Source organism: Octopus bimaculoides, chromosome 2 (genome assembly GCF_046866305.1).
Source record: "Octopus bimaculoides isolate indiv1 chromosome 2, ASM4686630v1, whole genome shotgun sequence".
NCBI lineage: Eukaryota > Metazoa > Mollusca > Cephalopoda > Octopoda > Octopodidae > Octopus > Octopus bimaculoides.
The window spans coordinates 42,266,201-42,338,289 of NC_142929.1; the positions used below are offsets into that span (position 1 = coordinate 42,266,201).

Genomic DNA, 72,089 nt, shown 5'->3' on the forward strand with positions numbered 1-72,089 from the left:
ATAAATAAGCTTTACATTTGGCAGAGTAATCTGAATGCTAAAGAGTTAAAGGGCCTTTTCAACTAAAAGCAGAACAGAATTCTACTTGGTGCTTTTAAAGCATTATGTTGGCTGTAGTGAAGCAGACCAATGATCAAAAGGCATTCCAGCCATGACCATTGTATCTAATTTTGCATCTCAGATACAGTATATCTAAGCTCATATTTTCTCTTTCCTTCAGGGTGTGGTTTGTGAGAGAATTGACTACTATTTTTAGCAGGCCAACTGACCACATAGAATGTTCTTTGTTAGCTTAGAATTCCACTTGTAGCAGGAACTGGTTGTTATAGTACTTCTGGTGCCAACATCTAATTATAGCAGTGACACCAAAACACTACACTTGACCAATAACTGACCACTGCATTCAGACAAGCAAACACACAACTGCTGCAATAATGTTTAAACAACAGTAAACTCAGAGTAATAAAAGAGTGTAGTCTCAACTTTAAATAAATTAATAAACTCTGTTATATGTATTTAGGGCATAGCTACAGATGTGTGCCTCTCTACTAGTTAACTTGCTTTATAATTTCCTGAAATGGATATTTTTTAATAGAATTTTCCAGAGATACAATTTAGACAGTGTAAATAAGGGTTGTATTGAAATTTGTTATGGAAATTGTTTTTGAGAGATGGAGAGAAGTTTCAGATAATTCACACATCTCAACTTATTTCCTCATAACATTTTGAAAAATAGATATTTTTAAATAAAATTTCCTACAAACATGTTTTAGATGGTGAAGATTATGATTATATCAGTATTTGTTATGTACGAAAATTTTGGAGTGGGGTTAGATATTTATGTTTCTCCATATATTTTGGTGAGGTGTGCGAATTATCTATCCCCCATCCTCCATCAGCCAGTTTTTTTTTTTTTTGTTGCTCACATCAAATTCCAATATAATTGTAATGTACACCATCTGAAATGTATTTGTTGAAAATTTCATCAAAAAAATATCCATTTTTCAGAAAGTTATGAGGAAACAAGTTTCGGCTGTAGGGTGGGATGAACATACATCTATAGTTGTGCTGTATTTTGTACAGTTTATCTCTGAATTTTTTTACTTTCAAATTCTCTTCTCAGCTGGAAAATAAGGCCTTGGCAATTCAGCATTATCCAGACTATAATTTTACCATTCTGTCTTTTATTCTATGCTACATGTATTTGTATTTCAGCTATCTCTTAACTGTTCTTTAGAAAGCACACTGCTCAGTGGTTAGAATGTCAGGCACACAATCATGAGGTAGTGAGTTTGATTCCTGGACCAGGCTGTTTATTGTGTTCTTCAGCAAGATACTTTATTTCACATTGCTTCACTTCACTCAGCTGTAGAAATGAGTTGTGATGTCACTGGTGCCAAGCTGTATCAGCCTTTGCCTTTCCCTTGGATAACATTAGTGGCATGGAGAGGAGAGGCTGGTATACATCAGTGACTGCTGGTCTTACCTAAATAACTTTGCCCGGACTTGTGCTTTGGAAGGGAACTTTTTAGGTGCAATCCCATGGTCATTCATGACTGAAGGGGTTCTTTACCTTACATAACTGTTCTATACCAGGTGTTCTTTGTCTGCCCAGGCATCCAATTTCCATACATGTACATAAATTGCTCAGAATGTTTATCATTCATATTTCAACTATTTCAAGATCCATTCTCCTGTACTGGCATAGGTTGGACAAAATACTTCGTCTGTGGTAAATGAGGTGACATCACATATGGTGTCTACGAAAGATAATGTTGTGTTTCCATTATTTCAAGTATTATATATTTTTTATCTTTTATCTTTTACATTTTTCAGTCATTAGACTGTGACCATGCTGGGGAACCGCCTTGAAGAATTTTTAATTGAATGAATTAACTCCAGTATTTATTTTTCGCTAAGCTTGGTACTTATTCTAGCAGTATCTTTTGTTGAACCACTAAGTTACAGGGACGTCAAGTGGTATGGGGGTGGGGTGAACACAGACAAAGGCACACACATACACATACACACACATGACGGGTTTCTTTCAGTTTCTGTCACAAAACTTTGGTCAGCCTGAGGCTATAGTAGAAGACACTTGACCAAGGTGCCACACATTGGAACTGAACACAGAACTATGTGGTTGGGAAGCAAACTTCTAACCACACAGCCACACCTGTACCTACATACAAAAACTAAAGAAAAGTTCCACATTTTCTCTTTTCTATGAAAATTGTGATAGTTTTATGGAATTACAAAATGGAAACTTACATGTAAAAGTCCAAAAATCAGAATAATGATAAAAGCAAAATAAATGGGAAAAAATAGCTTTAATATTTTACAGTATATTAAGGTGGCCAGCTGGCAGAAATGTTAGCATGCTGGGCAAAATGCTTAGCGGTATTTCATGTCTTTACATTCTGAGTTCAAATTCTGCTGAGATCAGCTTTTGCCTTTCATCCTTTCGGGGTCGATAAATTAAATACCAGTTGTGTACTGGAGTTGATCTAATCGACTGGTCCCCTCCCCCAATATTTCGAGCCTTGTGCCTAGATTAGAAAAGAATATTTTACATTATAGATACACAAGTTAGTTCATAAAATCAATTTTTTGTGAAAGTGCAAGTATGGCTATGTGGTTATGAAGTTTGCTTTGTAGCTGTATGGCATCAGGTTCAGTCCTACTGAAGGGCCATGTTGTGTCTGCCAAAGTTTTATAAGTTGATTTGGTGGCCAGAACAGAAATAAGTCAGTCTTGAATACAGGTGTGTCTTGAATACAGGTGTGTCTTGAATACAGGTGTATCTTTGCAGGTATGCATAAGTGTGTGTCTTTGTGTCTCCCTTTGACACATCTTAGTTGTAATCAGATGTTACCATCATATAAGCAGTGTCATTCATTTACAGTCTCCTATGGAATAATAAGTGGCCATTATGTTGTTGTTTTGTGTGTGAACAGGGCAAACGGAAATATCAACTTATTTTGAAACAGGTGAGGGTTGATTATATCAAGAAGAGCATCCAAGGCATAGAAAATCTGCCTCAATAAATTTTGTTCAGACGGAGACGAATTGGAGTGAGGTGGCAGACAGGGTGGCCAGCCTAACTTGGACCTGGTCCGGAAGGGCGCTATCCCTGAAAGGGAGGGTGGAGGTAGTACAGGTGTATATTGCATCTGTTATCACCTACTGTCTGACTGTTGTCCGTTGCTCTGATTCATGGTTAAACAAGTTGGAATGTCTTCTCTTATGCTTTTTGTGGAGGGGAGGGAAACCGCTTGTGAGGTGCTCCATCTGCTGCTAAAAACCACTAAAGGGTGTGTTAGGGATGCTGTGGCTGATGATGTGTAGACATGTGCTGAGACTGAGGCACCTCTGGCTCTACCTGGAAGGTGAACAGGTGTGGAATCCGCTGGCAGAAACGTTCTTTCCATGATGGGCCTCAGACAAGTTTAAACCCAGTTTCATAAAAAGACATAACCTGACTGAATGGCAAAAAGAGTGCCGACAAGTACTCATGCTAATCCACAATGTGGGCAAGGCCAGCAGCGGGCGGGAGTACCACCTCAATACTCTATAGTGGGCTAGTAGAGTTTAAGAGGGATGACATCCTAGGAGAGGCTCTAGGGCTCAATGAGGGCCAGTTAGCCAACCTGTTCAAAAGAACTTTTGGGCCAGGGTACCTGGATAACTACCTGAAGTCTCTGGCCTGGCAGTGCTATAGAAGTACTTTACCTGTTTGTGATAAACCATCTAGGCATGGAATGTCTGTGCCACCGGCATGCTCAAGGTGTGGGCAGGATGATGAGACTGTTCTGCATTCCTTTGTTCAGTGTCTGGAGCTTTCGGGCTTAATAATTTACGCAGAACACATCCTGTCGCATCTGGGAAGAGTACAGTTATCAGCTGAGTCCATGATTAAGATTACGCTGCCACCCAGACTGTCAAAGGAAGGTAAGGCGTGTTTCTTATGCACAATTGCAGTACTGAAAGAGTGTATATGGAAATCTAGAATGAAAGGAGTAGCGACGGGAACATTCATCTCTGGCCCTGGCTTGCTATACTACTTCAGATATCATCTGAAAAGTAAGATAGGGCTGGAAAAAAGACACATGTCACAAAGTGGGAAAAGACATCTGTTGCAAAGTGGAAAAAGATGGAAGGATGTGGAAAGAAAGTTGAAGGTGAATGACCCTGCTTAATCTCAACCATAGTAAAATAGTATGGTGTAGCCAGTGGACTTGATGGCCAAGGTTTAAAAATTTTTAATTAGATTTAAATATGTCATCATATTTTTAAAACTCATTTATGAACCCATGAACACTTTTTGTTTGTGATGTCCTGTATTTTCCTCTCTATGTCCAATAAATATTATCATAATAAAGAATATATCTTTAGCAGAGAAAGTGTTCAGTACTGAAGCGAGGCAGAAATAGCCTGAAACCAGGCTGGTCTGCTGGTCCTGTTGCTAGAAGATGGCAGGGGTTTACTCCCCTGCTTGCAATATCTCAGAAGCAGCTGTGTTTTGTTAACCAGCTAGAGGTTAAAAAATCACAGTAAGGTCTGTTCGAAAAGACAGCCATGTTGAAGTAACTACGAACATTACTTATATATATACAAATATATATATATATATATATATATATATATATATATATATATATATATATATATATATATATATATATATGTACAGTTCAGGCAAGGTTGTTTTGTGGAAAACCAGCAGTCACCCATGTGTACCAATCTCTCCTCTCTATGCCACCAATGTTGTCCAAGGGAAAAGCAAAGGCTGATACAGCTTGACACCAGTGACATTGCAATTCATTTTCTACAGCTGAGTGAACTGGTGCAATCTGAAATAAAGTGTCTTGTTTGAGAACACACAGTCCAGTCTAGGAATCAAACTTATAACCACTGAGCCATGCACTTAAATAAGAAATAAAACCTTGAAGTATACTTGTTATTTTAGCTTAATTTGTTTTGTCTGGTTTATATAATTTTTACATGACTAACAACATTGGAAACAATTTATTTCTAGATTAATAGTTAAATTGTATTTAATGAGTCTTTTATATAATCTTAATACTGGTGTACTTGTTAGCTTGACATATTTCAAACATAAATTCAAATTAGTTCTGCTTGAAACAAACTTCTTTATCTAATATAAAAGAAAATTAGATACAAATTTGTTTTATATATTTTTCTGAGATAAGTTTACACCACAATTACTATGTTTCTTCATCACCAGGCAGTGTTTTCTTAAAGCAAGGACACATTGGGCAGTCACCCAGGAGCTTCACAGGTCCAGGGATCCAATTCTGATCTATGTATGTTGTGACTTGCTGTCATTAAATAAATACTATATGGCCCTATGCATTGATTTGCCCAGGGCAATAATACTTCTGTAATATACCAGTGATTAAATCTAGAACCTTTATGTAACCAACTACATCTGCTGTTCTACTAAATGACTTTTTGCCCGAAGGGATATTTTGTCCATTTAAGATACTCAAGCATTTGTCTTCATAATTTTTATGAGGTTTATACCAAAGCATTGTATTTTTCTGAGATGAGTTAGCAACACAGCATATATATATGAATAGCTTTTACTTGGAGATTTAGAGTTCTTCTAAGAGAAACAAAACACCAGACTCAGATAACATAGCAATCATCTAGAAAAGTCTACTTTTCCCACAAACATCAGTTTGAGATTACAGAGATGTACTTGTATAGCAAGTCTTTTAATCTGAGATTGTGTACTGAAACTAAAGCGATTACAATGTGGAAGATGTAAGTTAGTCATTCAGAAAAACACAACACATTTATTATATAATATCGTCTCAAAATTTTTGTTACTTGAAACTGTGACCTGTTCACCGCCAGAAAAAAAAAAAAAAAAAATTAAAATGTTGACACCATTGCAAATAAATGTTTAATTGAAGCCTTTGTGTATTTCTGAATGGCTAACTTATGTCTTCCACACTGCAATTGTATTTGTTTGAGATTTATAAAGGAAACAAACTAACAGCCTTCTTAAAGCTTTCAATTATTCTGCTTCCAAAGAAAGATGCTCCTGCCTCTGAACTACACCCAGAACCACACTAATAGATTAGGAGTGAAAATTAGGATTTCTCAGTTTTCTGTGAATCGATTTTGGTTTGTACACTATGGCAATGCCATTGTTATGTTTTCATTATTCTTCGTAAAGTCCTTTCTTTTTTATTTCAGATTCTTTAGTTTTTGGGTGAACCACGCTAATAGCTTTTGAATGAAAATAACCCATCTAGACATTTTTTTCATAAAATGAAGGGTAATGATACATATTAAACATACATTGTGTATATATTTAACAGAAAACCATCATAATTTTGTAACATTTATTGACATAATGAATTATTTAGCCACATGAGTGCCATTTTGATGGATAACTTCAAAACCCCTATTAGTTATGGAGTCTGTCAATTTCTTAATAGTAGCACTGTTTCTCAGATGGCTAAGTTATCTTCTGATATAAGGTATTTAAGACAAAAATTGACTGCTAAAATTATATCAAACTAATTTGTTTTCCTTTTTGTTTTCGCTTTCACTATTTTCCATTGGCTTTATTCAAAAATGAATCCCAATTTGAACAGAATATTTAGGTATTAGAATGTGAAAGTTGATAAGTATATATTTTTAGATAAATTCTTTAATTTTAGATAAATAAAAAAGAGCTCACATTTATTCACATGCTAATAATTCATGTTGCTATAAACTGAAAAATATTTTCATTTGTCTTGATTATTTTAAATTTAAAACTCAGCTTAATTATAATTTATTTTATTGAATTTTGCAATAGAGATTTCAATAAAAATATATGTATTTCTTACATAGTTATAAAGAAGGACAACTCAGTTTCAATAACATTCTTGACTTTTTCAAGGGTATTTTATGAAATAAGCAATATCATATAAATATAAGCAAGAATTAAAATTGAGGATGCCTTGACTTATCAATGTTACATTTACATTGAAAATATTAACATATAAAATATATATTCACCTTATGTACATGTACAATAATTAGAATCAACTGCTTGACCTTTGATCAAGAGAAATTCCATCTATATGCGAGTGTTTCTATTGATCACAAGGAGTAGAAGTGGAGCATTTGTAAATTAAGTAAAATAGCTATGTTTATGAATCGAATTTAGGTTACAGTCTCAATTTATTGGGAGCTTACTATCTCTCCATTGCACTTAACATTAATTTTAAATAAAGCATTAAAAATATAATTAGAACTAAGATTAAATTTGATATGGATATTAAAATAATTGAGATATATTTCATTGATTTTAGAATAAATTCTAAACTTGATTTAGAGAAAAAAAAAAGAAAGAAAAAGAAAAAAGAAAAGCTGTTTTCCTTTATGAATATTTTGAAGTTAATAGAAGTTGAAATATTCAAGTCATCACAGATGCTGCAAAAGTTCGTAATGGTTACAGATAATCTTGCTTTAGTTCAAGAGAATAGGGTAACAGGAAAAAAATGTATATATTAAATCATATTTGGATATAATTTTAAGTGCTGTTGATAGCTCTGATCTTTTATCAAAGGTAAAATTTTAGACACTGTCAGCAGGAGTGGCTGTGTGGTAAGTAGCTTGCTTACCAACCACATGGTTCCGGGTTCATTCCCACTGCGTGGCACCTTGGGCAAGTGTCTTCTGCTATAGCCTCAGGCCGACCAAAGCCTTGTGAGTGGATTTGGTAGATGGAAACTGAAAGAAGCCCGTCGTATATATGTATATATATATATATATATATATATATATATATATATATACATATATACGACGGACTTCTTATATATGCATGTGTGTGTGTGTGTGTGTGTGTGTGTGTGTGTGTTTGTGTGTCTGTGTTTGTCCCCCCCCAACATCGCTTGACAACTGATGGTGGTATGTTTATGTCTCCGTAACTTAGCAGTTCGGCAAAAGAGACCAATAAAATAAGTACTAGGCTTCCAAAGAATAAGTCCTGGGGTCGATTTGCTCGACTAAAGGCGGTGCTCCAGCATGGCCGCAGTCAAGTAAAAGAAAAAAAAGAAAAAAGTTGTAGAACTGAAATAAATAACACTAAAGTCTGGCTATTATAAACCTAACTGTTTCTTGAAATAATTTCAATTAAAATCGATATTCTTACCATACATAATGAGATAATTTGAGAATGAAACAGAGTGACTGATGTGATTGCAGAGTACTTGAAGCATAAGTTCCACTGAACTGGACATGTCACAAGGTTCACAGACAATAGGTGGACCTGTGCAGTTGCCATGTGGTATCCAAGAGATCAGGAAAGGCCCCTATGATGATGGGAAGAAGATTTGGTTAAGCAATTTGAGTTAAGATGGAAAAGAATGGCTCAATCAAGATAAAATAGGAAGTGCATTGTGACTAGCAGTGTGTAACAGCATCTGATGGCTTGGTTGATACCGTGATAAAATGAATGAAATATATGAAAGAAATAAACAATAGAATTTAAGTAAGAAAAGAATATATTGTAACTAAAAAAGAAAAAAATGGTGAACAAATGTTTTTTCCTTCTATACACTTCTGTACACTTTCTGTCTGTAAAATTTCAATCACACTTAATAGGTCAACTCAAGGCTGTAGTAAAAACACTTGTCCCTGGTTCCAAGGAGTCAGATCAAACTCAAGACAAAGTGATTGCAAAGGAAACTTTGTAATTACTCAGCCTTTAGCCCCGGGTCGACTGAAACCCTGTGAGTGGATTAGATAGATGAAAACTGAAAGAATCCAGCATGGAAAAAATGGACTCTAAGCGTTAATGAAGATGACTTTCCATTAATTCTTCGTCAAAACATTTTCTGCTATGAACTCAAAGTGGATGGAACATGTGGGAGTGGGAGACCCAGGAAGACATGGGACGAAGTACTGAAGAATGACTTCAGGAAGATGAACCTTTTAGGCAAGATGACAAAGGACTGAGATACTTGGTGCCTGGCTGTACTCAAGAAGACCCATACCCTGCAGCAGATGTGTTAAGACTGATCCTTGTGGTGGTGTAAAGCACTTGTGGCGGTGCCACATAAAAGCATCCATGTGGTGTCATGTAAAAGTGCCCATGCAACACTACATAAAAGCACCCAGTACTCTGGTGTTAGGAAGGGCATCCAGCATTAGAAACCGTGCCAAATCAGACTGGAGTCTGGTGCAGCCCCACCAGGTTGCTAGCTCTGGTCAAACCATCCATCCCATGCCAGGACGGACAACGGATGTTAAATGATGATGATGAGATATACATGCATATACATATATATATATATATGTGAGAAATAAACAAACTTATAATTGCTACATGTGGTAATCTACAGAAAATAAGGGAATTCCTGAATGCAGGAAGGCTGTGAGGATTATTTGAGCTGTCTTCACAGCCTGCCTGCATTCACGAATTCCCCTTATATTTTGTGTGTACACACACACACACACACACACACACGCATATATATATATATATAATAAAAAATGGAAAATGCACACACTTTACATAGTTCTGATATATTTTTTAATATATTTTACTATATTATAGTTTGTCGACCAGTTTCGCTTTCGCTAATCATGACACTGAAATTATTGTAATTTCATATTTTCGTAAGAAGATTTTAGTCCATGTTGTGTGTGGAGAAGTTTCTGAATGAGTGATTCAACAAACAGAAAAATCTAAGGGGAGGTAATTGGTGATTGCTAGTATTGGGGACAGGGGAGGTAATTGATCATCTTTCGGAGTGGGGATAAATATAAACAAAAACTCAAAAGCTAAAGTAGTGAAACAAATATGTACAGTGATGGGTATGTGATCATGAATCAAAATATATACTGAGATCAAAGTTGGTTGTGCATTCATATTTAGACATGTTTTGTATTTTTTGATGAACAAATTTTCTTTATTTAAATGTTCTTGTATACATATTCTTTTTGCACTGGGAAAACTGAGAAGTTTGAGAGTATATTACCTGCACATGTCTCTATGTATACACTCAAAGGAATCTCTGTATTGCGGGAACCAGATCTGTTCCTTATGAAGTGTGGTTCTCTGTCTCAGTGTCATACTTGTCTGTCCTATATAGTTATGTCCACAACTTGAGCAAGTTATAACATAAATTAGATTCTCAGAAAGATAAGCGAAGTTGGTTTTAATTGTGAACCTCACTCCTTGTTTGAACAGGAATTCCGAGCCTTCCAGGAATGTTTAAATAAAGAAAATTTGTTCATCGAAAAATACATAATATGTCTAAATATGAATACATAACCAACTTTGATCTCAGTACGTATTTTAATTCATGATTACATACCCATCACTGTATATATTTCTTCTCACTACTTTAGCTTTTGAATTTTCGTGTATATTTATCCCCTCCCCGAAAGATGAACAATTACCTCCCATGTCCCCAGTAATAACAATCACCAATTACCTCCCCTTAGATTTCTCTACTTGTTGAATCATTCATTCATAAACTTCTCCACACACAACGTGGACTAAAATTACAATAATTTCAATGTCATGATTAGCGAAAGTACAACAAGTCAACAAACACAATACACGCACACACACACACACACACATATATATATATATATATATTTATATATTTATATATATCTATGTGTGATTGTCTCCAGTCAGTATTGATTTGTCTATGTTCCTGTGACTTAGTGGTTCAGTAAAAGTGACTGATAGAATAAATGCAAAGCTTAAAACAAATAAGTACTGGGGTCAATTGTTCAACTATAACTTTCAAGTAGTGCATCACCATGGCCGCAGTCTAATGACTGAAACAAGTAAAAAGATTAAAAGAGAAAAAAATGGCTTTTTAAGAAATTCATAGAAGTGGCAAAATTGGTTAACTTTCTGGGTAACTCTTTTGCTCTTTGCTCTTTTGCTTATTTCAGTCATTTGACTGCAGCCATGCTGGAGCACTGCCTTTAGTCGAGCAAATCGACCCCAGGACTTATTCTTTGTAAGCCTAGTACTTATTCTATTGGTCTCTTTTATCGAACCGCTAAGTTATGGGGATGTAAACACACCAGCATCGGTTGTCAAAGCGATGTTGAGGGGACAAACACAGACACACACATATACATATATACGATGGGCTTCTTTCAGTTTCCGTCTACCAAATCCACTCACAAGGCTTTGGTCGGCCCGAGGCTATAGTAGAAGACACTTGCCCAAGGTGCCACGCAGTGGGACTGAACCCAGAACCATGTGGTTGGTAAGCATGCTACTTACCACACAGCCACTCCTGCGCTTATAATAAATTTGAAAATGTTATAATAGACATGATGACAACAGTAATATGATTACAACTCTTATTAAATTTATAGTCATTGTTTTGCATCTCTGAGTCAACTTTTATCATACAAACCATTCTGTATTTTTAGGCTGTATATGGCCATATTTTTGCTTTTAAAATGGTAGAGGGTGATTTGATTGCTTTTAAAATGGTAGAGGGTGATTTGATTGCTTTTTATAGGAGATTGAGCAATAATGTAGAAGCTCAGTCATTGGTTCATAGTCATCATTTTTACACCTGTTTTTCACTTGTAGTATAAAGTAAAAATTTTACTAATTTATCAATTTTTAAAAAGTCATTTTCAAATTTCATTGTAGGTGACCTGCAAAACTAATTTATGAAACAACAAAGAAAAAATTTCAAGTTTACATATTTATTTATTTATTTATTACAAAATGATTTATTCAAAATATATGGCAAATTCAATATTTAAAAAAAAAAAACAGTCAGCCTGCTACTGGAATTTACAATCTAGCCAACCTACCATTAAATTAAAGGAAACATGGACTGCCATAATTTTTATAAATATTTCCGATCACATTGAAATAATTGCATTTTATGGTTGGCTGCAAAAACTGCAATTTTCCCATTTTTAATGCATATTTTTATTTCCCTTCCATTCTTCTGCCCTTTTCATTGCCTAATTTTATTCTACATAATTGATGTTTTATAAATAATTGCATTTACACTTTGAGATGACAGAAGATGAAAAGTTATGATTTCCTTTGTTTTTATTTAAGCATTCTGTTGCTATGTTTCTAATGAAATGCATTGCTGATGTTTCAAATAATTTTCTAAATAATCAAGAATTTGGAGGAATTCAGAAGAATAACCAACTATTTCATCATTAACACCCTTTGGTCATGATGTTTCAGTTGAAATACATTACTAGTCTTTGAATTAATTTTGAAAATAATGAAAAATTTATCAGTATAACATTGCAATTATTATGCTGGTGTTTGGAACATAAATTAACATAAAATTTTGAATAAGTATTTTATTTTTGATCTCTATAAAACAAAATTTTGGCAATAAGAAACATTTGCACTGGTTCTATTTTACTTCTTTTTATTAAATCAACTAGTTAACAAATTAAGCAATTAACAAATTGTTTGATTAATGATTTGATCCCTCAATCAATATGTTAGTTTGTCAGAGTTTGATTGCCGCTATTTGTTATCTTATCAATGACATTGGATACAAGACAGGTCGGGAGTAACAAGGGATCATCACTGAAGAGGTTGCAAGTGATGACAACTGGACTGACAAACTAACTAATTGATTGATTGAATGATTGATTGAATGATTAATCAAGTAGATGATTAGTTTATTAGTTAATGAGTTAATCAGTTGACTAATAACATTAAAAAATGTACAACAGAATGAAAGCAAGTATTTCTTATTGATAAAATGACTCTCTCAAGAAACAATAAAGTAAAGTACAAAAATTGTTTAACCCTTTTACTGCAGAAATCAGATATATCTACTCAAAAATTTCATTACTTTAACTGTGGAAAGCAGTTTTATATACCAATTGTCTTTTGTTGAGGAATATCATGTTTTGAAACAATTTTTATTGAATTTATTGAGGCAATGTGAATTGCAGAAAATACCAATCTGTTTCTGGGTTGATAACCAAAATCAATACAGGAATAACCATGAAATTTAATTTTGCAGTTGAAGGATTAAAAAAAAAAATCATAAAGACAGATTTTCATGACCACCTCAATAAATTAATAGTTTTAAAGGTAGAGAAAGCTAGCTAACCATAAATCCTTCCATAATTTACGATCATAAAAAAAGGAAGGACATATGATAATGCAGCTCTAGATATGGAATGAGATGACTAAGTATAGCTGTTTGAAGGCTGATGATTTGACATGGCTGACTGGACACTCAATCTGTATTGGGAACAATATTTTTTGGTGTTGGAGGCAAACATAAACACACACGTGCATATGGAGAAAGAGAGAGAGAGAGAGAGAGAGAGAGAGAGATTACAATTTATTTATGGGACATGATTGACATAAACACTTTCCCTCTCTTCATACACATCAAGAGAAATATACTCACACACATAAAGTGAGAGAAATAAAGACAGAGGGAAGGAGAGAGAAGAAGAGAGGAAGGGAAAGAGGAGGAGGAGACCAAGAGAACGATTAAAAGGTCTGATGTCAAATAAGTCAGTGTTGATTCAGCAAAATGTCTTTGCCAAAATGCCTCATACTTCATTAGATACTCAGTAACTGAAAAAAATAGATAGGATGGTCGCAACTGAAATAACTTTTATTCATAAGTCTGATTGATCATGAATGAGCAGGAGTTAAACAACAACATTGATCAATTACATTGTCTGCTCTTGAGGAGTTGTACTTGTTGAAAGTTTGAAACATGGTATTTTTTTTAAGATGTCAAAAAACCCCAAATATGTGACTGTCGTTGTTTTAAATACATAAGGATATTACCACATGGTGATATGGGATGAAAAATGTTAAGAAAGTCATTGGTTTCATCAAGGAAAATGTTAAAAGGTGTTGGAATTAGCAAACTAATGTTTAACATTTTCCATTAGACTTTTTGACCAAACACATTCAAAGAATGAGAAGGAGATACTTAGAAGTCATTGGCCTGGTCAAAATATAACTTAGGATTATTAGAATGTAAGCATTCAAGAGCATACACAAACACACACACACACACATGCACACACACACACACACACACACACACACACACACACACACACACACAGTGATGGCTCCGTACAAATTTTCTTGAAAACTTTATTTCCTAATGGCTTCAGGTTAGGGAACCATATCCAAATAAAGGATTTGTCCAAACTTTTGTTCCATCAGGTTCCATGTTGATCATTGATCCATAAAAGGCCAGTTGACTGCAATTTTTCTGAAAGAGAATGCATACATTAATAAAAACAGCAATAGTAATTATAACAATATCACATTAATAATATTGATTTTTAATTAGTAATAACAACATCTGAGATAACTGTTAATTCTTTTCAAAACTACTTAACAATTAAATTGATGATATTCATCATCATCATCATCATCATCAACATCGTTTAACGTCCGCTTTCCATGCTAGCATGGGTTGGACGACTTGACTGAGGACTGGTGAAACCGGATGGCAACACCAGGCTCCAATCTAAATTTGGCAGAGTTTCTACAGCTGGATGCCCTTCCTAACGCCAACCACTCAGAGAGTGTAGTAGGTGCTTTTACGTGTCACCTGCACGAAGGCCAGTCAGGCGATACTGGCAACGGCCATGCTCGAAATGGTGGCCACGCTCAATAATTGACAAGTTTCTGTCATTCTGTCGAGATGATTTTTTGGGGGACATTTACTGCAGTCTTAGGCATTCTAAACAACACATCCAAGTTATGCTGTATGTGCTTATAAATATTCCTTACAAGAATGCTTCTATTGCTAATAGCTAATCTAAACACATCCTGCCAGCTTTGGTGCTATATTATATCAGTTTTGGATGATTTTCTGACTGGAATTTGGTGTTTGGCTGTCTGTTACTGATGATCTGAAACACGGTGAAATCCTGTGATACAACAGTTCCATCTACCAGTGTCGACGAAATATTGTCAACTAATATAATCAGTGCTTTTCAGCATTTATTGTCTACATGAGAAGATTTCTCAGGATGTTTATTGCAGACTTAGGTGTTACAAACAACACACCCAATTTTGGTTGGATGTGCTAATTAATATTTGTTACAAAGGCTGCTTCTGTTGCTAATAGGTAATTTATACACAGCCTGCTAGTTTTTCACATTACTGGTTGCTGAGTTGATGCTAAATTATATTGGTTTGGATGATTTTCAGTCTGGCATTCAGTGTTGGCTGTCTTGTTGATGATCTGTAATATTGTGAAATCATGTGATACAACAGTCCCATCTACTGGTACTGACAAAATATCATCAACCAATATTACCAGTGCTTTGAAGCATTTGTCATCTACATTAGATGATTTATTGGGATGTTTACCGCATCCCAAGATGTTATAAACAACACATCCAATTTAGGCTGGATGAACTAATTAATATTTTAAAGACTTTCAATATGGCATGAGAAGTTCACTATGTTAGAATACATGTCTAACTGCATTAGGATTTTTACTGCCATACTTAGCAAGAGAATTTGTTAAACATAAAAAAAGAATAGAATTAAAAAAAAAACTAATGATGGGCTTGTGTTGATAATAAGTAAGTGTAAGTTTAAAGTGGAATTAATTTGGTTTGTCAGGAGGAAAAAGAAAAGTTTAACACTTTATCATTCAGCTATGAAGGATCTTGTCTGAAATACTAGATTTATCTTTTTTATTTTACAGCAAACAAATTTGTTACTCCATTTTGACCCACTTAAGGACATAAGAAAAATTGCTTTATATCAAAAATGCTTTTAACTCTTTCATGATATTTCTAATTAGATATACATTACCCATGTGTTTTAATTCATTTTGAAAATAATCAAGAATTTGGAAAGATTTAGTAAAATGAATAATTTTAACATTATCAAACTGGTATTTGAAATATAACGTAACAAAAGTTTTGACATAAATTTATGTTGGAAAATTTTATTTAGATACAAATAATTTGTGCCATTGAACCAGAAACAATCTCAGATGGTCTGACATAAAAAAAAAGTTGAAAAACAAAGGTGTGAAAAAAATATTTTAAAACAGGACTGGTGAAGAAAAGGAAAATTTTAGGTGTTGAAAAGAGATATAAACAGAAATGATATGAAGCAGTGAAATCAAAATCTTTAAAATTTCATTGTTGCAAAATATTTCAGCAGCAATGTAGTATGAGAGTTAAGACAAATCTTATTGTAGAGTAGAATGTTAGGGGATTAATTTGGATCATATATTGGAGTGTCAATGAACAAAATAAGTAAATTCATTCTTGAGACTTACAGTTAATCTGGACATTAACTGCAAATTTGCATATGGCACAATGACAGTGATAGGGACAAAGGAGAACAAGTTCTCCCAGAGTTACACTTCTACATAGTTGTTCAGCCTGCTAGAATTAGCAGTCAAATCTCCCTTAAATCACACCCTACCCTCTCAAAAAAAAAAAAAAAAAGACATATCGGATAATGTAGTGTCAGGTACACTTATTAGCATACCATGTTATTCTACCCATAACCATCTTAAAGATGAGATGGTTATGGGTTGAATGCTTTTGATCATAGTTTCACTGAACCAGGGCTGATTAGGGTTAAGTAATAACAACAATGACACATTAACTCTTTTGATACCATATTCCTGTTGAAATATCACTCTTTAATTCAGTTAATTTTGGAAATAATGAAGAGTTTAGAAAAGTTAAAATAACTTTGTCATTAGTAAGATGATGTTTGAAACAGAAATGAACATGAAATTTTGAAAGAAGGCTTTAATTTAGATCACTTTAAAACAGGAAGTTTGTATCAAAGGGCCAGGGACAGTCTCAGGTGGGCTGGTACTAAAAGAGTTAATTAAACGATATAAAAAAGATAACTCTCTATTTACCTGGATACTTTTAACAATGTCATGGGTGGTAGATAAAAGGTCATCAAGCTGCTTGCTCTCAACACAAATGCGTTTTTCTTCTCGAAACATATTATTTGCTTGATCATCTTTATGTAACACTGTGTAGGTGAATATTGCTCCAGAATGATCTATAGACCACTGTTTAACACTACTCCATGAGACAGAAACTGAATCTTCGTCTGAAAGTAATATGAATTAAATCTCACTGAACATAATCTGTATCCATGATAATTATTTTCCTCAATTTAAAATTATTACTGTATTTTCCAGCATACAAAGTGAACTTTTCAAACCAAAATTTACAGCCAAAAAATGTAGGTGGATTTATACCTCAAGACAACTTTGGAGGACCCAAAGTTCCCTGTGAAATGCAGTAGGATTTGGGAAGATAGTGACAATGTTTAAATGTTTACAGTACATGTTTACACTATCTGCTGCATTGACTTGTATACCAGAAAATCTGAAAACACATTTTTGATAGCACAAAAAAAATGCATAACATTAGTTTAAAATTTTGGCACAAAGACAGCAAGTTTTAGAGGAGGGGGTAAGTCAATTACATCGACCCCAGTGCTCAACAGGTACTTATTTTATTAACCCTCAAAGGATGAAAGGCAAAGTTGAACATGGCAGAATTTGAACTCAGAGTGTAAAGACATGAAATGCCACTAAGCAGTTTGTCTGACATGCTAATGATTAATTATGCATAATATTGTAAAATGAGCAATTAAACACAAAATAAATGTTTCATAGGATTTTGATAGATACAATTTGCACACCTACAAAACACCATAGAATAACAGATTAATACATTTTGTAAGTGTAAGCATTTATTTTATAATTGGTTGTAAGGCAACAACAGGTAGAAATTTAGAGTGATGGAAAAAATGCTCAATGGCATTTTTTCCAACAATTTATGTTCTGAGTTCAAATCCTGCCAAAGTCAACTTTGCCTTTCATCCTTATGGGGTCAATAAAATTAAAGTACCAGTCAAATGCTGGGGGGTTCAATTGTATAGACCCAGTACTCACTAATCACATGCCTAAATCAGAAACACTAATACACTATTTATTGATTGTAGATGAATGTATTTGATAAAAGGTCAAATTACATTCTTTCACAGCACACAAATGCATTTAATTTTGTGGATATATTACCTGATGATCTACCAATACCAGTGATGATCTGTAGATCATTGCTAGTTTTCATGGAGCTGAGCTGAGTTATTCCTCTTATTTTATATGGCATGAAATGTATTGCACTTTCTGAATGAGATGTTTCTACTTACTTTGCAAGAAGTACTGAGAAAGTGTTGAAGTGGAGCAAGATTATCTTCTACTACCACCATGGTTAAGATAATAGCATTTATTCTGCTTAAAAGCTATTGCCTGACTAGCTATAAATGTTGTTGATAATGAAAGTGTCAAACAGAGAGAGCCTCAACATGGTCACTTGAATTGTTAGAAGTAATAGCTAAATCTTCCTCACATCATACCCTTCAGTTTAAAAAATATCAGCCATCACTAGTTTTTTTGGAGTGAGCTTTATTTACTATCCTTTCATTAATAATAGTAGTTTAGTTGAGACATTTCACTTATTCTTCATGGTATAAAAATGTATTCCACCATTTGAAATAAAATCATAACCCTATGTATACAATGCTTAAAAGTAAGATGAGATGACCATAGTTGGAACTCCTTCACTGATAGGTCTACCTGATCAGGCTGACTTTAAGTTAAACGACAACAGTGAAACTGTTTCTCATTGGTGATTTTCAACAACATTATTTATACATTCTTAAACATTTTCTGAACTATTTGTCGATAAAGTGTACCACAATTTAAACATGTGTTCATTTTATAAAATGATGTCTACATTAAATGTTCAATTTATATTATTTCTATATTTAAAGTATGTCATTTTAAGTTGCCAGAGCAGATAGTAGATGTAACTCATTTCAAAACCTACTGAAATTCTCAATAGGTTAAAAAGCAAGTCAGTTTAACAAAAGCCTCTACATTTTTTTTTTTTGTATTTCTGTGACAGATCAACCTGAGTTTTTCTGCCCTTCAAAATTAAAATAATGATATAAATTCTTACCTGTTATTATGCACAAACCTTTCTGTGATAGTGTGACTTTACAGGGGTTTCCTAAATGATTCTAGAAAAGAAGTAAAGAAGAAACTAAATAAAGAATTTGGGAAATCACAACTTAAGAAACTGAATAAAGAATTCTGGGAAATATTTAAGTTCTAGTTCTTTATTAAATAACTTTATATTAATTTTGGGAAAGACTTTCTTTCCTTCTCTACTGTCCTATCATCCTATTTGCATTACTTTTGCTGCCAAAGGCACCCCTTCTATATGTATCACATCAAATTTCTCTCTCATTATAAACAACTATCTCTCTGTTTGCCTTCCTCTGATATCTTGTCTACAACCTTTAATTACATTCCTTGACAAATTCTCTGTTCTTTCAACTCAACCAACTCAGAAGCTGAAAGGATATTCTGCATATCTTAAAAACACATCACAAAATTATGGATTTTCTGGCATACAAGTTGACATAGTATATCAAGTAAACATTTAGTATAAGCATTCAAACATCACCACTATCTTTCCAAATCCTGCTGCATTTCATAAAGAACTTTTGTCCCTCAAAATTATCTTGGTGTATAAATCAACCTTCCATTTTGGGATGTAAATTTTGGTCTGAAAAATTTGACTTGTGTGCCAGAAAATATACTAACTTTTTCTTTAACAAAACAGTTCAGTTTTCCTAAGTTCATCTTTTTAAATCACAATAACATGCATTCATATATCATATGCATTTATTTCATAGTAATATGCATTCATCAAAATTAATGAAAAAAAAAAAAAACTCTTGCAAATATATCATGAAGCTTACATTATATTTAGTAGTTCTAAACAGCGAGGTCCATTAATCTCAAATCTTAGAAAATTATGATGAAACCAAAATTGATGTAAAAGAGTAGCATTCATCCCTCCCAGCTATACCAAATACTAGACCTAAAAGATGTTAGAAATAACAATGAGTTACCGTGAAAACAGAAGACTGCTTGGACAGAAAACAGTTATCTATGACAACGATATTATAACCAGCAAGGCGTTGACAAAGTCTCACAAAAGCTGATTTAGAACAATTCAAACTGGATAACTCTGAAAATAGAAGCAAAAAGAAATGTGTTCAGAATGTTATATAGTATAAGTATACAGCAGTGTATGGAGTGGAATGAAAACATCATGTATTGTCTGTGAAAGGTTTGTGAGTAGTGTGGTGGTTGAGTATAGACTGAACTGATATTGTGATCTGTGGAGAAGAGTGTGTGGGTTAGTGATATCAAAGATGAGGGTTTCTAAAATATTTTATGGAGTGCATAGAAGACAAATTGGTTTTGGGGATCTTACTCCACTTGGGCTTTTACTGGGCTTTAGAAATGTGATGAAAATATTATCAGTTTCCAGATTCTCATATTTGAGAGTATCAAAGCAAACAACTGATGTTGGTGAGTGCAGAAATTCCTTTAAGCCTAAAGTATTTCAAGTGAATACCTCTGATTTCATTGAGATCCTGAAACTTCTAAACTTTAGAAATTTTCTACTGTTTTTTCTAGTATCTGATAGAAGGAAGAAATCTCAGCTAAGATCTTGGTGTAAGATGCATATTATGTGTTTTGTATTCCTGTTTTTTTTTCTTCGTGTGATTTCTTTTTTTGCTGGCTGATTATTTACAAAAATGTTTTATAAAGATGTTTTCTTCTTCTTGAAGTGTTGTTATGTTATTCGAAGTTGTTATAGCAACAGAAGGTGTGGATAGTATTGCAGCAGGTGCTGCTATAGCAACTACACATATATAACATTGACAAAACTGCATCCCAAAGTTTAGGGTTCCTCTAAGGGGCCACAAAATACTTCAGCACCGACATACTTCAGTACTGACAGTATACAAAACTCCAGTAAAATTGACATTCAAGAACTGCTCACACATCTAAGATAGTGGTAGTACTATTACCGCTCCTCACCATCACCACACCAAAAGGAAAACTATTTGCTTCACCAAGGTTCACTCACCAGCATGCTACAATCACTGCATCACTTTAAGAGGGTATAATGAATATACAGACATTGTTTCTTTGACAAACAAACAAGCAAGCATGTATAGAGAGAGAAACACTTAAATGAACTTACCATCTAGAGCAATCTGTTCCTCAATACTTGCAGTTAAGTGACCTGAAAAACAGTGAAATATTTATACCAGTTGTGACAGAGAGAATATATATATATATATATATATATATATATATATATATATATATATATATATCTATATATATATATATATACATATATATATATAGTGGGGGGAAATAAATATTCGTACATGTCAAAATTCTTTATTCATTTAATTTCTAATGAAGGCTCTCAACACTTAAGATTTTGGTGACCCCATATATATATAATCCAAAATATAAACAGTAAGAAACCATACAATATTGGTTGGCGTTAGGAAGAGCATCCAGCTGTAGAAACTCTGCCAAATCAGATCGGAGCCTGGTGTAGCCATCTGGTTCACCAGTCCTCAGTCAAATCGTCCAACCCATGCTAGCATGGAAAGCAGACGTTAAACGATGATGATGATGATGATGATGATGATGAAACAAAGCTAACAGTAAAATGATAAACAATGTTTATTTTTGTATACCTTCACTTTATTTATATTTGAAAAGTTTTCTTCTACATTTTTTAATTGCAAAGTCTTTGATTGGATTCTTACTATGACACCATAAATACTTTGAAATTATATTTCTGATCATATAAACCACTTCAAATATTATTTTAGCAAATTTGAAATAATTTCTTTTGTGTTGCAAGCCATTTACCATTCCTGTGGCGCTTCCACTTCCCTTGATGCTTTAAGCACATGCTTATTTTGCTTAATGGTTAATCCAACACTGATCCAACTCTAGAAACTATGCCAAATGAAACATCTGAGTAAGACTTGTTCCTCTGGCTTGTTGGTGTCTGTTAAAATGTCCAACCTATCCAGCATGGAAAGCCAACCCAAAATGATGATGAAGACGATATTAAGTTCCATGCTTCCTGAAATTCCCCAGCACTACTCCAGCTGTACCTTTTCCATGTTTATGGCTTTTCTATGTTTATGGCTTTTCTATGTTTATGGCTTTTCTATGTTTATGGCTTTTCTATGTTTATGGCTCTTTTAATGTTCACTTTTCTGTCTTTCTGTATTTTATTCTATATACTGAGCAAGCACTTTTGGCTATCATTACTTTCTTCCTTATTTCTGCTTTCTGTCCCCTCTTTACCCTTCTTCCATGACTATTAGTATATCTGAATACTGTAAATAATAAACTCAGTCAATCAATATGTGTGTGTGTGTGTGAGAGAGAGAGAGAGAGAGAGAGAGCATCATCATCATTTTTAACATCCACTTTTCCATGCTTACATGAGTCAAACAGAATTTGAGGTAGACTTTCAATGGCCTGATTCTCTTTCCATTTCTAAACAAGGTAATATTTTTCTGTGACCAGACATGTTTTTCTGGCATGTTTTCACAAAATGTTGGAAATGAGTGACACTGCTTGTGTGACAGTGACAATCATTTACAATTATCATGCAATGTCAAGACAAGGATATACACACACAGACACACACACACATACAGATACATACACATGTAATGGGCTTCTTTCAGTTTCTATCTATTAAATTCATGAAACTGTTGGCAATTTTCTATGCTTGAGAAGACATATCAAGCTTAGTAAAATCATAGTTGTGGCCAGTGACAGATTAAAGGCACCCATGCTGGTAACACATTAAAGGCATCCGGTACTTTAAGGAGTGGTTGGCATTCAGAAGAGCATCCACCTGTAGAAACTGAGCCAAAACAGACTAGAGCCTGGTGCAGCTCTACAGTTTACCAGTTCCAGTCAAACTGTCTAACCTGAGTCAGCATAGAGAAGGGATGTTAAATGATGAGGATGAAGACAAGGCTTCGGTCAGCCCGGGACTACAGTAGAAGATACACACCCAAGGTGCCACACAGTGGAACTGAAACCATAACCATGTGGTTGGGAAGCAAACCACACAACTATGCCTGTGCCTTATATATCGTCATCATCATCATCATCGTTTAACGTCCGCCTTCCATGCTAGCATGGGTTGGACGATTTGACTGAGGACTGGTGAACCAGATGGCTACACCAAGCTCCAATCTGATTTGGCAGAGTTTCTACAGCTGGATGCCCTTCCCAACGCCAACCACTCCAAGAGTGTAGTGGGTGCTTTTATATATATATATATATATATATATATATATATATATATATTATACACATGAGGTGGTGATGCACGACCTTCGAACATTAGGCTAAGAGCACCATCCGAGCGTGATTGCTGCCAGAGCAACTGACTGGCTTCCGTGCCGGTGGCACATAAAAAGCACCATTCGAGCGTGATCATTACCAGCATCGCCTCACTAGCACTTGTGCCGGTGGCACATGAAAAGACATTTGAGTGAGGTCGTTGCCATTGCTGCTGGACTGGCTCCTGTGCAGGTGGCATGTAAAAAACACCACTTGAGCGTGGCCATTGCCAGTACTGCCTGACTGGCCCTCGTGCCGGTGGCACGTAAAAGCACCCACTACACTTTCGGAGTAGTTGGCATTAGGAAGAGCATCCAACTGTAGAAACTCTGCCAGATCAGATTGGAGCCTGGTGCAGCCATCTGGTTTGCCAGTCCTCAGTCAAATCGTCCAACCCATGCTAGCATGGAAAGCGGACGTTAAACGATGATGATGATGATGATGATGATGATGATGATGATGATGATGATGATACACACACGTATACGTACGTTGAACAGATCATATTTTCCTTCAAGTGTCACTAATGAGTAAAGCGATCTAAACACTCATTACAAGGATAATTCTTGAAATCGTCATGACGTGGAAAAAAAAAAATAAATAAACAGCCAAATAAACCTGCTTCACTATTAATTTAATGGTAAATTCAATTAACAGATACAAATTAAGTCTGATGTACTATGCTTGTAATTTAAAAAAAAATAGAAGTGAAGACAAATTTTAATTGTTGAAATGAACAGAAAAATTCTTGGAAAATAATGAGTAATGGATAAAACTCATTTAGTGAATGTTACAAAAAAATGTAAAAAGGAAACACACGCACGCACGTTTTAAAAGGTGAGAAAGATAGCGAAGGGAGATAACTTACCAATTTGTAAGTCGTGAAGCGCTTGGTAATAAATAAGATCACAAGTTACGTCATCTTCCAAAAGTTGGTTTTCTATGTCCAAATCAAAACACCATTTATAGAGGAATAAATCTGAAACAGAGATACAATAACATATACAAGTTTTCCAATTTTTCCGTTTCCATATTTGCACGTGCGCATATGTAAAGGTGCAGGGATGTGTGTGTGTGTGTATGTGTGTGCATGTGTGATTGGGTGGCCATATATTTGTTATTTATTTCTATGCCAAGCCTAAAAGATATTTCGACTGTAATTAAACAGACTCTCATCCAGACTTTGTACATCTACGACTACATTATCTGGTGAATCATTCCTTTCTTTAAAGTTAGAAGCATGTGATATAAAAAAAATTTGGCTTCTATTTCTAGCAACTGAATGATTATTTAGAGTAGGGGTACCATTCCTTTGTCCACACGTGTCAGAAACAAGATCTGTGAGGAACTAGCATGCCTCATTCATCTACTGAACTATTATATAGTAATTACATTCTGTAATTAACAAATAAAGATAATGGTAATAATAATAAATTATACAGGCTCAAGGCCAGATATTTGAAGGGTGAGAACATCATCATCATCATCATCGTTTAACGTCCGCTTTCCATGCTAGCATGGGTTGGACGGTTTGACTGAGGACTGGTGAACCGGATGGTTATACCAGGCTCCAATCTGATTTGGCAGAGTTTCTACAGTTGGATGCCCTTCCTAATACCAACCACTCCGAGAGTGTAGTGGGTGCTTTTACGTGTCACTGGCACAAAGGCCAGTCAGGTGGTACTGGCAACGGCCACACCCAAAATGGTGTATTTTACGTGAGTCCCCTGCCACGACTTGACTATTGGTATTGGTTTCTTTATGTCTTTGTATCTTAGTGACTCATATAATAAGTGTCAGGCTCCGAAAAATAAGTAAACCTTTCAATGTGATGCTCCATTATGGCAACAATCCAATGACTGAAACAAAAGATAGAAGTATAGTTCCATTCCAAATCAAACAGAATAAACAACCTGAAATTCCCTGGGTGAACATATTTAGGTCATTGCACAATGCTTAAATCATTGAAATTACCATTTAGCTAAAATAACATACTGAGGTGATAATGCAATGTTTTAATCACAACAATTATTAGTCACACTCAAAAATCAGCCAGTATTTTTTCCAAGATGTTATTGGCTGAATAATTTGCGCCAGTGAGTCAGACCCAGCACAAAGGCCATAGATTACTGACAACTGGTGTAGAGGCTCCAGTTACATAAGCTCACATCTATAATTGTCCTCTTTGTAGAATGGGGTTCATGTCATCAGGCCTTAGTAGAAAGGATTATTATTATTGAAATAAATAAATCATTATTATTATTATTACAAAGGTGGCAAACTGGCAGAATCATTAACCTGCTAGGCAAAATGCCTCGTGGTATTTCGTCTATCTTTATGTTCAAATTCTGCCAAGGTTGACTTTGCCTTTGATCTTTTCGAGGTCAATTAAATTAAGTACCAGTCAGGTACTGGGGTTGATGTAACCAACTATCACCCTCCCCCAGGAGGCCTTGTACCTATTGTAGAAAGGATTATTATTATTATCAATTATTATTATTATTATTATTATTATTATTATTATTATAAAAGCGATGAGCTGGCAGAATTGCTAGCATACTGGACAAAATGCTTAGTGGTATTTTGCCTGTTGCTATGTTCTGAGTTCAAATTCCACCAAGGTTGATTTTGCCTTTCATCTTTTCGGGGTTGATAAATTAAGTACCAGTGAATCACTGGTGTTGATGTAATAGACTAATCCCCTCCCCTCAAATTTCAGGCCTTGTGCTTATAGTAGAAAGGATTATTATTAAGGCAGCGAGCTGGCAGAATCATTAACATGCTGCGCAAAATGCCTAGTGGCATTTTGTCTGTCTTTACATTCTGAGTTCAAATACTGCCAAGGTCAACTTTGCCTTTCATCCTTTTGGGGTCAATAAAATAAGTACCAGTTGAGCATTGGGGGTCAATGAAATCGACTTACCCCCTCCTCCGAAATTACTGGCCTTGTGCCAAAATTTGAAATCATTATTATTATAATTATTTAGTAGCCATGGGTTGGATGGTATGACAGGATCCAACAGGACCAAAGACTATATCATGCTCTACTGTCTTATTTGGCAAGGTTTCCTAATGCGTAGCTAAAGGCATTCCGTCCTTGATCATCCAGTGTTTTTTATTCAGTCAGTGTGTTCAAAGACTATACGATTATCCAATATATCCTGCTATTACAAAGACATTTGAATGAGATTTAAGAGGGAACTGATTACTATTTCTAACAAGTTGAACTGCCATGCATGAAAAACAACTGGAAGATATATCATGATGAGAGCAAAGCTTCTTTTATGATAAAGAATGAATGAAGGGAAAAAGGGAGTTGTGTTATGAAGTTGTCTTTCTGAGTGACTTGCTCGCAAAGATAATGAATAGCAATTAATTCTAAAGATACATTGCAGTATCATGGTTGTTGTTGTTGGCACTCCGTCGCTTACGACGTTGAGGGGTTTAGTTGATCCGATCAACGGAACAGCCTGCTCGTGAAATTAACATGCAAGTGGCTGAGCACTCCACAGACACGTGTACCCTTAACGTAGTTCTTGGGGGATATTCAGTGTGACACAGTGTGACAAGGCTGACCCTTTGAATTACAGGCACAACGGGAACAGGAAATAAGAGTGAGAGAAAGTTGTGGTGAAAGAGTACAGCAGGGTTCACCACCATCCCCTGCCGGAGCCTCGTGGAGCTTTTAGGTGTTTTCACTCAATAAACACTCACAACGCCCGGTCTGGGAATCGAAACCACGATCCTATGACCGTGAGTCTGCTGCCCTAACCACTGGGCCATTGCGCCTCCACGCAGTATCATGGTAACATGTCTTAATCAGACACCTTAGCAGATGAGATATGAGTACCATAGCTAACCAACCAATTAAGATTATTAGTACTGAACTACCTCAACAAATGTCATTTAATTCTCAATGGCTCAGCCCATGTGGTTTTTAAATAGGTACAACAATGAAACATAATTTAATGTAAACAGCAAAAAGGTTTATCTAAAATTTGAGCTTAATTACTCTTGTGGTGCTGGAGGAGATAATGAGAAACTATTCTAGAGTATCCTCCCTTAAATAAGGTATTTGGTTTGGATTCTTCTCTGTGACTTGTGGTTTAATCTCAAGTCAGCTTTGTTTAAGATGACCTATAGTGAAAATGTATTCTATCTTTGATTATCTCGTCTTTGGGGATATTTAGAACCACTTTACTTAAGTACTTGTTTGTTTTTTTGACCATGTAATGTAACTTGAGGGAAATTGGTTGCTATTGTTAACAGGGTGATTGATCATGTAGAGCAGGGACCCCAACTATCAGGATGCAGACTAGTACCAGGCTGCACAGAAAGAATAAATTTCTAAATTCTATTTCTATTTTATTGATTATGGCAATTTGCAAGGTGTTTTTGTATCATATGTGTATTATATATGTAACAATTAAATTGTATATTATGCACTTTGTGTTTTGTAATATGCATGATCCCCCAGTCTGAGGAAAAATTGTCTTGCATGAAACCAGTCCGTGGTACAAAAGAGATTGGGGGCGGCCACTCATGTAAAGGCCCCATTACTGGCTCATTTTGATAACATGTATTTAAAGGTTCTGTATGTATATTCAGTTTTTTATTTGTGTGCTTTGAGGTTTCTGTACTGTTTTTGCTAGTATCATGATTCCAGGGATGAGGGATAAAATAAAAAAAAATTAGATGCTGATGTCAGGATAGTGAGAACTCTGGTCTAAGCCTCTGGATGATAGAGAATTCATAAGACACTGATGGGGTGAAATTTTGAAAAGATTTAAAAAAAAAGATCCTTGCAGTTGGGGTAAGCTAAGCAGAATATTTCTTGCTGGCCAGGCAAATTTGGTAAGTCTGAAAACTTTGTTTTGGCTGCTTGCACTAATGATCATAATAACAAATTTTGATCAGAAGTGCTCACATAATTCTGATGAATCTGCCTTGCTTACCCCAACTGCAAAGATTTTTAAAATCTTTTGAAATTTTGCCACAAAGGGTCTTACCAATTCTATATCATCCTGGGGCATTAGATCAGTCAATAGACTAGAGTTCTTACTGTGCTAATATCAGCATTTCAATTTTCGTTTTTTTTTTTGTCCCTATTCCCCACAAATCATGGTAATCAAAAAGTTTAAATTACCTTGGCAAGAAGATGGAACGTAATCAGTGAGTTTCAGTTTTTGAGTTGGTTTTCGTTTACCCATCATGACAGCGAAATAACAGTGGTACTTCTTATTTACACCTGGAATAGAACAACGAGTACATTAAATGAATTAATTTGGTATTAATGTTTTTGTTCTTGATGTTATTGTAGTTGATTGGCCCAAAGCCAACTCTGGTTGAGCAGGCCGACCAGCAAAGGCATTCCAGCCTCAATCATCCTGTCAATTATTAACATATACTGTATTACCTAAAGAATCCTTCTTTAAGAGTAGGTTGTAAGTTAGGGAGATTTAGCTGCTATTTCTAGCATTTCAAATGACACAAAGTGGCTCGAACATTACTAGAAAATAGAGAAAGGTAGCTAAGAAGTAATTTTCTAACTGAGAAAGAAAAAAAATCTCAGATCATAATTTTCTTTACTAGAGAATTTGTTTTGCAATCATATTCTGTGTAATCAAAAACAATGTAAAAAAATATCAAGAGACTATGCTCGCTTCAAGATACATATCTTATAACAATAGTCACTTAATATTCTGCATGTTAAAAGGGGCGAGTTCTATAATGAGGGGGAAGGTACGATATCGTACAATAGATGACGGAGTGATTTCCCTTGATATGAAAACTATTACAAAAGAAGAGCCGTCATTTTATTATAGAAACGGATTTGGTTCAAATTATCTAATGTTCATGCATTAAATTTCCAATTTATTTGGAACTGACATCAGATGTTAGGTTAAATATAACTATTATTTAGAAAAAATTGTGATGACAGGCTACTTTTAAGTGAAAATATGCAATCGTCTGTGATTTGAAATACTGTAGAATTGTATATAAAAATATTTGTATGATTCTAAATAAAGTTGCTGATTTCTACACCAAAAGCCATTGTTAGTACAAAGCATTCAATGCAGAGTTGACAGGCGCAGGCGTGGCTGTGTGATAAGAAGCTTGCTTCTCAACTAAATGGTTCCAGGTTCAGTCCCACCACATGGCACCTTGGGCAAGTGTCTTCTATTGTAGCATTTAAACCAGCCATATCCAACGCAAATATTCTATCTGCTTCAAGTTCAAACCAGCCAGATCCAGCCTCTCACATTTACCCTAAAATGTCATTCTAAATATAAACAATCACATCACTGAAATCTTGAGGCTACAAGGTAATGGATAATTAATTCAAAGCAATATGAATGAATATTATATTTGACAGTTAAATGGTTAAAGGCTTTAAAAATTATAAGTCATGCTATTAAAGGGTTTAAAGGCTATAAGCAATACTGCTGTGGTTTGTTTTATATTATTTATTTAAAGAAAATTACAATTAAGTATAAGTCATAATTTATAAAAATTTGAATAAAAAGGGACAGATTTTATCAAACAATATTATGAAGCAGAAGGATAAAAAAAGGACAAGAAAAATATTGGTTTCCAATTTTGGCACAAGGCCAACAATTTCAGGGAGGGGGTAAGTTGATTACATTGACCCCAATGGTCAACTGGTACTTATTTTATCAACCACAAATTTGAACTCAGAATGTATAGACAGTCGAAATGCCACTAAGCATTTTGCTTGACATACTAATGATACCGCCAGCTCATTGCCTTTTAAAGTTTCTGTTGGGATTTCAAATACGTAAATCAGTGGTTCTCAACCTTTTTACTCTTGCATAACCCTTAGTCTCAAGGAACCTCTGCACAAAAAAAATATACCATATCTTTCTCATATTTTTTCATCATAGTTCATGTGGTAAATATCATATATATATATATCATCATCATCATCATCATCATCGTTTAACGTCCGCTTTCCACGCTAGCTCTCTACCCCTGCTGGCGACAAAGGGACTCTCACTCAGAGTAAAAGGCAGACTGTATGACGCATGTGTACGAACAGCCATGCTATATGGCAGTGAAACATGGGCTGTAACTGCTGAGGACATACGTAAGCTCGCAAGGAATGAAGCCAGCATGCTCCGTTGGATGTGTATATATATATATATATATATATATATATATATATATATATATATATATATATATATATATATATATATATAATACAAATGATATATGAGTATATGCATATATACGTACATGTGTATGCATACCTACATCTACATATATATATAGATGCATATCTGGGTACACGACGTTGCAAAAAAAAAAAAACGTGGTCAAAATGATAAACAGAAAACACACAGGCCACATAGAAAACAATTCCTTCATCAGCTGCCACCATTTTAAAACTAAGCGTTTCGAAGAGTTAGGGCAGGACACATTGTTAGAATATATATATATATATATATATATATATATATATATATATATATATATATATATATATATATGGTTGTTATATTTTTTTTGATAACACAAATAATAGGTTAGCTAGGATGATGTCTATGTTACAATATTACAATAACCAATAATGTGTTGTGCATGTATAGTAATATTATGGTCATGAAATTAGCATTAGCTTATCTCACTCTTTTTCACCGAACCCCTAGGAAACTTTTGCAGAACCCCGGTTGAGAAACACTGACTTAAATTGATGCTTTTTTATTGTGTTGAGAAAGAAAGCAATATATTACCGATTTTGTCAAGTACTTTTTTATGCAGATCCTCAACAAGAACTTGGTTATCGATTTCACGTAGAACCACCTAAAAGAAAACCAAATAAACATTAGCGTATGCTAAATTTTACTGTTTTGTTAAAATAAGTAATTATTTTGTTATATAAGTATAACTAAGAATATTTGGTATAACTACACAAGTGCTGCCTCCCCCCCATGCCCAACTTTGTTTCCTCATATCTTTCAGGAAAATGGATAAATTTTTAATGAAATTTTCAATGAATGCCTTTCAGATGGTATAGATTCTCATTATATAAGAATTAGTGATGGAAAATGTTTCTGGAGCCAGAGGGGAGAGAAGTTTTGGATAATTTACACAAGTTGTGTTTGTTTCTGCATATCTTGCATAAAAATTGGCATTTCTTAATAAAATGTTTTACAAATATCTTTCAGATGCTGTAGATTAGATTATATCAGAGTTTGTTGTGGTAAAAAAAAAATGGTGGGTGCACACATACATACATACATGCATGCATGCATGGTGGTTGTCTACTCTTTATGCAGAATTTGACCACCTCCTGTACCTACACCTTAGCACCATCATAGCATCTGATGTGGCTTTTTAAACCAGACAATGTTCTGAAAAGACACCCAAATAGATTGCACCTCTGATATGGATCACCAAGAGCTGCAGATAAGTTCTGCTCTTTGTGGATCTTAAAATGTCTTCTTTTGAGGCCTCCATTGGATTTGCAAACCTTCTGGCATTCAAAGGTGTGCACAGACATATACACAGAATAGTTGGTGGAGGTTCGTTTTTCATGTGTTCACAGATGAGATTTGAGGCCAGCAAAAGACAGGCATGGTCTGTCACAGACTGTGCACACAAAAAGGTCATTGTCATTCACATTCTTGATCGTTACATTCTTCCTTAGAATCTCTTTTGAGTCTTACTTGCATTATCCTGGCCTCTTCAAATGATTTCACTCCACACCTTTGTTCGCCATCCAACTCAGTCCAAAGCAAGGGTTTCTATATCTTCTGGAACCATTCCAAGTGACTTCATAGTAGTCCTTATGCCATCCTTAAACCTTTTGTTTTTAGCTTTACACTGCAAGTTGCTTGATAATTTCAAGTTTGCAACATTTAACTTTTTGGGTTATGCCAGGTCACTCTCGAGTGCTACTGGTAACATGTAATCCAGTACAACCTGTCGGATGGTCAGGTTGTTGGCAACTAAACTGGCAACCCCACCAGGCTTGCTTGGACACCTTTCGGGATGAAAAAATAAGACCTGTCAAAGGGCAGATGAACTCCTGAACAGTCAACGGCCATCCAACAAAATGTCAGTAAATATGTATACATCATTTGTTTTTACATACATACATACCCACACACATCACAAAATATTTTTCAAAATTTCAAGTTTCATTTTGTAGATATATATATGTGATAACAGTATGTATGTGTGCATATGCACTAAGTTTTTCTTTTTTATACATTAAATTGCAATATAATTGTAATCTGTATCATCTGAAAGGTACTTGTAGAAAATTTCATTTAAAAATATTCATTCATTGGAAAGTTATGAGGAAACAATGTTGGTGCGTGGTGGTGATAATATTTGTGGTGGTGGTGGGGGGGGGGCACATTTGGGTTGGTATGCCAAATATTCTAGTTTTGAGAATATTACAGAGAAGGGTTTATATAGACCTAAAATAAACTAGTTTATAAAAGAGGAATTGTTGTCATGGAGAGAAAGAGAAGTGAGTGAAATAATTGCTATGAAAAATGTAACAGTCAGTCATGGATAGCAAGGAACATAAGCCTTTGTGGATAATTTAACAGAAAATTACAAAGCAAAGTAAAAAAAAAAAAAGAAACAAATGCGAAAGGAAACTAATACAAACGCAACACTGTTTACATAGTGCAGGCAAATAATGAGCTCAGGAAAGCCACACTGAGATGTCTGCTTGACTGACAGGAAACTAGATTTCTAGGTGCATTAGTTACATGGCTGTAATTAACTGAACATGGTATTGTGAAGCAAAGGCTGTTGGCTATTTCAGTTGTCCACTGCTTGTAGTAGATAATTTCTCCAATACAGGTGATATAAATATTACTAGTGGTGGAGCAAGGGAAAGCAGGTAATGAATATAACTGCAAGAACTATTGTTACTGTTGCTGTTGTTTAATCTCATAGAGGCCCTGGTTTAGCAAATTTATGCAAATTTATGATCAAAGGCATTTTAACTAGAATCATTCCATCTTTTTATATAACCAAAGCTACGTAACATCACCACTGCCACCGACTGTAAATGCTGGATGAACATGAGTTCAGTATATTGCTAATTCTCTTTTTTTTTGTAATTTCTTCTGTATTGCTCAGAATCCCTAGGTTTCACCTGTTTCTTTCCATGCTTCCTTCTCCCCCCCCCCCACTTCACCGACTGCCACCAGAATCACCATTGTCATCATCACTGTTGTCATTGTCGTTCTGTCATCCACTTTTCCATGTTCATATGAGTCAGAAAGGCGGCGAGCTGGCAGAATCGTTAGCACGTCGAGCGAAATGCTGAGTGGTATTTCGTCTGCCGTTACGTTCTGAGTTCAAATTCCGCCGAGGTCTACTTTGCCTTTCATCCTTTCGGGGTCGATAAATAAAGTACCAGTTATGCACTGGAATCGATGTAATCGACTTAATCCCTTTGTCTGTCCTTGTTTGTCCCCTCTATGTTTAGCCCCTTGTAGGCAATAAAGAAATATATGTTCATATGAGTCAGAATTTATTGAGAAAGATTTCTTGTAGTCAGATGCCCTTCCTGTTACTACCCCTCACTTGTTTCCAAGAAAGGGAATACTTTCCCGTGGCCAGACATGTTTTTTCAAAGAAGACTGGAAATGAACATCACCTGTATAATGGTGCTGCTTGTTTACAACTATCTCATGATGTCAAGACAAGGGTACACACAAACACGCACACAAATACACACACATACCTTTTATCACTTACATGTTTCACTCATCTGACTGCGCCCATACTGGGGCACTACCTTGAAGAATTTTTAGTCAAATCAATCAACCTTAGTGCTTATATTTTTTTAAACCTGATACTTACTCTATCGGTCTCATTTATCAAACTGCTGAGTTACAGGGATGTAAACACACCAACACTGGTTGTCAAGTGCTAGTGGGGAACAAACACAGTCACAAAGACACATGCACACATGGGCTTCTTTCAGTTTCTGCCTACCAAATTCACTCATAAGGCTTTAGATGACCCAAAGCTATAGTAGAAGACACTTGCCCAAGGCGCCACACAGCAGGACTGAACCTAAAACTATTTGGTTGGGAAGCAAGCTTCTTACCACACAGCCATGCCTGCACCTAAATAAATATATATATATATATAGGGTACAATATATATATGTATATATATATATATATATATATATATATATATATATATATATAGGGTACAATGGGTGAATTGTTACCATTTTATATTTTTTATTTCATATGTTTTTGATTTTGTCAGCTACACAGTACAATAGGGTCGGCTGGGCACTGTCTGTGAGAAAAACAGCACCATGAGGCAATTCACTCTGCTAGATTACCTTGTTTTGAAACAGGTGAGGGTTGGCAACACGAAACATATCAGGTTGCAGAAAATCTGCTTCGTTAAACTTCATCTGATCCATGAAGGCATGGAAAATTGGATGTCAAAATGATTATGATAATGATGATACAGATAGTAACATATTGCACTGCAGATTTTTTACTGAGCATATTATATACTTGTAATTTTTCTGTTTTTTTTTTTTCCCAATATATTCACACCCTTTTTGTGATATCTAAACAAAAGCTGAGTTACTATTAACTGCGAAAAAATTTCTAAAGCAACATGCAGATTCATAAAAATCATAGTTCTCAAAATATGTTAATTACATAGTTATAGTAATTACATGTTAAATAAAATTAATGGCAAGTAGTGACATTCCCTTCCCTCCCTCCCCCTCTCTCTGTCTGTCTATATCCCTTGTACATTTATCCATATGATTGTGCAGTTGGTATAATTTAATCTATATTTTCCTTTCAAATAGCATGCTAGTTTCATTATATATATATATATATATATATATATATATATATATATCATAATCATCATCATTATTTAGTGTTCACTTTTCCATGCTTGTATGGGTTCAGATAGGATTTGCAGAGATGGATTTTCTATAGAAAGATGCCCTTCCTGTTGCCAACCCTCGCCTGTTTCCAAGTAAGGTAGTATTCCCCATGACCAAACATGTTTACATGGAAGGCTGGAAATGAAGGACACCACTTGCAACATGGTGACATTTATTTACAGCTGTCACATGAAGACAAGGCAAGGAGACAGCAGCACACACATGCAAGCATACACACAAGCACATTATTTACATTTGACAAGATGAGGATAAATATCTGTCAAATGTAAATAATGTACATAATTTCTCATCTCTCAAATATAGAACTGTATTATCTAATCGGTACGGAGCCGATATAAGACATACAGAGAAACTCCATCAAAAACTAGCTCATCTTTCAAACCGTCTAACTTTCCTGTGTAAATGTAGAGACTCAAAACTAATACCACCTGGCTTGAATGTAATGACATCATTGCATTCATATAAAGCTCGAAGAGTAACAGAAAGAGCAGGATGAAGGCTGGAGAGTATATCAGCTGAAATGTAGCGTGTTAACAACAAACAAGATAATTCCTCATCTCTCAAATATAGAACTGTATACACACAAGCATATACGCACACACATGCAAGCACACACACACACAATAGATTTCTTTCAGATTCTACCTACCAAATCCTCTCACATGGCTTCATTTGGCCCAGGGATATAGTAGAAGACACTTGTCTAAGGTGTCATGCAGTTGTACTGAACCTGAGACTATATGGTTGGGAATGAAACTTCTTACCACACAACCATGCCTGTGCCTATTATGTCTATATGCATATATATATATATGTGTGTGTGTGTGTGTCTATCTACCTGTATGTGTGTGTGTATGTAACCAAAAACTATCAAAACATACATATAAACATATAAAAAACATACATTGTTCCATCATTTAAATATTGATTTTTTTAAAACCTCTATCATTCATTAACCCTTTATCATTGAAACTGACCAGATCCAGCAACTCACACCTACCCTACAATGTCATTCTGAAAATAAACTATCACATCTTCAAAATCTCTAAGCTACAAAATGTATCAGTGTCTACCTACTTAATTATATCTCACTTTGTTTGTGAGAGCACCAGGACTAGTGGGTTAGAGTGTAGCACTCATGGTTGTGAGATCATGAGTTTGATTCCTGGACCAGGTGTGTTGTGGTGTTCTTGAGGCAAAGTGCTTCATCTCACATTGTTCTACAATCTCTTTGACATCTGACATGTGGAACAAGTTCGGAGGAGGGGTTGTTTTGAAACTGAAATCCATTCTGTTTATATATATACATATATATATATATATATATATATATATATATATATATATATACACATGTGTACCTCAATTTACATTGTTAATTGGCTCCAACATATGTGACTTGAAAAACAATATAACAAAAAAAATCATTAAAAAACATTTATAAGTATATATCTGTTTTAAATAACGGTTTGTACTTATTTTCACATCTATTTTATTTGATTTTCCATTCAGTATTGATTTTTAGGTGTTTTTAGATTCCTATGCTTTTAAATATGTTAACTGAGATCAACATAAAGTTGGATAAATTGACGAAAGTTAAGGCTTATTTTTTCCATTAATTTCTTAAAAAAACTATGTAAAGTCAAAAAGGATGTAACTTAGAACAACATAAGTTGATTGACCAACAGACTGACCTACCTATTTATCTAAACACACATTCACATGCATGTTGTTACTGAAAGAGACATAGCACAACTGGTATGTAAGAGAATTAACCGAGAGGAAAAGCAGTTTGAATTAGTGCTACTGATGTCCTCTGCCTAATGAGATAACTGTGGATGTACTTAACTAGGAGTAAATATTTATCTACCATATTTTGATTGACCTAACAAAGGTCTTTGACAGGGTTCCATGCTCTGTAATCAGTTGGTTGCTAAGGAAATGATGGGTAGATAATAGGTTATGAGAGCCATGAAAGCCAAGACAGAAGATGAGGTACACTTTACTCTCTTTTACTTGTTTCAGTCATTTGACTGCGGCCATGCTGGAGCACCGCCTTTAGTCGAGCAAACCAACCCCAGGACTTATTCTTTGTAAGCCTAGTATTTATTCTATCGGTCTCTTTTTGCCGAACTGCTAAGTTACGGGGACGCAAACACACCAGCATCGGTTGTCAAGCAATGGTGGGGAGACAAACACAAACACACATACATATATATATATATATATATATATATATATATATATATATATATATATACGACGGGCTTCTTTCAGTTTCTGTCTACCAAATCCACTCACAAGGCTTTGGTCAGCCCGAGGCTATAGTAGAAGACACTTGCCTAAGGTGCCACGCAGTGGGACTGAACCCGAAACCATGTGGTTGGTAAGCAAGCTACTTACCACATAGCCACTCCTGCGCCTATTCATTTCAATAGATGAAGCAGATGTGAAAAAATGCCACAGACTGAGAGATGGGAAACAGTGTGAGCAGGAGAGCTGAAGTGGCCTTTGACTGGTGATGTGATGCTGTTTATGTAGATGTAATGGAAATGTTCAGTGATATATGATTACCTAACCTATGGCCAGTTTTCCCAGTTATAGAAGACTACATAGCTGTTTTCATTGGTAAATAATGTTTTCATTGATGCAGGTGAAATGGTCTGAAATATATATGGAAGCAATAAGGCAGTGATCTGGAAGAATCATTAGCACACCAAGCAAAATGTTTAGTGGCATTTCATCCACTCTTACATTCTCAGTTCAAACTCTGCTGTAGTTGACTCTACCTTTCATCCTTCTGGGGCTGATAAAATAAGTACCTGTGTTGAACACTAGGGTTGAGATAATCAACTTAATTCCTCTCCCAAAATTGCTGACCTTAGACCAAAATTTGAAACCAGTATATAAGGAAGTGATGCTGTTGGGTCCAAGAAGGGTAGTAGTGTTCTGAGTGTAAAGGCAAGTGTTACACTGGGTTCAGGAGTAGGGGAAAGGTATGGGTTGCATGTCAGGAGGGTTAGAGGAGCTGCAAGCAAAAAGATCACACAGATTAGGGATCCCTTTGAAGTAGGGGAGGGGGTGTCATTTATGGAATAAGGAGGAAGCAGTAGGATTTAAGTAGAGTAAGGGGAAAGTGCACAAGATGAAATGTTGAGGAGATAAGGTATTAGGGTGGAAGGCGAGACGGAAGGACACTTATGGGTGGGATAGGTGTGGGGCATGAGTGCCAAAATGCAATCAATGTTATGTGCATGAAAGGCATTATTGACAACAGTCTGAGGATAACCTCAATGCACAAACTGGACAGCCATCAGATAGGACTGGGTTACAAAATCAAGATCATAGCTACAGAAGCAGTGAAGGAGTAGGATTTATGATGGAAGATTTAGAGTGGCTGGGGTGGGAAGAGGTGAAGCTGAGGAGTCAGGTGAATTATAGAAAATAGATGTGGAAAGGGAGAGTTTAGGTGATCAATGATGACAGAGGAGGAGGAGATGGTTGAAGAGAACTTGAGGGCTAGGTGGAAATGATTGATGAAGTTAATGAAAGTAGTGAATTAAGTATGAGTGAAAGAGGTGGTCCTGATGCCATCCTCGATGTGTTTACTATAAAGTTCGGAAGTGGGACCTGTGAGCCAGGCAAAGACTTGAGCCCTGATGTAACCTACAAAGAGGTTAACATAGCCAGGCCTATCCTAGTGATCTGCTGGTAAAATTTGCCATGGAAAGGAAAACAATAAATTCAGCAAGACAAAGGAAAGCAGAGGTGCTTGGTTTGAGGTTAGTGTGATGATCTTAAAAATACTCAAGGATGAGAAGATTAGCCTCGTGTCGGCTGATAACGTATAGGGATTTAACATCTAGAGTGAAGAGGTGTATGGAGGAACTAGATGAAAAGAGTGTGAGGAGGGCAGTAACTAAGGGTTGGAAGAGCAGTAATTGTTTGCTTCCCCACCAGTTTCAGTTTCCACACACATTCCACGAACTCTGTCCTTCCATTCACTTCTCTTACAATGAAATGTATGCAGCCGTCAAGTGCAAAATGTTAAACCTTACAAAGTGACCAGTTCAGATAGTTTCCTGTCTATGGTCAACTGGAGAATATTTCGATGACTTTGTTCATGAAGACTGTGGAGGTATTGCATGAGGTACCTAGATAAAGATGTGGATGATGCTTGGTCGAGGAGGGTAATGGATAAAAGGTAGTCATATATTCAGTGAAGTCAATATTGATGCAGTTGACGCCAAGCAAGTCGTTGGTGCATAAGTGGGGAAGAGTGTAGGGGCAAAAAAACTGAACCTTGAGTATGGTTATAAATAACCAGCTCTTTGACAAGTCAGAACCTCTCTTTCCCTTTTTTGTGACCATTATGAAAGGTTTCACACAGCTAGATCAATTAGGAGCTTTCTTGCTGTCATTACACACTAGTGATGTTTTGTTCCTGAAACTTTAAGGAAAACAAAGTCGTCGTTTTTGAGAAACTTTCTTATCTGTCTGATTATGGATCAAATATCATATGTTACTCATATTTTATCAACCATTTCACCAGAAGATAGGAGGATTAAGGTGACAACATTGAGTCAGCTGTGTTTAGTTTGTTTTATTCCTATTTTCTCTGTACAAATTCACAAAATTTATTTCTTACTCGAGTCAGTCATTATACTGCAGCCATGCTGGGGCACCACCTTGAAGCCATTAGTCAAATAGATCGATCCCAGCACTTATTTTTTTGAAAGTTCGGTACTCATTCTTTTGATCTCTTTTGTCAATCAGCTAAGTTATGGGGACGCAAACAAACCAACACAGGTTGTCAAGCAGAGGCAGGGGACACACTCACACGCGCGCGCGCGATGGGCTTCTTTCTGTTTTCCTCTACCAAGTCCATTCAGAAGGCTTTATGAAAATAATTAAAACTAATTAATAGCTTCAGGAAAATAAATAAATAAATAAAAAACTTTAGATTAGGTCACTAGGACAACGAAAGAGTAGATTGAATATATACACTCATTCACCTGATATACAAGATAACATTCCAGTAATAGCAAAACGGTTATGCTATTTGTATTTTACCATTCCAACTAAGTTCCATTGACTATCTAAAATTTTTTTAAAAACGTAATTACATCCAATTAGATGATATGTTTGTATCAGAAATATATAAAAACCGTCTTTTATCTTGATTAAATTCAAATACGTCATCTTAGCAATCAAAACTTAGTGTTACAAGAACTGCTGGAGTTATGTGGGCGGGTCAAATATGCAGAGAGAGTAAATTGTCACAATCATTCAACTAAGAGAGAGAGAGAGATCCGCGAAACAAAAAAGGAATACAAACGCTTATGGGAAATAGCAAGCAAGCATCTGTTAAGTACGGAAGGGTCACACAGCTCGTGCTATACTAAATACTCCGACACAGAAACACACACATACACACTCAATATATGTATTATGTACATATGGGGATGTACGTGTGTGTACATTACACAACATATATTAAAAGCTAAGGACAGCTTCTGTGCGTTTATTTGACTAGAAGGAGCAATCAAATCCTTTCAAATCACACACTATCGTCCTGTATAAAGGAACGATACACTGGCTACTGTAGTCCTAGATATGCAAAAAAATGTGCAATGGTCGTGAGAGGAACGCCTTTCATCATACGTCTGCTCAATCAGGCTAACTTGGGTGGGACTGAACAACATCAACACAATAATATTGCTTACGTGCGCAACAACATGTCACACACAAAGAATCTATTTTTGAAATAAGGAATACATCTTATCGATTAAAAATATCAATCCAGCACGTCAAGGGAACAGACGTTCGTTATATTTTATTGGGATGAAAAGAAAGTGAAACGAGAGAAACGGCTGATGTAATTATGTGCAATCTGGTTTACGCCTTGTTTAATTATTGAAAACCACTGGGTTCCTCAGTTTCAAGGTATTTATCAAATCGAATATTAACATTAATTTAATGTTGAAAAAACAAAACAAATGTGCTTGCATTAAAAAAAATCCGCCCACCGCAGAAAATTTGGGACACTGCTATATATATATATATATATATATATATATATATATATATATATATTCATACACACACATGGGTTGTGTACAACGTTATTACAATGTTAATTATTAAGAAATATACCGAGGAAAAATTTTGTTGACATTTATAAGAATATTAAACGTTATCAATTTTAATTGACATTTGTCATCGTTGTTTGAAATATCACACCTGTTGATTATAATTCTTTCTAGCAATTTTGAGAGGAAAGGAATTAGCTGATACAATCGATCCAAGTACTTGACTGGTACATTATCTAATCGACCCCGAATAATAATAATAATAATAATAATAATAATAATAATAATTCTTTCTACTATAGGCACAAGACCTGATATTTAGCAGAGGCGGGTTAAGCGATAATATTTGGACCCCTGGTTTTCGACTGATACTTATTTTATCGACCCCGAAAGGATGAAAAAAAAAAGTCACACTCGGCGGAATTTGAACTCAGAACATAATAAAAATACGTAAATAATAATTAAAAAAAAAGCTTGATAAACTACGAAAGAGTCAGAAATCGAAAGTTTACAAGTTGAGGAATTACGCCATAATAAGTACGTTTAAAAGTTGTTATATGAGTATTTCTAAGTATATACATATGTATGTTATGGATAAATATATATATATATGTGTGTGGGTGTGTGTGTGTGTATGTATATATATATATATATATATATATATATATATATATATATATATATACACATACATATATATATGTGTGTGTATACGTGTACAGACAGAGGGAGAGAATAGGGTGAAAAATAAACCAAACATGGGGACAGATATAACTTACTTTAACACTGGCATCTTTTGCGGCAAAATATCCCACAGAAACTGATGTTAAACTATCGAGCTCCATAATCAGAATCAGTTTAGTCAACAGCACAACTTTTCATTTCTATTTTCCTGATCCAGGTTGTCGAACCCGACTGACTGTTTTTCGACACAACAATTAGATTTACGAATGACAAAAATAGAAGAGTGCAAACCGCGCGAAGCTCACCCAACTGCTGTGTTCAACTTGCTAAGCCTTGCAGAATCGTAGTCATATTGAGAGAATGGGAAAAAAGAGGTGAATGTTTCAACGCTTAGACACACACACACACGAGTATATTCGTATGTGTGTGTACACATACAAGCGCACCCTCGCACGCGCGCACAAGAGGCATAACTACACAAGTGTGTCTCGTCCCGCATTTGTTTTCTTCTATCTTTCTAAACAATGGATATCTTTTAATGAGATTTTCAACAAACACCTTTCAGTCGGTCCAGATTACGATGATATCGAAAGTTAATGTAGAAAAAAAAGTTGGGTGAGGTGCGCATTCGCACATACACGCGCGTGCATGTGCGAGCACCCACCGCATTTTTTCATATTAAATTCTTATATAAACGGAGTCTATACCAACCGAAAGGTATTTGTAGGAAATTTCATTACAAAAATAACCATTTTTCTTAACGTTATGAGGAAACAATCTCGAAGGTGGGGGTACATTTGTGTAGACATGTGTGTGTGAGTGCATGAGACTGCACTTGTGCAGTACGAAGGAGCTTGTACGCTGAAGCTCGCCCTGCTTGAAATAGCAGCTAAATTTCTCTTAAAATCACAACACCTGTGTTATAAAATGAAGGAAAGATTGGACAATGCAGTTTCTCGTATCAAAAACAAAGGCAATAAAAAAAGAGGATCGAGTAAGCAGTCCAGCTATGATTATATCGTTTTTATGGTGAGGGATTTCTTTAAAAATGATATATACATTCATACAGCCTTAAAGAAATTTTAGTTGAATGAATAGACACCAAAACTAATTTTTTTAAGCGTGGTACTTATTCTATAGGTCATTTTTGCTAAACCACTAAGTTAAAGGGATGTAAACATACCAACACCAGTTATCAAGTGGTGATAGAGGACAAACACAGACACAAAGACACATATACACACGTATATATATATTTACACATACAGTTTCAGTTTCTGTCTACCAAATCTACTGATAAGGATTTGGTCAGCCCAAGGCTATAGTAAAAGACACTTGCCCAAGGTGTCATACAGTGGGAGTGAAACTGGAACCATGTGGTTAGGAAGCAAGCTTCTCTATTTCTTTTAAACTGCCATAAAGGCATTACATAGAGAGGGACACTACAATACATGTGGGGACATATAACAATTAAAATAAAAATATGATACTATGAATGACATGAAAATGAACATGAAAAACATTAAAATCAAAATATTAAAATAATGATACATGACTGATAACTTGAGAAATGAGAATATGAAAAGTGTGTTACTCACCCCACACTGGGTAACACCACTTGCCAGCTCTGAGTCCTGAGTCCTCTTTAGTCTTTGATCTAGTCTTTCGTTTACCGTTTTCCCCATTACTGAGTGACAACACTCTCTCCTCCATCTACATGTAACCTTTTTCACCGGGGGAGGGGTCTTGTAAATTTTGTGGTGTCTGTTCTTTCTTCTTTTTATTTTTCCTGTGGGGAGAAGGGGGGTGGGTGGGTTTGGTGTCTGTATGGGGAGGGTGGGTCTGAGTGGTCTTGGGTGGGATGGAATTGGTCTGGGGTCCCACATCTCACTGACTGTTCTTCCTCTTCTTTCTCTTTTTCCTTTTATTCTCTGTCACTGTTCCATTCATTCTCCTTGTTTCTTCCATCTATCTGTACTTCTTCCTTTTTCTTCTCCGTCTCCAGCACCGCTTCTTCTGTTGTTTCCCTCTGTAGAGGGCAGTGAGCTCTAATGTGGCCTTTCTGGCCACATTTAAAGCCTCGCGGAACTCTGCCCTCTACCCATACTCTCAATACTATTTCTCTGCCAAATTTTCCAGCTGCTTTGCCTCCACTTGTATGATGATTTCCAATGTTTTTCCTTTATATCCTCCTTCCTCCGTCTCTGTGGCTTGGAGGACAGCCACCTCCTCCTCACTACCAACGAGGACGGTTGCCGCAACCCAAGCCACTTCTATATCAGGTGGGATTCTTCTACCTTCATCTTAGAAATCTTTCTTCCAAGGTACGTGGGTAGAAGTATCACTTCCTCTGTTCTCACCGTTATACTCGCCAGCCTCTTTGCCTCCTCTACTGTCCTAAACTGGACAACCACCGTCCCATATCCATTTCCTTTCGCTATGTATGTCACTTCCTTCGAAAGCCCCTTCAAAGCTTTTTTCTACTTTTCCCATTTCCATCTGCTCCACCTTCCTACTCTCCACTGAGTACACCTTGTAGGTAATGGTCTTCTTTTCCATATTTTCCATAACCCTTTTCGGGGATAATAACTTTACGTCACCCCACCCCCCTTCTGTGTCATCTTACACAACTCCTTCAGTCTGGCTAGATCCACCTCCCTTTCCTTCACCTCTGCAGCCTCAGCAAAACTCTTTACTCTTTTCAAATGCTCGTCCATTCTATTTACCGCCTTAATGAGGTCCTCTTCCACTGAGGACAGCTCATACGCACTAAGGCCCGAATACACTTACCAACAAACTGCTGCCAAGCAGCTCGAAAAATTCCGTCTGTCTCATCAAAAATCAACACAGCGAATAGACCGACACATGTGCGGGAAGCAAGCTTCTTACCACACAGCCACATCTGTACTTTTATGCACACACACACACACATGCATACAGATATATATGTATCTATATGTGTGTATATATATATATATATATATATATATATATAATTATTTAAAATATATGTATGTATATATATATATATATATATATATATATATATATATATATAATTATTTAAAATATATGTATATATATATATATATATATATATATATATATATATAATTATTTAAAATATATGTATATATATATATATATATATATATATATATAATTATTTAAAATATATATGTATATATGTATCATCATCATCATCATCATCATCGTCTAACGTCCGCTTTCCATGCTAGCATGGGTTGGACGATTTGACTGAGGACTGGTGCAACCGGATGGCTACACCAGGCTCCAATCTAATTTGGCAGAGTTTCTACAGCTGGATGCCCTTCCTAACGCCATGAGGAGACCCCCTTTGGTCATGAATGACCATAGGATTGCACCTAGAAAGTTACCCTCCGAGGCACAAGTCCGGGCAAGTTGTTTGTGGAAGGCCAGCAGTCACCCATACATACCAGCCTCTCCTTTCCACACCACTGTTGTTATCCAAGGGAAAGGCAAAGGCTGTTACAGCTTAGCATCAGTGATGCTGCAACTCATTTCTACAACTGAGTGAACTGGAGCAATGTGAAATAAAGTGTCTTGTTCAAGAACACATCATGCAGCCCAGTCCGGGAATCGAACTCACAACCTCATGATTGCAAGCTCGACACTCTAACCACTGAGCCATGCACCTTCACATATATATATATTTTAAATAATTGATAGGGAAGACAGAGTGTACTGTATATATATATATATATATATATATATATATATATACATATACATACATACATACATATGTGGCTTAGTGGATAGGGTATTTGGCTGACAGTCTTGAGTTCGATTCCTAGCCAATACATTGTATCCTTCAGTAAGACACTTATTTGACGTTGCTCCAGTTCACTCAACTGGCAAAATTAGGTTGTACCTGTATTTAAAGGGCCAGTCTTGTCACATTCTGTGTCACACTGAATCTCCCTGAGAAATACGAAGAAGAAGAAGAAGAATCTTCCTTATGTTCAGGACTAGATTGCTATTTTATATATTGATCCCAAAAGAATGAAACAGTAAAGTTGGCCATGGTAGAATTTGAACTCAGAGTGCAGTGATTTGAAACAAATACCACAAAGTAAATTTGCTGATGTTTGAACATAACTGCCAACTTGCTGCCTATGTTATTACACACACACACACACACACATATTATGGAACACCATACAGTATGCACATTATAAATTCCTGTTTGTGAATTCATATTTAATGTTTGTAATGTAAATCAACAAAGTTTCCCTATGTAGTGAGAAGTTTGCCTTCCAACCACATACTCTGCAACATCTTGGTCAAGTGTCTTCTACTATAGGCCTGTGTGAACCAGAGCTTTGTGAGTGGATTTGGTTGCCTCTTGTTTGTTTGTTGTATGTATCTATGTATGTGTGTGTGTGTGTGTGTGTGTGATTATTCAGTTTTATTTCAAGATTTCTTGTCAATAGAAAAAGAGCCAGTTTCTAACCTAGATCCAAGGCTCCTTCATTGCAATTTCAACAACATTAACAGGGTATTTTTGTATGTTTGTATTTATCCATGCAGATTTGTATGTTTTGTTTTATGTATGTATTCTCATGCATATAGTTGCATATCTAAACATGCTCATATATATTTAAATGATAAATTTCTGGAAAGTTTTACGGTTCTAGTGATGGCTTGGATCTGTAGTCTTTGAATTAACTTTCTCTGTTCTGGTTTTGAGAAGCTTAATTTCTCATGATTGATATTTAGGCAGTGTGTTACATATCCCAGTGCCCCAATAATTACAGGTATAAACCAGAATTTGTAATCTGGATAGAGTAACTGCAGATTTCTCAATAGTCCTGCGTAAGTATTCTATTTTTCCTTGATCTTCAGCCTTATATTAACATCCGCTGGGCAGCTAATTTCCCCAACTGTACACATTTTCTCTTCTCTTTCCCAAATCATTACATATCAAGTCTATTGCCTTTACATTCTATTGAGGTTTCACTGGGACTTTCTTTCAGTACTCCTTTTTATTATGAGTGACTATGTATGTATGTATGTATGTATGCATGCATGTACGTACGTATGTATGTATGCATGCATGTACGTACGTATGTATGTATGCATGCATGCATGTGATTCTGTTTATCTCTCACTGCTATTTGACTACTGTTGCTGGTGTGTTTACATCCCCACAACTTAGAGGTGTAACAAAGAGATCAATAGAATAAGTACCAGGCTTTGAAAAGTTAAGTACTGGGGTCGATTTTCTCGGCTAAGTCCTTCAAGGTGGTAACCCTAGCGTGACCGCAGACCATTAACCGGAAACAAGCAAAAGACAAAGGTAGGATCTATTTTAAAAGGGGGGGCCACATTTTTCATTAATGTTTTACGTAGTGTTTTTGGTATGGAAAGACTTTCAAACTTCGTATAATTATCTATTTTGTGTTATAGAACAGAAAAATATTTTTGTATTCGAATTTATTTCATGTAAAAAATTGTCTTATTTCGATAATTTCAACCAATCACTGACAAGTATTCAGTTGTTTATACTTACTCCTTTGGCTGATTAAGCGATGTAAAGCGTATTTAATCTCCATACCTTCGTTTTATTTGCTTTTTTCATTTTAAATTTGCTTTAACCCAAACCCTAACCCTAGGGTTAGGGTTAGGGTTAATTGTTTCAGAATCGTTTGTTTATGTAGTCGGCACTTAATGTATATCGACTGAATGGACGTCAGTGATTGGTTGAAATTACAGAAATACGACAACTTTAACATGGAAAAACTTATGGATTTATTTTTTTTTTAAGAAGACTAAGAGAAAAAGATGTTTTATATGACACATTCTACCAGTGTTCCAAGTTTCAAAGTGTTTCGTTAATGAAAAATGTGGCCCCCGTTTTAAAAAAGATCCCAAAGGTAAAAGATATATGTATATATATATATATACATTTATGAAGGAAAATATCAAATTTTTTTGAAAGTCAAGGGGCAATAACTCCTATCCCTGATTGTAAAATATTATTTTGCTATACGGCTTTAAAGTTTTGATTCTTTTTTAGCAGTTTATGGAGGCATACGAGATTTAGATAGTACAGCTAGCTGTCCAACTCGAAAAGTGTGTGTATTTTTAGGATGAGACACAACTAGCTAGAGCTGCTGTAGAAAACAAATATATACATACATACACACACACACATATATATATATATATATATATATATATATATATATATATATATATTCGTATATGTATATTCGTATATGTATATGTATATATATATATATATATATATTCGTATATGTATATGTATATATATATATATATATATATACATCCATATGCGTGTGTGTGTGTATATATATATATATATATATACATATGCCCCCTCCCCAAAAATTTCAGGTCTTGTGCCTAGAGTAGAAAAGAATAGGTTGAACAACTGGAGAACTATTACTGGATGTTCCACTATCAGATGTATTAAAATGATGATACCAACACGATGGTGAAATTCAAGACAAAACTAGTATAAAACATGTACATTTTGTTTTTCTTTTATTCTTTAGAGAAGAATATTTCTTTAGCAATTTACGTCAATCTTGTAGAGCAAGATTTAAGAAGAATTAATTCTCTAAAATGTATTTTCAATCTGATATCACTTAATCTCCATTAATCTGTAGATATATCAGTTACACATGCACCTGTTAGTGTACACAAATATATATATATATATATAAGGTTGAGGAGGGTATTGGATTTAACCAAACCCCGGAGGATACAGGTAATACCGAGTAAGTGCTGTATACCGACTAGTTTGCCCCAGTCGTTGTATGAACAGGATTGGGTATTATAAGTCGTGTATTAGCGTGTGTATATGTAAATATATAAAAACAAAAGGATAAAGAGAGCAAAGGTAAGGTTGAATAATTTTATGGATAGAGTCTTACAGCTGTTTCTGGGAAGATCCAATACTTCCCTTCATCGGAGACAGAAAAAATAAAGTTATCTATTATTATATCCATAGGCGGATATTTTTAGTATGAAGTGGTAAAGAATGTGATGTGCTGAAAAAAGAGAGAACAGTACTTGAAGAGTAGTTTCATTCCAGTGGTAAATATCCGTGTAGAAATTCGTGCAGATTAATCCTTGTGTGAATAATTCCGGATTATTCACACAAGGATTAATCTGCACGAATTTCTACACGGACATTTACCACTGGAATGAAACTACTCTTCAAGTACTGTTCTCTCTTTTTTCAGCACATCACATTCTTTACCACTTCATACTAAAAATATCCGCCTATGGATATAATAATAGATAACTTTATTTTTTCTGTCTCCGATGAATGGAAGTACTGGTTCTTCCCAGAAACAGCTGTAAGACTCTATCCATAAAATTATTCAACCTTACCTTTGCTCTCTTTATCCTTTTGTTTTTATATATTTACATATATATATATAAATATTATCTATGTTCTGTTATAAGCACAAGCATAGCTGTCAGTTAAGAACTACACTTTGCAACTATGTTATGTTTTTTGGTTTAATCCCATTGCATGGTAACTTGGGTAAATGTCTTCAATTAAAGACCTTAGGCCAATGAATGCACTGTAAGTGAATATTGTAGTCAAAACCAGTACAGAAGCTTGCTGCGACTACTACTACTACAACGACGACGACGTCTGCTACTGCTACATTGTCGTCATCGTCCACGCTATCATCATCATCATCATTGTCTTAACATCCATTTTACCAAGCTTACATGGGTCAGATGGAAGGAGATTTTCTATGGCAGATCCCCTTCCTGTCACCAGCCCTCAACTGTTTTCAAGCAAGGTAATATTTTGCCATGACCAGATATGTCTTTCCACAGAAGACTGGAAACAAACAACATTGTTTGTATGATGGTGATGCTTATTTTACAATCATGATGTCAAAACAAGGAAACACCACACACCCACACAGATATTCATACATACATACATACATGTATGCACATTATATATGCATGGGCTTCTTTCAGTTTCCATCTTCCAAATTCGCTTACAAAGCTTAGAGACTGGGGCTAGAGCAGAAGACACTTGCCCAAGCTGAACCTGAGACCATATGGTTTGAGAGCAAGCTTGTTAACCACACAATTATGCTTGTAACCATGGAAAACTACAGGGTGTCCACAAAATCTGGGTATATGGAGTAAATAAAATCATAACATAAACAATTAAATATAAGAAATAATAGTATCTTAAAGTATATGTTAATCCCCATGTACCCAGACTTTGTGGACACCCTGTAGAAATGAACATCACCTGTATGATAGTAATATGCATTTACAACCAACATGTGACACCAAGATGAAGGCACACATAAACACACACACATGCAATGCTATATGACAGTGAGGCAAGGTTTCAGGTTTGATCAAGCATGATCAATATAGGTGAAATAAACAGCGATCTTTGCTCCACACAGAAACTGCAGGAGCTACTCAGGAGTATTGCAAATTCTTCTGAATCTCGACTAGTCATGTTTAATAAATAAATAACTTATTTACCTAAGTTTTAACATCATCTTTGAAATAGTCACCTTGCACAGCAATATACCTGTCCCAGCATTCCTGCCACTTTTGGAATCTGGCTTGGAAGTTGTTTTCTGTGAGTTGAGGACCTTTGGTGATTCACCCTGGATCTCGACAACAGTGTTAAAACAGCAATGTCTGAGCTGCATTTGCCTGTTGGGGAAGAGATGAAAGTCCATAGGTACTAAATCAGGTGAATAGGGTGGGTGCAGAAGCGATACCATGTTGTTTTTGGCAAGAAACTCATGAATGAGGAGAGTTCAGTAACAGGGTGCTTTGTTGGCATGAAGAATCTTTACATTCCACAGATCTGGTTGCTTTTGCCGAATGGCTTGCCTCAAATGCTTCAAAACATTGCAATAGGACTCTCAATTGACAGTCTGGCCTTGGGCATGCTAGCATGGAAAGCGGACGTTAAACGATGATGATGAATACCACATTTCCAGGGGTGACGTTTATGGCAGGTCTTTCAGATTACTCATCATCTTCCAGATGTTCCACTTTTGAAGTGCTTGTGCTACTCAGAACATTGCCTCATCACCGTAAGCTAACCATATATATATATATGTCTATGTGTGTCTTTGTGGTCTGTATTTGTTCCCCACCACTGCTTGATAACTGCTGCTGTTGTTTATGTCCTTGTAACTTAGCAGTTCAGCTGAATAAGTACCAGACTTTAAAATGAGGTACTGGAGTCACTTCATCCGACTAAAAATTCTTCAAGGCAGTGCCCCAGCATGGCCATAGTCTAATGACTCAAATAACTAACAGTGCAGGAGTTCTTTTACGATTCTCACTTTTTTTACAATTTGTTTATTTTTAGAATGACATTGTAGGGTAAGTGTGAGAGGCTGGAGCAGACCAGCTTGAACATAAAACAGGTAGAAAGTTAGGATGGAATATGGCCAGTCTAAATGCTACAGCAGTGGCTCTTAACCATTTTTTTGCCTATGGACCCCTTTGGTTTCTATTTTACTCAACTGGACCCTAACAAACATTTGATGCTTAAAAAAGTCTTATTATATTTCTATACTTAAATATTATTAATAATTATATAAAAAAAAATTTAAATGGGGAGTGTAATATTCACAGTATTAAATGGCTGAGATACGTTTCAGTCACTAGACATGAATATCACAATAATAGGGTTGCAGCCCATATTTTTTATTTTATTTGTTTCAGTTATTGAACTGAAGATATGCTGGGACACTGCATAGAAGGCTCCAGTATTTATTTTAAGTCAAGTACTTACTCTATTTATCCCTTTTTGCCAAACTGTCAAGTTATGGAGATGTAAACAAACCAACACTAGTTGTCAAGTGATGAAGCACCAACACACAAATTCATATATACACATATATATAATTATATATGTGGGGATACTGTTCATTTAGATGGCTCAGAGGACACTCTATATCTCATAAGTTTCATTTTTGCTTTGGCTTCTATGGCTGGTTGTTCTTCCTTAAGGTTAACCACTTTACAGAATGTACTGGGTGTTTTTTCAAGGAACCAGCAATAAAGAGGTGTCATGTCCTTGACACAATTAAAGGGATCTCCTGCCATCATGTCTGCTTCCCTGGGCTTCTGCACAATTTCCATCTACAAGATTTACTAACAAGGCTCTGATTAACCCCAGACTATAGAAGATTCTCAAGGTGCCATGCAATAGGACTTAACCTAAAACTACATAGTTGTGAAGTATCCTTCTTAACCATACAGCCATGTTGACAATTTGAACTTAATACTACCACTTAGACTGAAGTGCAGCAAGATAGTCTGCTACATCATGATAACCCTTCATAATATTGTATTATGTCACTAAAAACCAAGGGCACTGTGGTTAGTATAAAGGCATTATCTTGCCCTTCTGACTATCAGGCATTGACACTGTAACTACTTGGTGAGCTGAGACTCATGATAATTATTATGAATCTCTTTGGTTAAAAAAAAATCTGGGAAAAGTAAGAATAAATTTTAAGCTTAGTTTGTTGCATAGTTGCAGCACACACTTCAAATTGCTAAAAGCAACCACTGATGCTTGAAATGGAAAATGTCAGGACATTTATAAAGAAGAATTTATATAGGACGTATTTAAAAAAAATTTTCTGCTCATTAAAATGTTTCCATATCAACAAAAAGAGAAACAATTACTAGTAATATGATATCACTGAAAACTAACAACAGCATTTGTTAATTTTCCTCAGGCGTGTCTTTGCTACTGTTTGCTTTGAGTTAGAGTTCCTAGGTCAAAGCAACTTCTGATACTGAGAACAGAATTTCAACAGAGAAACTCCTCGGAATAGAATTAGCTAGGGTTCTACTGCAATTATAAAGATCTGATTTGTATAAATGACATTTAAATTTGGCAAGCAGTCATTATCATCATCATCCTCCTCATTGTTTCAACGTCCACTTTTTTATGCTTGCATGGGCTGGATGGAATTTGTTGAAGCAGATTTTCCACAGCCTGATACACTTTCTGCTGCCAGCCTCCAACTGTTTCAATGTAAGACCAGACATGTTTTCATGGAAGATTGGAATCAAAGGACACCACTTGCATGATGGTGACATTTGCTTACAACTATCAGATGATGTCAAAGCAAGGAGACAGTAACACACACACACACACGACAGGCTTCGTTAAGTTTCTATCTATCATATTCACTCAGAAGTGTTTGGTTGGCCCAGGGCTTTAGTAGAAAACACTTGTCCAAGGTGGAACTGGACCCAAGATCACATGGTTGGGAAGCAAACTACTTACCACACAACCAAGTTATTAAAAACTTTGAAACCACAACTGAATACTGCAAAGATGGATAGCAGTCAACAGAATCTGAAGATCAGAGTCCACTATAGTGGTGAGTGAAAAAGCAGAGAGAGAGAGGATATAAGTAAATGATTTCTCAGTGATTAAAAATAGAGCAGTAATTATACTGTGTAACATGGTTTTCGTTCATGGGTAGCAACAATTATTTCTTATTTGCTTATCGCTAGAAAGTATGAAAAATGGCTAACATTTACTTCAAATTTTGCTTTTGTTACATATATTCAAACCCCCAAAGAAGCCCTCTCAATACATGGCTATGATGCTCTTCCACTACTTCTGCTCATGATCAGAGATGCACATATTGTCAGCCATTAAGGGACATGCTCAAGTGGTTAAGGTTAAGCAACTGACAAGCAAATTTGTGATATTGAGGAGAATATTTACTATAACGATAACTTTGCTTCTGCAACTCAGCACTGAATCTGTTTGAAATGTAATGGAAAACAGGTCAGTTTCAAAACATTGATGCCCAAGCGACAAAAAGCAAAGTCTGAAAGAATAATCATCATTTCCTTTGATTTGTAGATAGAAGCCAATAGGAAATAACACTGACCAAAGACAAAAAAAAAAAAAAAATATTGGTACAGTGTTATCAAATAGATCCATACTGTATATTCTGGTATACAAGTTGACATGATATATAGTTTAACTCTTTAACATTTAAACTGGCCATATCCGGACGAAATATTCTACCAGCTTTATTTTCAAACTGGCCAGATTCAGCCTCTTATCCTAAAATATTATTCTAGAAATAAACAATCACGTCATTGAAATCTCAAAGCTACAAAGTAATGCATAACTAATTCGAAATAATGTTTATAAAAAAAGCATTATATTTGATAGAGAAATCTGAATACTAAATGTTTAAACATTCAAACGCTGTCGCTATCTTTCCAAATCCTGATGCATTTCATATGAAATTTTTGGTCCTCCAAAGTCATCTTGGTGTATAAATCAACTCACCTCATTTTGGCTCTGAGTTTTGGTCTGGAAACTTTTGGCTTGTATGTTGGAAAATGTAGCTTTTTTTGTTCTTGTTTTGAATGTGATGAAAGTATGTTCAAGATCGAAGTCTGTTTCCATTTGGTATTCAAAACATAATTCTAAACAGCTGTTTAGTAGATAAAAGCAGCCTCATATTGGCATATGGCAGATAACGCAAACATGATTATAAATTAATAAAGTAAGCCAAATTAAATCTATGATAAGCTAAATTAAGTCTATGTCAGTGCAATAATTTAGGTCCAACACAAAGCAAAGAAAAAGTAAATAGGTCAAACACAAGGCAAAATAGGCACAAAACAAAAGGAGGAAAAAGTTAATGCAGTTATGCTGTGGAGGAAGAAAATCAATGTTTTGAACAGTTGCTCTTTATCAAGACAGGAGAAATAAAAGAAAAAATATTGGAAGGTAAAAATAACACAATGTTAAGTCAGAGATGCAAAATGTTTGAATAGTAGGAAGTGAGAGGAGTAAGAATGTTTTTCAGCATAGAAAAATAAGCAGTAGGGAAAGTAAACATGACAGCCATGAGCGGGTGTAGTAGAGTAAAGTATGTTTATGTATATGTGAGAATGAAATGTAATAAAGTATATTTAAAATTGTGTGAGCAAATATTGAGAGTAGTGTTTTAATATATATACACAATAGTGAGGAATAGATGTATGGTGGTGTGGTATGATGTTACTGGGTAGTGTGAGCAAGACATAGTGTATAGTGGACACGTATTACAGTGTGTCAGAGTGTATGAGTCTGCTCCTGTAACAACACTTGTTCTTTTATTCAGGACACCACCATCCTATCTGCACCTAGGTCAATTTTCCAGGTTATGGAATGCTTCACTAGCTTCTCCAAAAATGTCATGTACTACATTAAAAACCAACCTGGTAGCTTACTGCATATAGAGGAAATGATTGATCATTTTAATATTTGTTGGATGTCCAATGCAACAACATTAGGTCACTTAGGCCTGAGATTTGTCACTTCCATTCTTGAAGACAGTTTCATGTCGCTGTTTGTAACATATAACACCATGGGGCTCCTATTTCTTGGTTTCATTATAAATAACAATGTTCTGCTGAAACACAGCTGCTGGCATTAATAACTTATATTTCTCTAAAACACTTTTCACACAAATAAATACCAATATCTGCACTTCACAACTTTTCTATCCATATCCTTTACAACCCATCTCTATAGCCTACTCATATGGCTTACTACTATCACCACATCTATATTCCTTTCTATTGCATTCATACACACACATGTACATAAACATACTTCACCATATGTTTTCCATGCTTATTTTCCTTACCTCACAGCCACTCTTCTATGCTGAAAAATAACTTTTACTTCACTCACTTTCTGTCTGTCATTTAAAAATGTTGCATCTCTGACACCCAACATCATGTCTTTTACCAATTTTTTAGTTCCCATCTTCATCCTTTAGCTCTAACAAAGGGTAATTGTATGAAATATCCTTTCTTTCAAAGGAACAAAATTGAATTTTTATTCATTTTTGTTTTTCTGTTTTGCTCAAGATTTATCCACAAATTTACAAAATCTTGCAAAGCGTAAACATGCATAAAACAATTATTTTTCAGCTGTGAATAGATTGCCAAAACAATTAGCCCAAATTGAGAATTGCTTACAGAGTTAAATAGCATTATGCAGTTTACTCCCAACAAATAAATAACACCTGTATTTTGTTGCCATTAAACATTATTAGTTTGTCTTAACATAAAAAGAGATAAACAATAGAATCTGATGCCTGTTCTGAATTGCTAATTTTAGCATCAGACAAAGCATTGGATTTAAAACATACAAAAGAATTAGGAGTTGTGTCATTTGCACAAGGGTGAAGGGATTAGTAAAGACTCTCATAAAAAGATAGAAAGATGACAGGTCTTAGGGAACAATAATGGTAATCTCTCAATCCAAGAAAGACAGTTCTGTAATTTCTGCAGAACAACTTGCACAGATGATTTATTTATTGTGATCAAATGTTTGTGTTACACATAAGCATGTTACCTTCATCAAATTGACATTGCCTGTATAGGTACATGGTGTGCCACATGTCAGATGTCAAAGTAATTGCAGAGCAACATGAGATGAAGTATTTTGTTCACCACAATGCACCGTCTGGTCTGAGAATCAGACCTACGATCTTGCAATCTTAAGTGCCACAACCTAATTACTAGGTCACATGTCCTCACTAAACAAACAAAAGAGTTGATATCCACTTTTAATATTAACATAATCATGAAATGATCATTGAAGACATTTTAAACCCATATAGACATTCTACAAAGAAAACAACAAAAACAAAATAAGCAGGCTACATTTAGTCAAAGGCTTTGCTATTATCAGATGTAATATAAAGCCTTCATTTTGTTGTAGTTTTCTAAAAGCATCATTATCCTCATCACCCTTGTTTCAATCTCTACTTTTCCATGCTTGCATAGGTTTGACAAGGGTATGTTGGGGCAGAGTTTTCTACAACTGGATGCCCTTCCTGTTACCAATTTCCACTGGTTTTCAAGTGAGGTAATAATCTCTCAGTCTATTGAACGACAAACAGCCTAGACAAGCTTTCATGGAGGACTCCAAACAAATGACACCATCAGTAAAAACATCATTTACAAGCGAACACATTAAGATGAAGAAAATACAAACTCACACAAGCACACACATATTCAGTTTCTCTCAACCAAATCCACTCACAAGGCTTTGATCAGCCTGGCACTTCAGTAGATAACACTTGTCCAAGGTGTTATGTGGTGGGACTGAACACAAAAGCACATCCCTAAGGAACCTCAGGGTATAGTAGAAGTAAATCATTCTTAATGATTGATTGCGTCATATTAGGAATGTTGGAAGAGACAAAAACTGTATATTACCTTAGGAAATCTGAAAGTTCTCTCTTGAGGTGAGAATGGAGCATAAAGTTGCAAGCTCATATGATTATAGACACAAGATCAAAGAGTAAGAAGTTGAATGGCTTGATCCTGTAATCACTTTAAGGTAAACAGCTCTGTAGATTTGATGGTGTTGATGAAGGGAAATATGGCAAACTTAGTGCCTGAATAAACTAAGATGTGGATACCAATCCATGCCAAAAAAAAATGTAGATCAAGTATCTGTTGTTTTGAAAAGTGTTGGAAGCAAAAGTGTTTGGCTTAATAAAATATATAATGTATTATTACTAATGTGAAAAGAAATCAGTGTAAATGAAAAGTTGTACTGTAAATATATATTTTAATTATCAAAATAATTACATACTTGCTGTATATTACATGTATATAACTGGTACACATTATGAATAATTGATAGTGAAAAGAGAACAACAATTTCCTAATACATTAGTAAATTCATTTAAATTTAGCTGATATTAAGTGAGGCAGCACTTTAGGAAAATTTTGGAATTAAATCATTATCTATAGCAACAAGCATATTCTTCAGAAGTTTAGGATAGTGATATTGCCAAAATTATACTGTAATAGTAGTGAAGGAGGACTAGTCTTAATAAATTAATGAAAGTTGCTGAGTTTAACAGGTGAGATGGATGTAACAACCTGTAAGCATTGTATAATCAACAGCAGAAACCCAACCAGGAAATGTTAAGTGCTTTAACCTACAATAACCTTTAATAAGATAAAAAGGTTAACAGAAAACTGATATGTTATGTTATTTATTAAAACACAGAATTTCAAACTGGTATAGTTATAATTTATGTGCAACAAATTGATTGTAAGGAAAAGCAACTTGTATGTTCACTACTGACTGGGATTTGGCAACAGACGTTATAGTCGAACTGCAAAAGTGTAATGCAGCTAGTGGTACAACCCACTTTATTTTGTGCGAAATTTAGTACTCTTAACAATCACAAATATCATGGTTGAATGGTTAGAGCGCTAAGCTTCTGACTCACAACATTCATAGCCTTAATTTTGGCCAAGGCAGCTGGATTCACTTGCTTCAGAATATCTTGATGAAAATTAAAATTATCAGTGCCACTTGATGCTATACTAACAAGTGCTAAAAAACTGAACCAAGCATTAAAGAATCCTCTTATAAAAATACAATATAATTTCAAATCTATGCTACCTTAAAAATAGAGTGGAACAAAAAAATGAAACTAGGACTCTATTTTAATATTAATATGAGGAAATTTTGTTTTTATATCTCAAATTTACAAATAGATAATTTGGATATTTAGAAGAGAACAATTCCAACAAGTATGAATTTGGAGCTATCTTTGATATTTCTCTCTAACAACAAGTAAACTTACTTAAAAAGATTTTTTATATATATATATATATATATATATATATATATATATATATATACATACATATATATATATATATATGCTCATAAAATTACTGAAATAAATATATATATATATATATATATATATATATATATATATCATCATCATCATATATATATATATATATATATATATTATTTCAGAAAAAACTTTACAAAGTAAGAAAACTGTGAAAGTTCTAAGTTTGTGTAAAGGTATCGGTCGTTCCAAAGTAATATGTGCAGAAAAAGGGGAAAGAAACAACAGAAGCAAACAAATATGGGATGTTGATAAGGTGACATGTAGTGTTTGTCCTGAAGAAGTAACCATCACACATTCACACAAAAGGAAAGATATTCAGGAAGTCAAAATAATGTTAGAGAGGTAATTTTTACCATTATCCTCATTATCATCATTATTATTATTATTATTATTATTATTATTATTCTTTTTTTGCAAATTATTTGTTTTCATTTTGATTTTTGTTTTTAACATGAAAATAAATTACAAGAATTAGAGATAATTTCAAAAACATGACAAATGGATACAGAATTAGTAGAGAATAATATATTAGGTTCAGAAACTGTTATCAGTCATGGTCAAACCATATCATCATACACACTGTTTAGTTTCAGATATCACTGGAAAACAGAAACAGGCTGAAAGGTCTAGAAGCTGCTCAAGACTTCCATTTGTTTTTTTTAGATTTTAGTTGAATTTTCAGAAGTTTATTTCAAAATAATTTTTATGTAAAAATTAAATAAAAATGTATTTAATAGAAATATGTTTGAATTTAATATAATTTTATTTATTAATTTTCTTTCATTTTTGTTTTCTGTTTTTTTTTTGTGTTCTTTTTACTTTTTTTTCCCTTTTCTTTCAAATTTCAAGTCGTATCATCTGCAATTAATGTCACTTCGTTTTCTTTTTCCTGGGTTTCCAGGCTTTGATTAATTGTATAGAGAAATATAAGCCTAGCCCATGGATTTGTGCTGAGATAGCCAAAAACATAAACCAGATAAGAACAGCAGGAAAACCAAGCATCTTGGATGATTGTTGTTTATTCATGATGTAATCATAAAAGTCATCTCCTTGATCAACAAATCCATATAGGACAGGTAAAACTCCAAACACAACACTACCAATAATGTATTGTTTAATGAGGATTGTGTCGTTCTTAGCCATTGCTTTCCATCCCAAGTAGGCAGATAATGAGCTTATGAACCAGATGTATTCCCATGGTCTGGCATTTGGGACATCCCATTTGCGAATTGATTCTAGAGATGATGTCCCCAGGAAGGCAACCAAGCAGGGCAGAAGGCGTATAAACATGAGAATGGATAGCATCGAGTGTATAACAATATCAAACTTCAGCCGAGACTTATTTATGCAACTGAAAAACAAAAAAAAAAAAAAAGCAAGCAAGTTAATTGGAGTAAAATTTGAAACATAAAAAATGATTTAGAAAAATAAGTTAACTCGTAATATATATTAAAAAAATGTGACAAAAGATTCTACCTCAGGTGAACTCAACTAAAACAATAAAGACAAATACATACATATATGCAAACAAACCCATTATCATTGGTCATCATTGTCTAAGATCCATCTTTCATGCTACCATGAGCTGGACGGTTTGATAGGAGTTGTTAGGCTAGAAGACTGTGCCAAGCTCTTCTGTCAGCTTTGGCAGGATTTCTATGGTTGGATGTCCTTACTAATGCCAACCACTTTACACAGTATACTGGGTGCATTTTCGAGGACACCAGCACTAGCAAGGTTACCAAGTAACTTGCAAGTGATGAGAGGTTAGTGTATGACAGAGGCCTTGCAGTAGAGGAGGTACATGGCTACCTCATACACACACACATATGCATGCACATGCTGGAGAGCTGTACCAGGTTGCAATTGTCTCTTTTGGCATGGTTTCTATGGCTGGATGCCCTTCCTAAAGACAACAACCTTAGAGTGGACTGGCTGCTTTTTACATGCCACTGGCACACACACACATATATGTATATAAATGAGAGAGAGAGAGAGAGGGGGGGGAGGAGAGAATGTAAATGTTGCATTCCAAATACTTTTACACATTTTTAAAGCATAAATTGCAATTAGGAGAAATGTGCATTGTAAAACTCAGCTACTAGTTTGAGATTTTGTGTCTTAGACTTTCAAATGCTGTAGATGTTAGCAAGATCTTTCTTTTCATATCTTCCAATCAATTTGGTACAACAGTCAGAAGACACAAATTGTGCAGCATATTCTACTTCAGAGCAATCCAATGTGAACATTTCCTTGCAAAGTGACATATTCTTGCCTGATTGCATCATTTATTTTCATACTCCAATTATTATTATTTTTATTTACATGCTTTACCTAATTGTTTAGTGGATATTTTCAATTTGTCAAAGATACTAAGGTTGCATCACCAACATATCTAATATCTACTGATAGTATTTATGAATGCCAGATTTTATCCACATCTTTTAGTTCATTTATGACAAATTCTAGGAAGATCTCAAAGTGGTTGGGAAAAGCATGCAACCCTATCTGAGATCCATATGTACTTCAAATCAATCTGTTAGCGGATGTTCCATGACTACAGCAAACCTATATAATTTGCACTATCTTTAGGCGTAGATATTCTAGAGGGCCTTAGTTTCTTCTGCCATATTATTTGAAAGGGAGCTGTAATGCAGGAAAATGTGCACAATAATATAAGGCTCTTATTGCACAGGTATCTTCTGCAATGTTGATCTTGGACCCCTAAAATGTATGCCAACAGGAATATATCTGAATGTGCTTGAAAGCTTCTAGCTATGTTTCAGTAGCAAATGAGTGAGAAAATTAAATATAAACAATTCTTTCAACAATGCTAAAAGTAGAGAATAAAACAAAATAGATGATTGTTTGATGTCAAGCCTTTTTGATACCAACTCATTTGAGACTGCTTTGGGTTCTATGATACAAACTACCTGTTTTAAAGTTATCTGCGTTAGAAACTTGTATGAAAATTTAATATTTATGCTCCAATCATTGGTTTAATAACGACAAAGTTATTTTTATTAAATTCTTTATTATGCTCAAAATTAAATAAAATAAAAAAAAAAAATTTCAGCAGGAATATGGCAATAAGAGGGTTAAGTCAGTGATATAACTTAGTACCAGACACTTTCCACTGAAAGACAAATAAGTTATTTTACCCTTTAGCATTCAGATTCTTTCGTAAAATGTATTGCTTATTAATTCACATTGTTTTGAATTAACCATGCATCATCTTGTAGCTTCAAGATTTCTCAAAGGTGTGTTTGTATACTTTTGGAATGACATTGTAGGGTAAGTGTAAGAGGCTGGATCTGGTCAGTTTTTTTTAAACATAAAGCAGGTAGAATATTTGGGCCAGATATGGCTGGATTAAATGGTAAAGGATTAAATGTTTGAGATTACAACAAATGTCCAAACAGTGGTTTTAGACATCTAAGGAATTTTGATTTTATGAAATACATACTGTAAACTCTTCATATGCTATCTGCACTGATGTTATTACAAATGGATATGATTGCTTTCATTATTGCATTGATAGTTCTAGAGTGATTCATGTAGATAACTGGCCTTAAAGGGAAGAAAAAGGGGGTGCCATGACTGGAGATCATATCTCCAGACATAACCATCCAAATGGGCTCCATTTGTCAATTAATCTACATAATTCTACATACTATTAGTAAAATGTGGTGGAGTATAATCTTGTGAAACAATATTTATTATTATTCTGATAAATAAAAATGAACCCCTTAGTCCAACATCTCTGCTCAAACCATAAATCTTGGTCCAGAATATATATATATATATATATATATATATATATATATATATATATATATATATACTATTGTGTCTGGGGAGAGTCATTTTATTGAAAAGGTTGCAAGACGCAACGAAAATTTTCGGAAAATAAAAATAAGAAATAAGTGGAAATTTTAATGGTGAGTGTGTTAAATTTTAAGGCACAATAAGAAAATGACTCTCCCCAGACACAACAGAATATGCTTCAACACACGAAATCACATAAAAAAATCTTGCAAACCAAATCCAAAAACGAAATATATATATATATATAACAAATTTTTATGGATCCAGGTCTTATATTCCATTGAGAACTTTGAAGATTAACTCTATTTATTCATATAATGTGCACTATTAATGAAAGCCTGGAAAAAATATTTTGTGTCTAATATGTATTTTTTTTCTTTATGATGTATAGAAAAAGTGTTTTGTTAGATTTATTATAACTGCAGTCTAAAATATATACTGAAAATATTCATGTGTTGCCCAAACAAAGAGCAAATTTATGTATTCTCCAAACAAAGCCATTAGTTTTCCCAGTGTAGGCTGTGAAAATCTATCTGTAGTAAAAACAACCCGTGAAAAGTCAAATTGTACAGGATATAAAAAGACAATGGAGAAAGTAAATGCTTTCATTGAAATAATTTCATTCATAAAACACTCACTTTTTTCAATAAAAACATATGTAGTGACAGTTCATTTTAATTATAATATTTTAGGGAGAGAAATCTCAACTGTTTCAATTTATAATTTACATTTTCATAATGATAGTATCTATGAATTATCCTTATTGACTCCTTTATTAATTCAATCTTCACATCAAATAATTCAAGTTGCATCTTTGATGAAGGACATATTAAATTCCAGACTTCCAAACTGAAAGTTGATAAAAGTAATTCCATTGTATGTACCTCTGCCAAGTGTGCCAAAAAATTTAGTTTTCTATTTTCACCATTACAGAAAAGTGTAACATTATTACAGTGAGCTTAATTCTTTGTTATGAATCAGTTAACTCGGACAAAATAGATACCCATTTGCATCTGTTATGTCACCCCAAATATGGTGGTACCCTCAACTGGGAAAGATATACCACTTAGTTCTCGTGTATAATGCACACCCTAAAAATTTGTCCTGAACATTAGAAAAAAGTGTGTATTATGCATGAATATGATACATATTCATAAAAGATTGAAGGGAAAATAAAATCAACATCTTGTACTCAAAGTATTATTAATGTTATTATTATTTAATTCACAGATAGAACAATCATAATAAAATGAAAAAATAAAGTAAGCTGTATATAAATTTGTAATATTCTAACAGTATTGAGGAATATTCTTTCAAACTAGTAGTGGTTTTTAAGTCACTTGACCTACGCAATAGGACAACCAAATCCTCTACAAATGTCTCTCTACAATTTTAGAAATAGGAATAATGTCCATCACAAGAGAATAACTTAATTAGAAAGCTGATCAAATGTTTCTAAATATATTCAGTTTGTTATTTCATGCCACTGGTCTTCTAACAGGGTTATCCAACAATAGTAACCAATTATTATTATCATATCACAGTAAAAAAAAGGAAAGAAGAATCTTATAACAGTAAATAAAATGTATTTGGAAATTGTGTTTATTGTGTATATTCTATTCTTGAACAAGGCGTAGGAGTGGCTGTGTGGTAAGTAGCTAGCTTACCAACCACATGGTCCCGGGTTCAGTCCCACTGCGCGGCATCTTGGGCAAGTGTCTTCTACTATAGCCTCGGGCCGACCAAAGCCTTGTGAGTGGATTTGGTAGACGGAAACTGAAAGAAGCCTGTTATATATATATATATATATATATATATATATATATATACATATATACATGTATGTGTGTGTGTATGTTTGTATGTGTGTGTTTGTCCTCCCAACATCGCTTGACAACCGATGCTGGTGTGTTTATGTCCCCGTAACTTAGCGGTTCGGCAAAAGAGATTGATAGAATAAGTACTAGGCTTCTAAAGAATAAGTCCTGGGGTCGATTTGCTCGACTAAAAGGCGGTGCTCCAGCATGGCCACAGCCAAAAGACTGAAACAAGTAAAAGAGTAAGTGTTTTACAACTATAATTTTGAGAAATACTTATGAATGCAGATATTTAACTGTATGAACAAGCGACGTGATCAACCAATGAATGAAATAAGGTAAAAAAAAAAAAATGCCCCGGTTATTAATGGGTAAGATGAAAACTGAATCTTGTTCTCCCAGTTATAATCTAAACTATTAAGAAGTTATGTTCCAAAAGTAAACCCCCAAAACAGCTCTGGTGAACAAGTAAATAATGATTTCTGAGATGGACTTGAAACCATAGTATTTGGAGGAAAAACATAGTAGTTTAAATTAAGCCTCAGTACTAGACTAATATTTTTTTTATTGACCTTGGAATGATGAAAGGCAAAGTTGATCTTGGTAGGTTTTTAGCAAAGAACAAATAAACACTGTGAGGAGGCATTTTGTATAATAACAATTTCTGTCACTTCACAGTCTTCAATGTGTAAAAAATACAATGAAAAAGAATAATGATCAATACGGAAAAGTTATGGCTGACTGTAAGGACAAAAATACTAAGTTGACATTAAAGCCCAATTTTTCATGCAAGCACACATATGCACACAAGTGAATTAACTAGTAGAATTTCAGTTTGCTCTATAATGGCAACTATAGCAATATCAGAAAACATTTTTTTTTTTTAAAGCAGCTAGTTTGCAACGAAAATATAATAAATCCATGTTGAAAATAAAGATTTCTTTATAAGAGGAGATCAGCCAAAAATGGTGACAAAAACATTCTTACTAAGTTAAAAAACAGTAAGTGTTTTAACTTGATACTGATTCTATTAAGAATGCTGCGGAAGGATTATCTTTAATGCAATGGAAAAAAAAAAACAAGGAGTGGTGGGGGAAAAGACAAAGTGCTTTGTAAGTTTTTCACTCCATTTCACATGAACTAATTAGAATTTCTACTGTTCCTAAATTTGTTATCTTGAAAATTCTTTGACAGCATAAAACGAAATTTCACAAGAAAATTCTATTTGCAGTTAGAACAATAGAAAAGAAGAACAAGTCAAAAACAGGAGCAAAATACACATCGGCACATATAGAGTAACATCACTTCATATTTTTGTACTGATATGAAAACTAGAAGTGCTACTAAAAGCATGCGTTGACAGATTTTAGCTAGACATACCTAACAAGACAGGCTTGACGAATGTCAAGTTCGTTGACAACAACTGTGTCTACTTTTCGTTTTGGCTCAAAACAGTCTTGAACACTGAAGAGAAAGCAAGTACCACTTTTATAGAATCACAAAAGGGGTGGGGGGACAGCACCGATTTTGGAAACAGCTGTGTGAATGCAAGAACAAACCGAGTGTATATTTTATTTATTTTTCTTTCTTACATGAACCATTGCTGTTATGTATCTATAAAACAATAAAATTCATAAAATAGTTCCTTTTAATGTTTGTTAGTATAAAGTGAATATTATTAGAAAAAGAAGGGTTAATGATTATGAAATGTTGTTTTGATCACTATTTCAGGGAATTAATAGTAGAGAGAACATGTGGAAGGGGTAGACCCAAGAAGATGTGGGACGAAGTGGTGAGGAAGGATACACGGATGTTGGGACTATAACTCCTGGTGGGTTGCTGTGTTTGAAAAGACATATTAAATTAAGTAAAAGCATGGTTGTCCCTTGCATACAGGCTTGTCCCTTGCATACAGGCTTGTCCCTTGCAACCCTTATCTCGCAGGCTTATAGGCGCTGGTGGCATGTAAAAAGCAGCCATGTTGGTGCTGTGTAAAAGCACCCAATACACTCTGTAAAGTGGTTGGTGTTAAGAGGGGCATCCAGTCATAGCAACCATGCCAAAGCAGACAAGAAGCCTGAACAGCCCTTCAGTTGGTCAGCTCCTGTCAAACCATCTAACCCATGCCAGCATGAAAAACAGATGTCAAATGATGATGATGATGATGATATTTCATAAATATTATTCTTGCCATATTTCATATACAAGAGTCCTCTCAAAGCAGGGCTTAAGAAGACTCATTAGTCTTGGTGAGGATAAGACAACGTTTATCCCTACAACATTCAGGTTTCTCTGTCAAATGTATTACTTATTTAGTCACATTAATTTTAATTAATCAGGCACTATCACCTAGCTTGGAGATTTTGATGATGCAACTGTTTATTTTCAGAATAATATTGCAGGGTAAGTGCACAAGGTCGGATCTGGCCCACTTGAAAATAAAACAGGTAGATTATTTTGGCTGGATATGGCCGGTTTAAATGCTATAGGGTTAAAGTGCTGGTTCTATGATAAAATGCACCCAGTACATTCTGTAAAATGGTTGGTGTTATGAAGGATATCCAAAAGTAGTGAGCAAGCTAAAACTGAACAAGATGTGGTGATCCAGTCTGTTGCAGCCAATCAAATCATCCAGCCTATGCTAGCATAGAAAACAAATGCATGATGATGATGGCAAGGAGGAGGAGGATAAGCTTATGTATTAGTCATCAAATAATTATTCTGTGATAGATGAAAGAGGAGCAAAGTATTTGTATGGACAAAAATGAGTGAATAAAGGTGAAAATTCTTTGCCATTGGTAAAAAAGGATTCATTCTTTCTACTTAAAAGATAAATTTTTTGAGGCCATAGTTATACTAAGACAGACATGGCCAAAATCAAGAATATATATAACGTCTGCTTTCCATGCTAGCATGGGTTGGACGATTTGACTGAGGACTGGTGAAACCGGATGGCAACACCAGGCTCCAAATTTAGATTGGAGCCTGGTGTTGCCATCCGGTTTCACCAGTCCTCAGTCAAATCGTCCAACCCATGCTAGCATGGAAAGCGGACGTTAAACGATGATGATGATGATGATAATTTTGGCTGAATCAAGTACCAAGTAACAAGAGACTGACCCAACCAAAATAAAGTATCATTAATCTCTACATGGTATTGAGTAGTCTTTTTTCTGACAGTCAGTACTAAATGGACATTATATATATATATATATATATATATATATATATATATATATATATCATCATCATCATCATCATCATCGTTTAACGTCCATCTTCCATGCATGCATGGGTATACATACATACATACATACATATATATATATACATACATACATACATATATATAATAAACAAAAAGAAAAACAAAAGATGTATTTCAACTGACCTATGATATACAACTTTGAAAACTTTTGACATAGCTATTTCTATTAATATATTTTAAATAGATAGTCAACACTTAAAAAAAATGAAAGAGAAAAGAAAAGAAAGCCAAAACAAAACAAAAGCACAACAAAAAACAAACAAACCTAAATCAAGCTTTGAAGGAGTAATTCATAAAATATTTTGAACAATGGTATTTTAGAGCTGAATATTCCAGTATGTTATTAGAGCATTATATTTTGCAACTATTTCAGCTGAAAGAAGCAGAGGAAGATAAGGGGATATAGAGATTATATACACATTTCTGTACATTCCACAAGTCTCACTTCATCAGATCTTTTGGGTCTCACACTATCTTTGTATTTGTCTACAGTGAATGCTTGATTTCCAATCAAGGACGGACAGGATGTGGGCAGTTTTTGCTGTCTAATTAGTGTCATCAGTTTTTGTTCTGCTCCCATCTCATCCAGAACTGAATCATTTATTTTGTGGTCATCCAACTTGATTTACAGCTCTCATTAGTAGCCTGTCATTATGTCAACACCCTGAGTCACTAGGTGTTCATGACACTTAGGGTCCATGCTTCACTTTCATACAATGCTAATGAAGGCAAACCATGCATAAAATCATTTACAAAATCATTCTGTAAGAGAATAATTGGGTATAAGAAGTATGAGATGTAGTGTGCAAGAGAGAAGACTGTGCTGGTATGGTCATGTGATGCATATGGATAAAGACAACTGCATAAAGAAGTACCAATTTCTAATTGTGGAGGGAACCTGTGGAAGAGGGTAGACACAGAAAGATGTGGGATGAGGTGGCGAAATATGATCTTTGGTTGTTGAACCTCATGGAGGTAATGACAAGCAACCAAGACAACCAACATGACAAGCAACCAACATGTCAAGCTAAGTGAATCACTGTCATTGCCAGTGCTGTTGACATATAAAAGGCACCTATGTTGGTGACATATAAAAGGCATCTGTGCCAATAAAAGAACACTCAGTGCACTCTGTAAAGTGGTTGATGTTAGGAAGGGCATCCAGCTATGGAAACCAAATCAAAACAGATGACTGGAGCATGGTGCAGCTCTCCAGCCCCAGTCAAACCATCAAACCCATGCCAGCATGGAAAACAGATGATGATGATGATGATAATTCTTTTCAAAAAACAAGTTTTTCATTGAAAATTTGTTCCATGGTCGTGTTGAAATATAAACTCAGTGAAAAAGTTTTCAAAATTTTACCGATGGAACATATACTTTCCTTCGGAATTTTTTGATTTGGGAGTTTACAAATTTCAAGGAAACTTTGGAAAAGCAATGTAAGTGGTTTGGCTAGGACCATTTTTGCATGTGTTTAGGAGAAGGATTGGGAAGCCATTTGGGTCTGTTACTGGTGTGAGACTCATTTTGTCTACAATAGGTACTAAATTAATTACATTAATGTAATTGAGTTGCTACTCCTCTATGCAATGTTGTGATGCAGACAAACTTTGCTGGTTTGGTTGTTTATATGTATGCCAGTAGGCTAGTGAAAAACAATGTTCAATTGTCCATTTGTCATTTCACTCACTATGCTACTGTTTGCAGTAAGTGGTCCATTCTTTAAAGTTTTTCAAACAATGGTCCTATTTTATATTGTACAAACACACAGACACTCAAGCACATATCTGCACACATAGTGTCCCTGACGAATCTCTCCCAGCACAACTTATCTCCCTAACACCACCTACTCCTTCTCACTGTTTGAACTCTTGCAAATTTACCTATTCACTCACCCAACCTAATCCTCTGTACCACTTCCCTCACATACATACCACTGTAACGTTCGGTTTCCTTGTATGTCTCCACTGTCCTGTTTTTGTTCCCAACTTTGACCCTCCATAAATCCTAAATTTTATTTTAGAATTTATGGGAGCAACTGTCTTTGAAGACTCATATTGTCGTTGAATGCTCAAAATGAGTAGATAAATAGTCGACAACTGATGAAGGGTTGTTTCTCTGTGTTTACTTGTCCTGTTTTCCATTTTTCTCTCTCATTGTTTACGTATTTTACTTGTTTGTCTACGTATTTCATGTTGTTTACACAGTTGGTGACGTCCTGTACCCATATATTCATATATACACACACACACACACACATAGATATATAACAGAATTCTTTTAGTTTCTGTCTACCAAATCCATTCAGAAAGCTTTGGTTGACCTGGGGCTATAGTAGAAGACACCTGCCAAAGGTGTCATGCAGTGGTACTGAACCTGAGACCAAGTGATTGGGAAACAAACTTCTTACCACACAATTGCAACTACACACACACACACACACGTGCCTGCACTTGCACACACACAGTTTGACCCACTCAAAATAGAGCCCAAATGTCACTCATATCTGTCTTGAATAAATGTCACACCTGCAATACCCTTAATCATAGGAGTACTCAATTAGGGATCCCCAGAAACTAAACAACAACACATACTCATATATATACACAAGCACACCCATATTATATATGGTTAGTCCACATTACTCTGTAAGGAGCATAGGGCTATTCTCCCAGTTTCTCTAGCATATATATTCTCCACTTGGATAGAGCACTGATCCATCACAGGATTACTCATTTTTGCTAGATGAGTGGATCGGAGCAACATGAAATGAAGTGTTTTACTCAAGAACTAGTATTATACAGAACAAGTAATATACAGTGTCTGTCCCTCTCTCTTGCATGTATACACACACCTAACCCATCACCTGGTTTAATGCAATTGATGGAGCCCATTCTGTTGCAAGCACCTGGGCCAGGTTTCAGGTTTGGGGACAGCTTCCCTCCCTCCCACCTGTCTTAGATGTCCTGTAATGGATCATGGGCACTGCTGTTCCTCTGGACAAAAACATAAAATAAATCAGTAAAATAATTTTATTACTTTTTGAAATACCTTGAATAATCTGAATTGAACATCTGATAGTGATTTTCTCTTTCATGACATCAATTTCCCCACTTTTACCTCTAATATTAGCAGTTCAACAACATACTAACACATATTTAACTAGACAAAAATGTGTCTATTTAAGAAGAAAGCAAATTAAAGGGAGATAATCCTCTTTGAAAGATTCTGTAGTGTAAATTCTAAACCACGTTCAGTAGTTCTAAGATGAAAGTAGAAACAAGAGCAGGAATTATATAAATATAGCTCTCAGAAATAAATAAAATTTGACTAATAGCTTGGGATAAGAGATTGAAAACCATTTTTAGAGTTGATTTTTCGAGAACAATTCAAGCAAAGAAAATTAAAATTCTAAAGACAACCAAATTTACGAAAATAGTAACATCTCTGGAGTGAGTAATTATACTTATGTAATGAACAATTTTCGGTTGTTGCATAAGTAATCATAGGTAGCAGGGATGTGAATATCTGGAGAAGAATTTGGAAAGCTGCCAAACAGTAGTTACTATTAATAAAATGTGTGTTTATTGCCGTTGAGATAAAAGAAAATAAATAGTAAGGATTAGAAGAACTGGGGAAAAAGCAAAAAGAGAATGTTGTTTGAAGAATTAAATCTTTATATTTTAAAATTAATTTATTTATTAAAAAACAACATTTTATGTCAGAAAATTCCTTGAGAATAATAAATATATAACAATATATAATTATTCTTGAGAATAATTATATATCATATAATTGAGTATTTTGCAAATTTTTTTCTTAAAAGAAATGTTAGAATATAAACTTTAGAGTACATTACTTAATTGTTGTAAAAGAAAATAGGAATGCAAAACAGCTTTGAGATTAATGCTTCATAGTCTGGATTTGAAGCAGTAATTTAGTATAAAATGCCTGCTATGTGCTGTTAGTAAAATTACCCAACACAATTGGGAACTTAAGATTTATATATTTTTTTGAAAATGTGCAATTAAATCTTTTATGAATACTTTATCATCAACATTTTAACGTCCACTTTTTCATGCTTGCATGGATCAGACAGTTTTACTGAAGCAGATTTTCTATGGTCAGATACCCTTCTTGTACCAACCCACACCAGTTTCCCAGCAAGGTAAATATTTTCCTGTGGCCAGACATGTTCTCGCAAAATATTGGAAATGAATGGCACTGATATCATTTACAACTATCACATGATATCAAAACAAGGACATAAACATATATATATATATACAATGGGGTTCTTTCAGTTTTTGTGGACTAAATCTACTCACAAGGCTTTGGTCGGCCTAGGACTGTAGCAGAAGAC

At 34.9% G+C, this 72,089-nt stretch overlaps 2 protein-coding genes across 5 annotated transcripts in view; both read right to left on the reverse strand.

Moving 5' to 3' along the window:
* Positions 1-11,711: 11,711 nt before the first annotated feature.
* On the reverse strand, positions 11,712-44,206 carry LOC106880541 (uncharacterized). 3 transcript variants are annotated; one of them, XM_089344389.1, is made up of 9 exons: positions 43,649-44,206; positions 31,085-31,154; positions 28,474-28,575; positions 24,196-24,306; positions 21,130-21,171; positions 19,982-20,100; positions 19,021-19,081; positions 16,899-17,098; positions 11,712-14,258 (listed from the first exon to the last, which is right to left on the reverse strand). In XM_089344389.1, exons 1-9 carry the CDS (start codon positions 43,934-43,936, stop codon positions 14,154-14,156), a joined length of 1,098 nt encoding a protein of 365 aa, XP_089200515.1. In that variant the 5' UTR covers positions 43,937-44,206; the 3' UTR covers positions 11,712-14,153. The 3 variants fall into 3 exon arrangements, with proteins under 3 accessions (XP_089200515.1, XP_014786013.2, XP_089200526.1); XM_014930527.3 differs by lacking the exon at positions 43,649-44,206 and adding an exon at positions 42,146-42,871; XM_089344400.1 differs by lacking the exon at positions 43,649-44,206 and adding an exon at positions 32,021-33,056.
* Positions 44,207-59,320: 15,114 nt separating this feature from the next.
* Positions 59,321-72,089, reverse strand: part of LOC106880543 (protein jagunal) — a 22,547-nt gene continuing 9,778 nt past the window's right edge. The window contains exons 2-3 of one of the 2 annotated variants that reach the window (XM_014930531.3): positions 65,836-65,919; positions 59,555-60,161 (exon numbers count right to left, since the gene is read on the reverse strand). In XM_014930531.3, coding sequence (XP_014786017.1) covers positions 59,681-60,161; positions 65,836-65,919 — 565 coding nt within the window. In that variant the 3' untranslated portion in view covers positions 59,555-59,680. Of the gene's footprint in view, positions 60,162-65,835; positions 65,920-72,089 lie in introns of both variants that reach the window. The other variant, XM_014930532.3, reaches the window with a different exon arrangement.

Excerpts from the sequence above, each read along its gene's own strand:
- LOC106880541 (XM_089344389.1), bottom strand. The coding sequence starts at position 43,936 with ATGTGGGACCCCAGACCAATTCCATCCCACCCAAGACCACTCAGACCC. Across the intron at positions 31,155-43,648 it reads GTGGTGTTACCCAGTGTGGG|GTGGTTCTACGTGAAATCGA; the intron begins GTGAGTAACACA and ends GTTTTCTTTTAG. Across the intron at positions 20,101-21,129 it reads GGAACAGATTGCTCTAGATG|AGTTATCCAGTTTGAATTGT; the intron begins GTAAGTTCATTT and ends TTCTATTTTCAG.